Raw genomic sequence first — 69,832 nt, forward strand, 5'->3', positions numbered from 1 at the left:
TCTGAAGTTCATGGAAAAACCGTTGTCGATTGAGGATCGACAGGTAAAGAAGCTTCGAAGGAAGCACGTGCCTATTGTTAAGGTCAAATGGGATGCCCGTAGAGGTCCCGAATACACGTGGGAAGTGGAATCCACGATGCAAGAGAAATACCCTCATTTGTTTCAGTAAATCTCGAGGGCGAGATTTCTTTTAAGGGGGTGAGGATGTAACACCTCGAAAATTTTCGTCCAATAATGTCTTGACACGTGTCATAAGGTTTCGGTATGTGAAAACAAACATTAGAGGGACTAAAAGTGACAAACAGTGAAAACTATGGAACGTAAGGGTCCAAAGTGTCAACAATGGATAGATAGACTCTATGATAACCCTACATAATGTTCATAACCTTAAACGGGTGGTTCATGGATCATACGACGCGGAAATTGCACAAAAGTGAGGAATTACAAACTATAGGGGCCAAAAGTGTCAACATGTTTAATTTATACCTCTGAGTGAACTTTTGGCAGACCCGAAGCTTTGAGAAGCTAAAATATACTCACTAGAATATGTGGTTAAAATTTCGTGAAGTTTCGTCAACGTATGAGAAAGTTATGGCCAAAACCGTACTTGAGGGGTTAAAAGCGTCAACGTCGAATTTCATGGCTTTTCGGTTGAGCGCAAAGTTATCCGAGGACATTACCATGTTGGTAAATGTTCTAAGGTTCTTAAAAACCAAGTTTGGGGGTTTACGAGTCATGATAAGCAGCCGAAACATCGCGTGCAAGTTCAGGGACCAAAGCTGTCAAAATTGAAACAAGTTTGGCTGATCAGGGGTCAGGCGACCCGCCTGGACTGACCCAAGCGGGCCGCGTGGGGCTGCCAGTGACAGAATTCACGAATATGGTTGATTTGAGTCCGAAATTGAGTGCTAACCAGCTGGTATCACCTCCATAAATCACCAATAAGATGCCATGCATGCCTAGTGCCACAGTAACCTTCAATTTCAGCTTTAAATCAGTTCACAAGACCATTTCTTGGGCATTTGCAATTGTGATCAAGAACTCTCTACTCTCAAGAAACTCTCAAAACATCTCTGGAGCATTTCTGGACATCAAGGCCGATTCCTAGTGTTCACTAAGCATCTATAGGACCTTTGTAAGCTTCTAATTCAATCTCTAATTCGTTCTTGCATCGATTATTAGTAAAAGTCAAACTGATTGTTCATATACTTTGACTTTCTGATTAAACGAGTTTCACTCAGTCATTTCTCAAATTGAAACCAGATATATATTGGTATTTATATGGGAAACAAACCCTCTAAAGGGTATTGTCTGAATCCCACTATATGCATGCTAATTGTCGAGTCAAACGTGTTTCTAAAAAGTCAACAGAAATGGTTTTTGTGAAAAATAGCCTAAATGGTAATGTAAAGGACATGCAATCTGTTTGATCATCATAGATAGCTTTATAATGAATATGAGAATGTGTTTTACCACGATCAACTCGACAATCTTTAGTATAGATACGAATCGGAACCGAAAGTCTTGTAAAACGACTATTTCATAGGCTATCGATTCGGATTCGTACATGCATGTTTGAGATCTGTATTGGAGAGTATTTTTAACCATTTTTATTTTGGTAAAACTTTCTGGAATTTTTGTTGATTGAGTCTATACTTAGCCGATTCAAATGCATGTTTCCGATTATGCTTAAAAGTTGACTATTTTGCCCTTTTTGATATAAAACGTGATTTTTGGAAAAGTGAAAGGATAGAAATCTTTATTTCTAATATATAAACCTGCACCGAAAATTTCGGATCAGTTGGCGGTCCAGATTGTGAGTTATGGCCATTAGCGTAAAACTATATTATAAAGTTACATAAACGGTCCTTCTCGTGTATAACCTATTTCTGGCCACGTTTTGATACAAAACTTTTTACCAACTGTTGATATATAATATTTTGGGATTTTAGATGATTTTTATTTAATTTTTGGCTGATCGTATCTTAGATCGCCTAGTTATTTCGGTTTATGTCGGTTTTGACCATTTAGGCCATAAAATGAGTTTTATGCATCCTTTTGACTCAAAACCTTTTCCTACTGATTTTATATGTTAAATAAATTATTTTGAGCCTTCTGGAAATATAAAATCTCAGCTTTCATATATAAACCCGGAAACGGCTCTAAATCGCATTTTTAGCGTTTTAAGCGCATAGTAAACGTTATACCCGTTTTTAACATATAAGACTTATACCTACTGATGTGTTTAGCATATTTTCATATAATAACAGTAAGTATAAGTATATGAACTCAGATTTCCAGTTTTGGCAGTTTTAGCCCTTGTGAAATTACTAAAATACCCCTACGGTGCATAGTTTGGTTTAAATGATAGGTTTGATATATGGGTCATACCCTACTGTTATAATATGTTAAATTAAGTATATTTTCTGTATGAGCCAGACCCGAACCTCAGATTTCTAATTTAACTCTTTCATAATCTCTTAAATGACCAAAATGCCCTTATGAGGCATAAATTGAGTTTAAAATTATTCCGGGCAATATAGAACATAACTTACTGATGTTATATCATATTTAAAGCATATTATCTCAGGAAACTTGCATTTGACTCTTTTGGCTACCCGTAACGCCCTTTTCGCGTTCGGTTCGGTTTACGTAACTAGTTTACGTAAATTGACCGAAACGGGTCAAACGTTATCATTTTTATCTCAAAATCCAGAATGTATTTAGTATACCCATATTATACAAGTATTTAAACTTGTCGGGTCTAAATCACATTCTATCCGGTCTTTCGCTTAATCGTGCGTAAACCGTATCATTCTTAAAACTAACCGGTCAAAGCTTAGGCTTAAATAAAAGACCCGTTAGAAATCTAATAGGTTAACTATAAACCTTTGTTCCAGATTAGGAGGCCCAGTAAAAGCTACCACACTTACCGATTGTGTTACATACTTGCTCAGGTAAATACATTTTGACTTATTTTCCCTATACGGGCTTGGGGTACGATATTTAAAATACCGCTCGATCGGGCGCACAAGTCCTGCGCCTTATGGGTGTACAGTCTTGAATAGCTTGTGCGACTTCGTTTAAACAGTCTTGTCTTACTTTAGGCTTTGGGGGGTTATTGACCGTGTCCCGGATATCCTTGGCATTATCTTACGAGATGGCCACGACCAGAGCACGGGGTGTAGGCGTACACTCGGCGTGTATAACTCTTTAATGTGGTGTGTCATTTAATCTTTAGCCCGGACAGTAGATCCCGGGCCACCAAAGATACGAGTGCATGTAAATCGTTCACAAGTTTATATTGTATAATTATCCCAAGTTAATAAAAATATTTATGCCTTGTGCATTTAAATCAATTTTCAATCATTTTCAAAATGAGTCAGTCGATTTGTATTTACCAGTGTAAACTGACGTATTTTTCCCAAAAGGTTAAGTGCAGGTACTATACGAACTAGGCTGGCTGTTTCCTAAGAGCGTCCACTATAGTCTCGCAAGCTCGGACGACAAATAACTGTTGAACAATTTATTCTTAATTTTATTTGATCCGCCTGTGGATCCGTTTCAACTACTTATGATGTTATTATGTCATTTTATTTAAAAGTTGAAATGTATCTATTCTGCTTCCGCTGTGCATTATTATATTGTGTTGATTGTCTATGACGATGCCAACTACGTCACTGTACCCCACACCGGGCCCACCGGTGACACGTGGAAATCGGGGTGTAACAGCTGCAAGGCGCGGACACGTTTGGGGTTCGTTTCCTTCCGACTTAGGGCATCAGCGACAACATTAGCCTTACCTGGATGATACTTGATTGCACAGTCGTAGTCATTTAGGAGTTCTACCCAGCGACGTTGTGGCATGTTTAATTCCTTCTGATCAAGGATATGCTGAAGGCTCTTGTGGTCGGTATAAATAGTGCATTTAGTACCGTACAAGTAATGCCTCCAGATTTTGAGCGCAAATACTATGGCTCCCAACTCCAAGTCGTGAGTCGTGTAATTCTTCTCATGAACCTTCAACTATCGAGAAGCGTAAGCTATCACCTTTTCACGTTGCATTGGCACGCAACCAAGACCCTGAATAGAAGCATCACAATATACCACGAAATCCTCTATACCTTCAGGTAAAGACAAGATCGGTGCACTGCAGAGTTTCTGTTTCAACAACTGGAAAGCTTCTTCTTGTTTCGTTCCACAAGAGTATGCAACGCCTTTCTATGTTAACGAGGTAAGAGGCTGAGCGATCTTTGAGAAGTCTTTAATAAACCTGCGGTAGTACCCATCGAGACCGAGAAATTGTCACACCTCCGAAGGATTCTTCAGTGCCGCCAAATTTCTGATAGCATCAATCTATGCAGGATCCACGTGTATTCCTGATTCATTCACAATGTGGCCAAGGAAGTGTACCTCTCGAATCCAGAAGTCACACTTAGAGAATTTCGCGTAGAGTTGCTCCTTCCTCAGGAGCTCCAAGATAAGTTGTAAGTGTCGTTCGTGATCCTCCTTGTTCTTAGAGTAGATCATAATGTCGTCGATGAACACGATAAGGAAATCGTTAAGATACGGCTTGCACACACGGTTCATGAGATCCATGAAGACCGCTGGTGCGTTCGTCAACCCAAACGGCATAACCAGAAACTCATAATGTCTATATCGCGTTCGGAAAGCTGTTTTATGAACATCCTCCTCTCGGACTCTCATCTGCTTATAGCCCGATCTTAAATCGATCTTTGAGTAAAAACTTGACCCCTGCAACTGGTCAAACAAGTCGTCGATGCGTGGCAAAGGATAGTGGTTCTTGACAGTCACCTTATTGAGTTCCCGATAATCAATACAAATACGAAAAGATCCGTCTTTCTTCTTTACAAACAGCACTGGGCTCCCCAAGGCGAAGAACTGGGTCGGATAAAACCTCTATCCAACAGTTGTTGGAGTTGATTTGATAACTCTTGCAACTCTCCAGGTGCAAGACGATAAGGAGAACGAGCAATCAGAGCTGCTCCTGGTGCAAGATCAATCTGAAATTCCACTTGACGGTGAGGAGGTAAACCAGGTAGTTCCTCAGGAAATACATCAGAAAATTCACGAACAACTGGCAGGTCTTTGATCTTTCTTTCTTCAGATGGAGTATCAGTAACAAGTGCTAGAATAGCAGGATACCCCTTCCGTAGACACTTATGTGCTTGCATAGCTGAGATGATACCAACCATCGCCCCACTACGATGCCCTTGAACCAATAAAGACTCTCCACTGGGGAGAGGAATACGTACGATCTTCTCCTTACATAGAATCTCAGCTTGATGCTTAGACAACCAATCCATACCAACCACTACATCAAAACTACCAAGGGTAACAGGAAGGAGGTCAATGTCAAACACTTGACCCACAAGATCTAATTTACACCCAAAAAGGACATGCGAAGCTTCAATCGTTTTGCCATCAGCTATTTCTACTACATGCTTAGCTTCTAGAGGTGTTAGAGCTAACCCTAATCGTTGACTGAACTCTAGGGACACATAACTCCAATCGGCACCGGAATCAAATAATACAGAAGCAAAGAGGTTGTTTACAGAAAACGTACCAGTCACGACATTGCCATCGTTCCTAGCATCACCAGCTCCAATCGTGAATACCCTTCCACGAGCTCCATTGCCCCCATTGTTGCCGTTGTTGTTGTTCCCAGCATTGTTGTTGTTCTGGGGGTTGTTGTTATCGTTGGCATTATGATTCAGCTGAGGGCAATCCCGCTTAATGTGGCCCTCGTCCCTACACTGGAAACACCCCTTCTTGTGGCCCTGATTCTGATGAGGCTGCTACCTTTGCTGATGTTGATGCTGCTGATTCTGCTGTTGATTTTGCTGCTATTATTTTGGGAACGGAGCTCTACAGTCTCTTGCCATATGGCCCACCTTATTACACCTATGGCAAGCTTGAACACACGATCCATGATGATGATAACCACACTTGTTGCACTTTGGCTTCCTACAGACATAGGAGCCTTGACTCTGATTGCTGTTCTAGCCTTGGTTAACTGAGGACGACTGACTGAAACTTCAATTATTGCTGTTGTCAGGCCTTTTCTGTGATTGGCTTGCGCTGGTCGCCTTGTCAGCATCGTTCCATTTACGCTTGTAATCGCTGACAGGTGTGGTAGCTGTAGCAGCAGGGGTGGTAGCAGAAACACGGGGCGGTAGCGATCCACGCTCGACCTCTTGGTCGGTAATCTTGTGTGCCAAACGGATAATCTGAGGCAGATTGTTAAGGTTTGCAGCAGTGACCAAACTCTTTATTGCCGGTGCCAGGCCCTTGATATACAACTCAATTCTCCGAGGTTGGGGTCCAGACAGGTTAGGGCACATATTTGCTAACTCGTGAGATCGTTTCGTGTAAGCCTCGATCTCGGACCCCTCCATCTTCAGATTGTAGTACTCGTTCTCCAATTTCTGAATCTCGTCACGAGGGCAATACTCCTCCCGCATCAATTCCTTGAAGCCATCCCAGGTGGTTGCATTAGCCATTTCGATACCCAACATCTGCACTTGGGCATTCCACCAGGTCATGGCACCATCCTCCAATGTGCCAGTAGCATACTTCACCCGGTCCCCCATGGGACAGTTACACATAGCGAACACTGACTCATCTTTCTCGAACCATCGAAGTAGCCCCACAGCCTCTTCAGTCCCACTGAAGGTCTGTAGCTTACAATCCATGAATGTCTTAAACGTGCAAGCAGGCGGATGGTTTTGATTCTGATTCGCTTGCTGACCTAATAAACGAAAGAGAAAGATACAGTACACGGGTAAGAGTTGGGTACACGACACGAGAATAAGGAATATTTGGCACGATTCGTACCAACTTGATAGGCTGCCAAAGCCTCAGCCACACGGGTGTTGATCAGGTCAGTCAATTCGGCCTGGGTCATAGCAATGTGACCACGTCCGTGACCCCGTCCGCTCATGATTCTATATAGGAAAAGGGAAATGGTTAAGGGTCGAGATATGGTAGGAGTCAAAGCTTACGAAGACTTCTACAGGCTACTAAGTTTACATCAAACAACCGAGCGGAACCCCCTTCACACTTGTTAAGCCTCACTGGGACTCACATGCACCCCACACTATGATTATGTGTGTACCCATAATAATAATGCAATTTGCATGTTTATCTCAGCTCCTCCCAACTCGTGCTACAAGGTTCCTCAAATTCGAGTAGCAAATCAGAAGACACCACAAAACATGAGTCACAAAAATCTAACGGAATATCACACTGTGACTGTATCAGTCATATAAACTAGGCAAGTACACATGAATTCAGTCTGTAGTGTTAAGTGTGCAATCTCATGCAACATCATACGTAAGGGTACACTAGATATGCTATGCAATAAGTAAACGAGATACGAACCTTGCAATCTGGAGCTGAGTGTCATGGTCGATTTTCGAAGTTGTTCGGTCATAGTCTGGTTTTATGAAAACGTTTTAAAAACTAGTTCACTATAACCAGTGGCTCTGATACCAAACTATCACACCCCCAAAATACCAGGATCCAAGCCACCAATCACATTGAACTATAAATAATATTTAAGCAAAACATTCCATTCATTTCATAATATAATTCCAAGTCATAAGCTAAAACCAAAGTAAACGTTCAGCGGAAGCATAATGTAAAATGTTAATCAACTGTTTCAAGACAAGTGTTCAAAACCATGAAACATGTATCAAAGAGTCTCGACCCATGACCACTCCAGCACTCCCAGATAGCAAGTCCATAACGAAGAATCTAACGACCTGCAGGCATGCAGACAAGTGTGTCAGAGGACGCTGGTGAGTTCAAAGTTTGTTATCACGTTTTAGTTACCAGATATAAGTATAAAACATTTCAGTGATTTGATGTTGCTAAAAACTCGATTACCACTGATGGCTCCAGATTATTTGCCCTATTCACCAATGCCTCTATCAAAGCAATGGTCAAGACTGGGGTCATGAGTTCACGCCCGTCCTCCCCAGTACGGTGTGAGGGTGCCAAACCTAGATAGCGCTATCAACTAATACCCCGTTGCCTCCCTGGCAACAGATCGGTAGAAGGGACTTAAGTGATAGATATGAGTGTATTAACCAACACCCCAATAACCCGACATTCCTCCCCGGAATGATTACCAGATGTCCATCCCCGGGACGCATGCTTGGAAAAAGAGCAGTGCACTCACCTTAGCTTTGCTCGGTATTTAACAAGTTACCCGTTCCAGTTAATCAACCAACCCTTGAAATATACTGACGATACTCAGATCGTTACGAAGGAAGGACCTCGAAGTAGAGAGAATTGCCACAGAAAGGAAAGAGGAGGACTCTAGGGTTTTTGTGATGGTTACGTTACAATTTACATAAGTTATACGTCTCATGTACTGGGCCTGAACGACTTGGGCCGAGAGGCCCTAATGGCGAAACACCCACTTCGACGAAATACATCCTTCGTCGTGCATGTGGGTGACGAAATACATTTTTCGTCGAGCTCATACATCACGTTTTGTTTTCATTAATCACTAACCTTAAATATTAAATCACCCAATCATTAGAATATTCTAATCCTTCAAACAATTACGCATTACATAACATAAAACAAATAGTCAAACAGAATTACTAAACAAGTGGTAAGTAGATGAAAGGGCTTGAAATCTCGAGTTGTCACATCATCCCCAACTTGAAAGAAATTTTGTCCCGAAATTTGATAAACAATCCACAATAGCACGGCGTTAGCTCAAGATGACTGTATATTTTCCGTGGGTGCCACATATGCATTCAGAATACAGAAAACTATCATTCAAAGTCCACGCGCGTTCGAGAATAGCGATGGCGATTAGCGAGTACACAGCGAGTAACATAGCATGCGGTTAACCATATGTAGCAGCGATTTGTTAGTGTTGTGTCGTGTGTTGTGTGTGATAAATAGCGAGAGAGAAAGCGTATAGATCGAAAACCTTCAGTACCTCAACACGCTAACAGATAACATATAAAACCACTTATATCTCATAAAATCCACATAAAAACGATGAATATCAGAGTCGGCAGTTGCGAGCTCAGAATCGAAACACATAAAAATCAAGAATAGATTGTCTGCGGCTGACGTCGACTACCCAAAGTGATTCGACTATTCACAAGGACTTTTGGTACACACTTTGGCCTTCAGGACTGTGCTCTTGCCTCGATCTTGGGCGAATGGCACGCATCCTTCCAGTTACAGCGTGACCTCAAGCCGCTAGAGTCCGTCGAGACTTTGGTGAGAGTTTTGTAAAAACCAAAATAAAGATCGGAACAAGTCATCAAGGTTCGGGTTTCACCCCTTACTTAACGACTTTGTTCCTGTTTTGATAAAATAGAGAAGAAATTTGCGTCAAAGTATGGATTTCACTCCTGATTCAACGCAAATTCTCGTGTTTATAGATAAAAATGCGGGTCGAACAAGCAATTTAGTCGAGAGTTTGCGGTTTTCACACCTAATCTCGACCTTATTGCTCGTTCATTTTCGAAAATTAAAGTGTAGTGATAGTGTAGCGTAAACGAGAATAGCGAGATATAACAAGTAAGCTCGTTCAAAAATCCCTAAGGGTTTACACAAGTCGGTCTGTTGGTACTTAGACTATACACTAGGTCGTTTCTAAGACATCGACCCGGACTAGGTCGAGTCTTGCCTAATTCCCTATAGTTATGGCTCTGATACCAATCTGTCACACCCCAACCGATGGCAGAAACATCGGGGAGCGGCACTGAGCGGAACAGATTGACCAAGAGAAATTCCATAACAACTACTTTACCGAATAGTTAAATATTATGTCCCATACCGTAACCTATTAAGCAAGTAAAACTATTACAGACAGCGATATCTCAAAGTCAAATAACATGTTCCGACAACTCAGATTTCAAATAAAAATAAATTGTCTTTGTTTCTAAACTCCATCCTACTTGATTCCACAAAAGCAGGAAAAACACCACGTCCTAGCAGATAGCATCCTAAACACCTGTCACATACGTTAAAATAAAGGTCAATACACATAGTGTAAAGGTGAGCATAGCAGTTTGATAATAGCATAACAGAGTTTGAAAACGTTTACGCATAACCAGCATGTAACATGTATAAAGTGATGCTAGTAGGTTATCGACAGAGAAATATGCACAGACGTGACTACGAGTTATAGAATACACAACACATATCCCCACTGGGACACGTGAAGTAAAGCCCTTAACAACCCATGTCCACGACAGGTGCTGAGTCCAAACTATAGTACTACCGTTGCTAAGGTGTCAGGTAACAATCACTGTGTTAACATAACATACATGCATTCATCGAATAACACGTATCATGCAATAACGGTTAGCGTACAAATAGTGTTTGCGTTGTGTGTCGATTGTGATTTAGAATAAGTAACGTATGTAACACCTAAAAGTGCATAAAGCAAAAAGGGAATGGAGTATACTCACAGATCGTGCTTAACAGGTAAACACTATCTTGGATTGAAGGGAGCACTGGAAAAGGTTAGTCTGAACAGTTAACGATAGCATAAACGATAATGTAACAACTGTCACTAAAATCAATAATTAGGACGATACTTAGTCAATAAGAAAACCCTAATTGAGACACCCAATTAATTATGCACTAGCCCTAAAATTTTCAAAACCATCGGAATCAGGATCAGGGCCCCTAAAACTCAAGGGGGGCAAACCCTAATTGATAGTTATCTAAAATAACTCGTTGTTTGAATCTGATTGGACCATTTTATCAACTCAGCATAGCTAGTCCCGAACCTAGGGACCCTATATTTAGACTGCTTCCCTTACGGACCGTAAGGGAAGTGGCATACGGTCCGTAAGCGATCCCAATTTCGTGTATAAATAGCAGACATTGGCACTTGAAATTATGTGTTTGAACGACGAAGAAATTCGTCTAAGGCACGGAGTTATACTCTGTTTACTACAATTAACACACACAATTCACGAAGTGCTGCCGCAATCAGGGTAATAACTCGATCGCTATTACGATTCAACGTCCGATCGATTATAACTATCCAACGATTGTCTGAGTGCTGCTCAAATTGAGCTTCTACTTGGATTATTCGTCGTGATTTCGACTTGAATATCTGAGTGCTGTTCGAATTCGGACTATGCTCTGTTATTCGTTGTGAATCCGATTGAATTATTAAGTATTGCACTTGTTAATCATTGTGAGGGTTAAATCTCGTGAATTGACGTAACTGCTGAATTAGTTACTAACCTGTTGTGTGTGCATTATTATTAAATTAGGTTTAATCAAGGCTAATCAGTAGGCTTATACCTTGCCCGTTAAATCTGCAATGTGAGTCATTCCTCTTTTATAGACTCTTTTCTCACAGGTTGTGAGTCATTCTCTTTTTCTCAAACTGTTTTACAATACCTCAAATTATTTTCAAAAGGGTTATAATTACAGGATTAAGTCGTGGTTATCTTGACCGCTGGTTAGTGGGGTATTGTTGATGTGTGTAAAATGCAACATATAAAACACATCAATTAAGGCATAAAACTAACCCTTTTTAAGTACTAATGTTGGAAAAAGAGTGTTTTTGTCTTCCTTTTGTATTTTCAGGATGAAATGAGCTCAAAATCACAAAAGAAGCAAAAAGACCACTAATTCTACCATAAATACAAGAAAAGGAACAAAAGTAAACTGCCCGGACCCTCAACGGCACCTCCCAAGACAAAGAGAAGAGAACAGAGTCTGAACACGCCCCGTGTCCAGTGAACACGGGGGCGTGCCCAGGAAGCAGCAGAAAAGACAAACCAGTAGAAGCTTCCATTGCTCACCACGGGGCCGTGCCCAGCGAGCACGGGGGCGTGTTGAAAGTACAGCAGGTGCATTAATTGTAATTCGCAATTACAATTAATGAAGAGAGAGAATGTCAGACGGGCACGGGGCCGTGTCCAGCGGACACGGGGCCGTGTCCAGCGTTCTGTTCAGCCTATAAATAGAGGAGCTTGGTTTCATTCTCTCTCATCCCTTGGCACACCACCTCTCTCACACCTCATCCACCACCCACCACCACCATATCACCATCATCCACCACCATCATCCATTGTCCATCGTAGAGTGTGTGAGTCGTCTCGGGATCCAAGATTGATCGTAAGAGTTCTTGACAATCAAGGCCATGTTTGCCTAAGTCTCTTACATCACTTGGTGAAGACAAGTGTTTAGTATAATACTTTTTATTTTTAATCTTTTGCACTTTTTATTTGGTTTTGTATTAATGACTTTAATAACTAGTTACTTATGTTGAAGGTGATCTTTCCTTATCGTTTGTCCGTGGTGTCTTGGCGTTATTTTACTGTCTATATAAAATAAAAGATTTTCACCATTCATATCTCCACGGTCTATATGGAGGTATGTTGGCTACCTGGTCGGGGGTTAAGGGAACGGTTTGGTAAGGGTCTTGCCCTTGTTCAGCGTTTAGAGGTCCTGCTTGGGACCTGGGTCAAATTTAGTAGGATCTCCTTCAATGCCCATAGGTATTGGATGGCGGGGATCCAAACTCTTTGACCCCCTCATAAGCTAACTACTATTAATACTATAACCCGGCTATTTAGGACTGTATCCCTGCTGACTCAGACTACTTAGCCGAGGGTAACGTCACCGCCAAAAGCGGGGCCTACCATAATTTGCATTAATAACTTAATTCATTATCTTTCAATAATCCGACCCTTTAGGATTGTATCCTTGCTGACTCAAACTACTGGGTTGAGGGTAACGTCGCCTTCAAAAGAGGGGCCTACTACAATAACTAAGATAATCTCTTAAACAAGTGCAAAAGTGCGAAAATAATCAAAGGTTATACTAATACACGAGTCGGATCCAAGTGATTCATCTTGTCTATCTGTTTTTATTTTATTTTCTTTTTCAGCATTTAGTTAGTTTTTATTTTTCTTAGTTTAAAACATTTTTCTAACTTTTTGATTTGATTAGACGTTGAGGATAAACCGGTATTAAAAGCTCTTGTGTCCTTGGACGACCTCGGTATCTTACCAACACTATACTACGTCCACGATGGGTGCACTTGCCCATATGTGTGTTTAGTGTTAGTGAATATCGTGTTTTATAAATTTAAAACTTGGCTAAAAGTGTAAAAAGGGTTTAAATAAACATCTAAAAATATATTACACTACACACGCATCAAGTTTTTGGCGCCGTTGCCGGGGACACAAGGATTTTAAGAAAGTTAGGAATCAACGGCCTAATCATCTTTTTATTTTTCTTTAATTTTTAGGATTTTTTTTTAGATTTTTCAGCTTCTGCAGAGCTCAGCACGGGGCCGTGCCCGCTGAACACGCCCCGTGCCCAATCATTGGAACTGGCAATCATGTTTTATATCAGACAGTAGGCTGAACACGGGGCCGTGTCCACTCAACACGCCCCCGTGCCCAAGATTCAGTTGCTGAAAACAGAACCGTTTGATCCCGGCGGTTGGTAACTTCTGATACAAACATGAGTAATAGTGATTCTTTTTACTTTCGGCACTCTTATGGTTTGTGGTGTCAAATATGTGGAGGCGAACATGAGGAATTAAAATGTTTCTTCCTCACTTATAGGCCACACTATATAGACCCACCAATTCCTTGTAACCTTAAGAGGGGTGAAAGTAAAAATAAACACTATTTCTCCCTCGAATGCGCCCAACCGGATATTCTAGGAGATATGCTCCTTGACGAGCTATTTCAACTAGAAGAACTACTTTTAATTGGTCAAAAGAACTTAGGAAGGATTTCTTAGATCCATCCCAAGATGATGACCATGAGGAAATGTTGGAACCGCATTCTGACAACCTCGTTGCTCCCAAAAATACCTTTCTTCCTAGACAAGACGTGGACGATAGTCGTCCCTGTGCCGATTGTGCCGTGAAGGACTCCCCATCGACCTCGTTCGGTGCATACATAGACCTGAGCGATTCGGCATACACCTTCTTTAACGAGAGCCCGGGAAAGGGTTGGACTTGTCCACCTAGAATGAAAATAGGAATTACCCTCACCGACAACCTCTTGCGTTCTCGCCTTAGTATAGGACAATTAAGGTATCTTAGGCATTTTGGGGTTGTTCCAACAAGTCAGGAGCCACCCGATAAAAAAAAAAAAATTAGCTCCTTAAAGAAAAAACTTCATAAATCAGCTTTCCGACACGGGGCCGTGCTCGGCCAACACGCCCCCGTGTCCGTCAAAAGATTCCCTTCTGATCATAACGTCAGAATACGGACAAACTGTGTCAGAATTTTCCCTGCACACGGGGCCGTGTCCAGCGGACACGGGGCCGTGTTCAGCGGGCTGTCATTTTCTATAAATGCAGCCAAAAATCCTGCACATTTGGACCAACTTGGGGGCAGAGATTTGAAGGAATCTTCTCTCAAACAATCCTAGGTAAGTCTAAAAGAAGTTTCCAACAACCCATCTTGTCCTTTCCTCTTCTAGACATTTCCTTCTTCTTCATCTTTCTTCAAAAAAAAAAAAAAAAAAAAAAAAAAAAAAAAAAAAAAAAAACCACCATGAGAAATCTGAATTTTCAATCTTTATGGTAGGAAACAAGGAATTTTGGTCATGGAATCTTGGTAAAAACATGTTATGTAACATTGTTTAGAGTTATTTACTGTCAAAAAGCTTGCATAAACTCAGAAAATAACTTAGAAGACCAAAATTCCTTGCTCCAAAAATTCTGCAGAAAGATGAACACGGGGCCGTGCTCAGTGAGCACGGGGCCGTGTCCAGAAGCTGTTTAGTCTTATAAACTATTTTTGGTTTATTTTTCGTAGAATGGCGAGTGAAAACAGCGAAACATCATCCATTCATTCCTCAAACAGCCGAAGGGGAAGGAGGCCCTCCGTTGAAGCCACACTTGTGCACTACGTGATAGCACTAAGAGAGGCTCTCGACGAAATGACGTCCGTAGAGGAGGTCCTCATTGACCGTATCAACGATCTTACAATGGGATTGGAAAGCAGCTTCCAAGAGATTAACCTTTTGCACCAAAGGTTAAACATTTTGGTGGCACCTCCTATGGAACCAGTCCTTCCACAACAAGACTGGAACTTAGCACTCGGTATTAACAACCCTACCGGGTGGGGAGACATTCCCGCGGAACCTCCTATGGAAATCCCACAAGAAGTCCCGGCGGAAGTTGAAACTCCTCAAACAAATGCAAATGAGCCTTCCTTCCTCCTTCCAAGGGAGGTAGAGGAGTGGCTTGCCGACATATGAGGAGAAACGCATCCGAAAGGTGGAGCTCTACAAAGCCTTATCTAACCAAGATCAGTAGATTCTTGGAAATTTTGCTAAAATTAAAATAAAACATAGGGCTAGAACTCCATAAGCTTACTATCTATGTAACTTTTATCTTTATGTATTATCTCTCTATTAGCAATGTTATGATGGTTTTTATGATTTATGGACTCATGGTGGTAATGGATGAAAAAGGGAACGAGAAAAATGGAACCATGCAGAAGAACAGAACAAACCGACAAAAATCTCCATAACAGAAGGCTCCACACGGGCCGTGCCCAACCAACACGGCCCCGTGCTGAGCCCCCTGCAGGAAATCACCCAGTTCAGGTAACTGGACACGGGCCGTGTCCGGCGGACACGCCCCCGTGTCCAGGCTTCTGTTTCAATTCTATAATTTTTGTTACTGGCACTTGACCACGGGGCCGTGCCCGGTCAACACGGGGCCGTGTCCAGAGCACCAGTAACACAAATCTTTGTTTTCAAACACACTTTTACATATTCTAATCAACCAAAAACTTTATTTTTGGACACATTGAGGACAATGTGTAATTTAAGTGCGGGGGGGGATGCTAAAACCTTGGAATTTTGCAAAATCCTAAAACAAGCCTTACACAAAACTCTATTGGAACCGCTAAACACCCCAAAAATTTTTTTTTTTCAAAAACTTTTTCATTTTTTATTTTATTTGCTTGTCTTAGTTTAAGTTGGGAATAACAAGTTATAAAAGGGTTATATTTTTACAAACTTACAACCGATAGCGTCGTGATAAAAAAAGAACTAACATAAGAAAATTATGAAACGGTATAACAAGTCTAGCTAAAATTCGATTATATATGCTTGGTCACATTAAAAACCCATTCCCACAAAAAGTGAGTTTTGAGCCTTTATTGAGCATAAAAATACACATATTTAGATTAAATGCTCATTTTTCGTTTCTTGTGTGAATAGCCGCTCGGTCTTTACAAATCTAGAACTTGCCACGACGATACATTCCCGGTCCTTACCAACTTAAACCCAAGTAAGTAAATGATGGAGGCATTAGGACTAACTATTTTTCTTTCAAAACCATTATTTTTCATTTTTTACCTACCCAAAATCCCCCTAGAAAACCCCTTTGAGCCTAAACCTTTCATTTCATTACCCCCAAAACAAAATTTTTTTTACCCACCAAAAACCTTTTTCATTTTTTTTTTCACCTTTATTTTAGTAACAAACTCGGTTTTTCATAAACATACCCTTTACGTGACAAAAAAAAAAAAAATATGAAGTCAAAAACAAACATAAGCTACAAAAAGCTTGTTTGGAGAAATACTTCAAAAATAAATGTCACCAAAAATAAGGTATTTCACGAAAACCGACACTTGTTACGATTTTCGCCCTTTTTTACTAACCACTAACCAACCACCCACCTTTAAACCCAAGCCTTCACCCCAAAAGACCTCTTGATATTTACAAAGGTAAAAAGTTAAAAAGGAGGAGGATTGATCGCTTGGCAAGCATATGGAGAATGTAAATCCGTGCCGCTCTCGAGCGATTCACTTAAATATACACCTTCGGCCGAGTGATTGAGTGATCTCCCGTGAGGTATGTGAACTTGTATATAAATGGAATTTTAATAAGGCATGCTATGCCAAATAAGTAGTTTATCTTATGAAAAGTTCAAAATAAACCATGACGAATGAGATTGTAAATAAAATAAAAATAGAACCTATACAAACCTTGGATTCCCGACACTCTAGGACAAGTTAAAAAACTTCTCTTCTACCTATTCCATTTGGGAGTGTAAGCCACATTAAAAGAGTTTTGCTTGAGGACAAGCAAAAGTTCAAGTGTGGGGGTATTTGATGTGTGTAAAATGCAACATATAAAACACATCAATTAAGGCATAAAACTAACCCTTTTTAAGTACTAATGTTGGAAAAAGAGTGTTTTTGTCTTCCTTTTGTATTTTCAGGATGAAATGAGCTCAAAATCACAAAAGAAGCAAAAAGACCACTAATTCTACCATAAATACAAGAAAAGGAACAAAAGTAAACTGCCCGGACCCTCAACGGCACCTCCCAAGACAAAGAGAAGAGAACAGAGTCTGAACACGCCCCGTGTCCAGTGAACACGGGGGCGTGCCCAGGAAGCAGCAGAAAAGACAAACCAGTAGAAGCTTCCATTGCTCACCACGGGGCCGTGCCCAGCGAGCACGGGGGCGTGTTGAAAGTACAGCAGGCGCATTAATTGTAATTCGCAATTACAATTAATGAAGAGAGAGAATGTCAGACGGGCACGGGGCCGTGTCCAGCGGACACGGGGCCGTGTCCAGCGTTCTGTTCAGCCTATAAATAGAGGAGCTTGGTTTCATTCTCTCTCATCCCTTGGCACACCACCTCTCTCACACCTCATCCACCACCCACCACCACCATATCACCATCATCCACCACCATCATCCATTGTCCATCGTAGAGTGTGTGAGTCGTCTCGGGATCCAAGATTGATCGTAAGAGTTCTTGACAATCAAGGCCATGTTTGCCTAAGTCTCTTACATCACTTGGTGAAGACAAGTGTTTAGTATAATACTTTTTATTTTTAATCTTTTGCACTTTTTATTTGGTTTTGTATTAATGACTTTAATAACTAGTTACTTATGTTGAAGGTGATCTTTCCTTATCGTTTGTCCGTGGTGTCTTGGCGTTATTTTACTGTCTATATAAAATAAAAGATTTTCACCATTCATATCTCCACGGTCTATATGGAGGTATGTTGGCTACCTGGTCGGGGGTTAAGGGAACGGTTTGGTAAGGGTCTTGCCCTTGTTCAGCGTTTAGAGGTCCTGCTTGGGACCTGGGTCAAATTTAGTAGGATCTCCTTCAATGCCCATAGGTATTGGATGGCGGGGATCCAAACTCTTTGACCCCCTCATAAGCTAACTACTATTAATACTATAACCCGGCTATTTAGGACTGTATCCCTGCTGACTCAGACTACTTAGCCGAGGGTAACGTCACCGCCAAAAGCGGGGCCTACCATAATTTGCATTAATAACTTAATTCATTATCTTTCAATAATCCGACCCTTTAGGATTGTATCCTTGCTGACTCAAACTACTGGGTTGAGGGTAACGTCGCCTTCAAAAGAGGGGCCTACTACAATAACTAAGATAATCTCTTAAACAAGTGCAAAAGTGCGAAAATAATCAAAGGTTATACTAATACACGAGTCGGATCCAAGTGATTCATCTTGTCTATCTGTTTTTATTTTATTTTCTTTTTCAGCATTTAGTTAGTTTTTATTTTTCTTAGTTTAAAACATTTTTCTAACTTTTTGATTTGATTAGACGTTGAGGATAAACCGGTATTAAAAGCTCTTGTGTCCTTGGACGACCTCGGTATCTTACCAACACTATACTACGTCCACGATGGGTGCACTTGCCCATATGTGTGTTTAGTGTTAGTGAATATCGTGTTTTATAAATTTAAAACTTGGCTAAAAGTGTAAAAAGGGCTTAAATAAACATCTAAAAATATATTACACTACACACGCATCAATTGTGCACATTACTAATTTCTCACGGTTAGGCAATAAGCCCTAACAGGGGTTAGGCTAATAAGACCTAACAGTGACAAAACGTCACTAATTGGGTGACTGGACCCAATAGTGGTATGACCATCGTCACACGGGTGGCAAGACCAGATATTAATTAAGATACTGCCATAGTAATCGCTCTTATGCTGTAATTTATAACTATGCGTCGTTTTTATCAAACTGAATGATTCACTCAGCATTTCCCCGCTGACAAAACCTTTTTACAACATGTTTCAGGTGACATTCTGTGATTTCAGTACACGTGCTACGGAGCACCATCAAGCTTGAAATAGTGGCTCAATTAAATAAATAGACATGTTTGTAAAATAATGAAATTATGAGGATTATGGGATTTATCCTGAAACATAAATAAATAATACTCGGGCATTTTTCAAATTTAAAACGATCCTGTTAAGACTTTCGCTATAAAAATAAGTACCACGGGATTTTCTGTCCCGCGGCTCCTGAAACGGGTCAAACCGGGTCGGGGGCCGTGACAGAAAAAGGTGGTATCAGAGCCACTGATCAAGCCACTGATTTAAGCTTACTATTGATTTTAGCCTATTAAAGTAATTGAGAAATACTTAGGAATTTCTAATTGTTATTTGTTGATTATGTGTTTTATTATCTGACTAATTACATACCACATAGGGCAGATCTTTATATGCTAGCCAACATAGCAATTAATACAAATTTTAAATAAATTAGACCAAAATTTTAGTACCTTTATTATCCACAGTCTAGAAGCCTAATTCAGTAAGTAAATAAACTTACAAATAAAACCTAGGGTATTTTAAATTTTAGTTATTTTGGTAGTTAAACAGTATGAAATGATATTTCAAAGTTTTCTATCAAATTTGCTATAACTTCTGACCTAGTAACTGTGTTATGTTAAACAGCATGAGTGACTTGTCTGATGCCCTTCAAAATTTAAATCTCTATCCAGTAAGAATAGAAGTTTCCAGAGATTTCAATAGATATATAGCAGAAAGGAAAGAACCTATAGAATTCAACGTTGTACCTCTCGAAAAACCCACACCTAAGAAAATAGAAATCGGGGAAAGCTTTAGGCAAATTGAGGGGTTACCATCCCAGGAAGAATTTGATTTTTCATTGACAGATTATAATTCTATCAAGTCTGTTAATGAAAAACAACTAGTAATAAATGTAGAACCAGCTATTCCAAACCCTTCGATCCACTCGCAACCTTTAGGAATAGACGAATGGTTGACTAATGAAATACAGATTCAAAATTATCCCTATAAGCTTTTTCCTCAGTACGATCCAGAACCAAATCCACCAATAAGTAACAAGAATATAACTAGACTCCGCCACTATGACTAAGAACCAATGAATGTTGGGAATAGAATCTAAGAGATTGAGAAATAGATCTCCTGAGAGGGAACACCGTTATTAGAATATCATTTACCAAAGAATAGGAGATTTATGAGACAGGGATTGTGTAATAATAGTCAAAATCAGTCTGTAAAATAATTACGAATAAAAAATGTGAAGATAATGGTGTATAATAAGGCATATTGTTATTTCGAGAAATCAATAGTTTGGCTATATGAAACTATATAATGATTTTGTGTATACTTGTTATTTATTTGATACTAATACAATTATATATATATATATATATACAATTAATTATCAGATGGAAAACGCAAATAATGAACCAGTTAATGAGGTTAATCAATCTGAGCAACAACCTGGGGATCAATATATGACTAGACAGGATATAGAAAATATTGTTGCTCAAGGGATAGCTAACACTATTCCAACAATGATAGCTCAAGGGATAGCCAACGCTATTCCAGCAATCGTTGCTGCTGTTAAAAATCCAATGGAACCACAACAAATCATTCCTAGCAAACGTATTTCTGAAGATAACTTCAGTAATAGCGTAACGGAGGAAATGATCATAATAAGGAACTAGGACAAGCTCCGCTCTCTAAGAAAAAGAAAGCTGCAACGCCTGGTTGCACTTACAAGGAGTTCCTTGCCTGTAAACCTGTAGAGTTCGCAGGCAATGAAGGGGCAACTGCGGCACTGCGTTGGTTAGAGAAAACCGAGGCAGTGATCAGAATAAGTAAATGTGTTGAGGAAGATTAGGTTATGTACGCTTCGCACCTTTTCAAGGAAGAAGCGTTAGAATGGTGGAATACAGTGTTACAAGCTAAAGGAAGTGACGTGGCCTATGCCATGAGTTGGGAAGAATTTAAGCAACTAATAGAAAGAAAATTCTGTCCCGAATATGAAAAAGAGCAGATGGCGAATAAGTTTTTAAGTCACCGAATGGTAGATGTAGATTGTCGAGGGTATACTTCAAAATTCTTTGAGTATGCCAGAATTGTACCTACCCTGGCTTCGCCAGAACCGGTACTTATCTCTCGTTATATCTGGGGTTTGATTAGTGAGATTCGTGACATTGTCAAAGCTGCGAGACCCCGCATGATTGACGATGCGGTAGAATTAGCTAACACTCTAACTGACGGACTGGTACGCACTCGGGAAGAAAATAGGAGGAAGGAATTAGCCCAGAAAATTTCCCAAGAATTTCATATAGGTACTAGTAACAATTTCAAGAAAAGAGAAAATGGGCGATTTTCCGCTATTCCATTTTGCAATACCTGCAAAGGGAAACATTTTGGAAAATGCAGAGGATGCTGCAATTACTGCAAAATTCCAGGACATCTAGAAGAGGATTGCAGGAAAAAAGAAGGCAATAACCTGCTACAATTGTGGAGAACCCGGACATTTCAGAACAAACTGCCCGAAATTAGGCAACCCAGCAAATGAAAAGACGAAACCTGCAGAAGGGACTACCAAGAAAAACGCAAGAGCTTTTCAATTAACTACTCAGGAAGCTGAACTAATTCCTGACGTCATAGTTGGTACGTTTTAGTTCACAAACGTTTATGCAAGTATTATTTGACTCTGGTGCAAACCAAAGTTTTATAAATACTTCATTCTGCCAAGCCCTTAAATTACCAACCTTAGGCAGACTTTTTAAACGGCAGATGGGAATTCCGTTAGATTAAATAAGATTTTGCGAGAAGCAAAGATAGAATTAGGATATAAATTTTCTGCAAAACTTGTTACTAATAGATTTAGCTGGATTCGATGTTGTATTAGGAATAGATTGGTTAACAGCCAACCATGCTTGAATTCTCTATGATAAAAGTTCCATAGAAACCCATACACCCGCAAGAGAATTAGTAATAATAATCAGAGATAAACCACAGAGGTCATTGAAATTTATTTCCATAAGAAAGCTAGCCATTTCCTCAAGGAACTTAGGAGTAGTATATATGGTATCGATAGTTGTTGATACCAAAGATAAGAAAATAGAAAACATTCCGATTATATCAGAATATCCTAACATTTTCCCCAAAACCTACCAGGATTACCACCTAATAGCAGAGTAGAACTTAGAATTTATCTAAATTCAGGAACTATACCAACAGCTAAGACACCCTATCAGTTAGCACTCACTAAAATGTTAAGAATTAAAAAAAAAACAATTAGATCAATTACTAAGTAAAGGATTTATACGACCAAGTTCCTCCATGTGGGAATACTTCAGTATCGTTTATGAAGAAAAAGGAAATCCTAAGTGACTACGACTGTCATATTTAGTATCACGAAGGAAAGGGTGAAGACAGTTAGAAAAGTGATACAAATAAAAGTCGTTGGAGTTCGAGTTGGAGACAAAATACTATTGAAAGTATCTCCTTGGAAAAGAGTTATTAGATTTGGTAAGAAAGGAAAGCTAAGTCTAAGGTACGTAAGACCATTCAAGTAATCCAACAAATAGAACCAGTGGCCTATCATTTATAACTACCAGAAGAATTAGCAGAGGTACATGATGTGTTTCATGTATCCAACCTTAAGAAATGTCTATCAGATAAATCCCTGGTAGTACCTCTTCAAGGTAAAAAGGTAAATGGCAAATTTAAATGATAGGGAATCTATTACAAATAAGATAAGCAGATCAAGTTTTTCAAAGCACAAAACAACTAGTGTTATTCACAGCCAAAAGAGGACCAGAATACACAATCAGAAATAAGGTGAAAATACCCTCATCTATTTCAGTAAATCTCGAGGACGAGATTTTTCGTAAGGTGGGGAGGATGTAACAACTGTCACTAAAATCAATAATTAGGACGATACTTAGTCAATAAGAAAACCCTAATTGAGACACCCAATTAGTTTTGCACTAGCCCTAAAATTTTCAGAACCATCGGAATCAGGATCTGGGCCCCTAAAACTCAAGGGGGGCAAACCCTAATTGATAGTTATCTAAAATAACTCGTTGTTTGAATCTGATTGGACCATTTTATCAACTCAGCATAGCTAGTCCCGAACCTAGGCACCCTATATTTAGACTGCTTCCCTTACGGACCGTAAGGGAAGTGGCATACGGTCCGTAAGCGATCCCATATTCGTGTATAAATAGCAGACATTGGCACTTGAAATTCTGTGTTTGAACGACGAAGAAATTCGTCTAAGGCACGGAGTTATACTCTGTTTACTACAATTAACACACACAATTCACGAAGTGCTGCCGCAATCAGGGTAATAACTCGATCGCTATTACGATTCAACGTCCGATCGATTATAACTATCCAACGATTGTCTGAGTGCTGCTCAAATTGAGCTTCTACTTGGATTATTCGTCGTGATTTCGACTTGAATATCTGAGTGCTGTTCGAATTCGGACTATGCTCTGTTATTCGTTGTGAATCCGATTGAATTATTAAGTATTGCACTTGTTAATCATTGTGAGGGTTAAATCTCGTGAATTGACGTAACTGCTGAATTAGTTACTAACCTGTTGTGTGTGCATTATTATTAAATTAGGTTTAATCAAGGCTAATCAGTAGGCTTATACCTTGCCCGTTAAATCTGCAATGTGAGTCATTCCTCTTTTATAGACTCTTTTCTCACAGGTTGTGAGTCATTCTCTTTTTCTCAAACTGTTTTACAATACCTCAAATTATTTTCAAAAGGGTTATAATTACAGGGATTAAGTCGTGGTTATCTTGACCGCTGGTTAGTGGGGTATTGTGCACATTACTAATTTCTCACGGTTAGGCAATAAGCCCTAACAGGGGTTAGGCTAATAAGACCTAACAGTGACAAAACGTCACTAATTGGGTGACTGGACCCAATAGTGGTATGACCATCGTCACACGGGTGGCAAGACCAGATATCAATTAAGATACTGCCATAGTAATCGCTCTTATGCTGTAATTTATAACTATGCGTCGTTTTTATCAAACTGAATGATTCACTCAGTATTTCCCCGCTGACAAAATCTTTTTACAACATGTTTCAGGTGACATTCTGTGATTTCAGTACACGTGCTACGGAGCACCATCAAGCTTGAAATAGTGGCTCAATTAAATAAATAGACATGTTTGTAAAATAATGAAATTATGAGGATTATGGGATTTATCCTGAAACATAAATAAATAATACTCGGGCATTTTTCAAATTTAAAACGATCCTGTTAAGACTTCCGCTATAAAAATAATTACCACGGGATTTTCTGTCCCGCGGCTCCTGAAACGGGTCAAACCGGGTCGAGGGCCGTGACAGATAAGCGGCGCGTAAAACAGTGCAAGTGATAAGTGTCGGATGGTAATCCGATCAGATGGCAATCCGATCGGATGGCCAGTTGATCGGATGACAATCCGTTCGGATGGTCATCGATCGGATCCCCATTTGATTTGGATTGTCATCTCGTTTGGTGAAGATGTGTTTGTGTATGATGGTTTGTACTTTGAAGTTTTCGTTGTAGCATTTTGAAAACAGAGAAGTATCTCTATCCTTCAGTTCGGTCGATCAAACAGCGGCTCGATCGAACGACGATCCGTTCGGTGAGACATTTCTCAGAGAACAAGTTCACAGCAGTGTTGTCACACGATCGGATGGTCTACCGATCGGGTGGCAATCCGTTTAGAACTGGTAGTGCAGTGAACATGTTGAAAATTGTTTAAGTGTTGAAGTTCAAAACATCACATGGTCGGATGGTCGTTCGATCGGGTGGCAATCCGATCGGACGGCAATCTGTTCGACGTTCCAAACTTTGAAAAGGTGAGTTAATAGTTCAAGTGTGGGACCAAGGTGCAAGCCGATCGGAAGGTCGTCCAATCGGACGGCAATCTGTCCTAGCAACCTGATCGTCTTGAGACTTGGTAATTTTGATAGTTTGTAGTTTGATTCAAGACGATACGATATGTGCTAAACAACATAAACCTCATCAAGATCTGAGTAATCCGATCGGACAGGAATCACCCTAGCCCGATCAGTTAACTGTCCGAGATGGTGGTCCGTGTTTAACCCGAAATTGGGTGTCTCTCTGATAGAAGTCAGATCTTGAGCCAACACAACACTAAGAAAGAGTAGAAGATCAGAACAAGCTACGATCCCATCGGTTTTGAGTGCATTGAGTGTAAAAGAGTTGAAAGAAAGTTTGAAAACCATCTTTCAATCCTTTTCATCATGAGTATGTTTAGATCTATGCAAGATCTTTGTTTATTCATGTGGAAATCGTCCAGATCTAAGTTGTTCTTGGTGGATTGAAGCCAAAACATGAAGTTCATAAGAACCCCATAATGACATCATCCTAGAACACCCCAAATCTAGTGATTTCACAGTGAAAAGTGAAGATTCAAAAGATAGAAAGGTGAAGGAGTGCGTGTAGATCAAGAAAGTACAAGATTTAGGTTGAAAACTTACAAGAATCGCGAGAAATCGAGAGAAAGAAGCTTGAGAGCGGCTGGGTCGAGCGAGGGAGCTGTCACATCATAATGATGTGACAGGAGGGTATTTATAGGGTTTCCCAAAAAGGAAAGTGCATAGGATTGGGTGGGTCACCGATCGGATGGCTGTCCGATCGGGTGGCAATCCGATCGGATGGCAATCCGATCGGTTGACCATCCGATCGAGCAGTCACTCGATCGAGTGGCTCCGACGACTGAGTTTCGGTGTTTCGTTTCGTGTGTTGGGTTTTGCGATGCGATAGAGTTTCCCATTAATCCCAACTACTATATCTAACATACAATCATCCTAGTTAACTTGCGTTTAGCGTCTGCGATTCGATTGCGATAGCGTTGCGATTGCGTTTCGATTAATCACCACAACACATAAACATAAATAAACACGCACACGTAACACATAGATAGCACACACGTAAAACAATATCCAGAACGCATAATTCGAGTTTCGAAAGCGATTGCGATATAATAAGTGATAAAGCGATAAAACATGTGATAAACATCGATTAAACCTCGATTATTAACAAGTACTCCACATAAGACAACTAAAACGATAAAATAAATAAATTATCTACACGTCAAAGAAGTCAAACAGCAGTTGAGCAAGGAGTGACAGATCGCAATTAGCAATCTTTTCTTCCTTTGACTTCAATGTTGACTTTGAATTTTCAAAACATGGGGTGTTACAACGTAAGTCGCCACCGTCCGCCTGCTCCACTACATACGAGCACGTAAGTCACCACCGTCTGCATGCTCCTCTACATACGAGCACGTAAGTCGCCACCATGCGCCTGCTCCACTCCATATGAGCACGTAACTCGTACCATGCGCCTGCTCCTCTACATACGAGCACATAAGTCGCCACCATGCCTATACTCTTGTACATACAAGTACGTAAGTCGCCACCCTGCACAAGCTCCTTCATACAGCAGGTCCTTGGTAAGGGTGCATACAACTTGCAAAAAACAGAGGGCACTGACATTCCACACACTTGGGAGGCGGCACAGCTGCGCAAATATTATACGTAAATGCACACTCAGTCATAATCAAGGCGTTTGGACAAAGTCGTTTTATTGATATTAAGTGTCCTTTACATTATTTATTGTACTACAAATGCGCTCACCACTTTGGGTATAAACAAAAACACATTGGCTAAAAGAAAACTTCATGTACACTCACAATCTTTAAGGCATGCCACAACTCCATGTGCCACGCCGGATTGTTGTTGTGACTCACTTGAAGACTAGCAGAGGCTCGGGTATCCACTTGATCACCCTAACGTGACTTAACGCCAATTCTCATTCACGATAACATGTACAAAGCGGATTAACACACGCAAATATTGTATATAACAATTTACAAATATTCAAACACAATATATACATATGCCTTAAGGCAAAAAAATACGCACACCATACACTAACCAATAGGGGCCACGAAAGAGTGGAACTTGTTTACTCCCATAGGGGTTGAAATCCACGGCACGTAAGCCGAGTTAGCTAAAACTCGTTTTAAAAACCTATCAACTATTACAAAGACCAAATTCCATGTGCAATGCACCAAAACAACCATCTCCAAAACTCTTCCTAATGATAGGCGCTGGTGCAACCCTCGTCAAGGCACAACTGCGCATACCCATCCTCTCAAGTCACACCCAAATGTAAATATTTTATAGTAGCCTACAGAACTGCCAAAACACTCTAGTCAAGAGTTCCACCCACTTTCCATCCGCGCATGGGAGCAACACTGGACCAGGGGACTTGAAGGGGTATGGTCCCAAGTATCGCGCAAGCCATACGCGCGCAGGGCCATACCTACACTCAACTTCTAAAACATTCAGATTGTTCCAAGGTTCCTGCGCAGGATCTATCCACATACGCATAACCTAAACAACTCATGAAAGTACGTCCAGTACAAATAGCAGTCGCATGCAGCCAATCAGCGTGCGACATGCTCTACCCAACCAATTACCACAATGAAAAATTATGTGTCATTCACTGTTCCATGATCTCCACTCACAGCTAAAGACAGACACAACAAGCGTGGCCAAAAAACCTCTCGCGCCCTGACGAGAGTAAGACACGTGAGAAACAACAGTCCGCCAAAAGGTAAAAAACTAATAGTCTTCACCCCCAAGCAATCCCAATAAGTCTAGTGCTCCACCTAACACTTGCACACGGGAGCAACACTAGACTAGGGGGACTTAAAGGGGTATGGTATTTGACCTGACTTAAACGGTTGAGCATCCATTTACTTATTGCATTTTGTATGTTATTTATTATTATTGCGTACTAACCTAATTGTGAGGCCCAACGCGACGTGGTTTACACTACACTAGGATAGGGGCTTGTAGAGATAACCACTAACCGGGCCTGGCCCATTGAGGTTAGGGGAGGCCCATGTCTCCTATATAAGGAGGTTTTCACCTCACTATCAGTGCACAAGAGATGGAGCTAACACATTTTTTGTAGCTGGAAAAACGGGATTCTTCCCCTACCAGCCGTCTCTACTCCCCCACTTTGGATTCGGTAGGAAGAACAAGTGTGATTCTCGGTATCCTAGAGAAAGTGGATCAAATCACTCCAGCGGTGATTCCGTGTTTCTTCAGTATGGTTTAATCATGTACATTGCAACATAAGTGATGTTTGATCTTATATTGTAACAGAAATGATAATGTAACAAAAAAGATATTTGAATGATGAAGTATAGATCATATATGTTGATGTTTGATCATGGCTTTACTTTTGTTTGAAGATTAGTGTAGGTTGATCATGTACATTGTAATGGTTGATGTTTAATGGGTGAATGATTGTAATGGTTGATCATATACATTGTGATAGGTTGAACTTAGTTTTGAACCTATGCAACTAATATGTTTGGTGATAGGTTAAAAGTGATAGGTTGTGATATGTTTGGTGATAGGTTGAACTTAGTTTTTGAATTTATGCAACAAAATGTTTAGCAATTGGTCGAGTGATTAGTATGACTTTAGCAATTAATCAAGTGATCTTTTTTTGACCATAATGTGAGTCTGACCATAATGTGAGTCTGACCATAATGTTTAGCAGTTAGTTAGTTTGACCATAATGTTTTCTTCATATAGGTTTGATTACTTAGTTAGTTGATCAAGTGATCTGTTTTGACCAGAATGTGAGTTTGACCAGAATGTTTATCAATATGATAGTTAGGATTTGTTAGTGTAGGTTGATCATGTACATTGTAATGGGTGAATGATTGTAATGGTTGATCATATACATTGTGATAGGTTGAACTTAGTTTTGAACCTATGCAACTGATCTGTTTGGTGATAGGTTAAAAGTGATAGGTTGTGATATTTTTGGTGATAGGTTGAACTTAGTTTTTGAACTTATGCAACAAAATGTTTAGCAATTTATCAAGTGATCATTATGACTTTAGCAATTGATCAAGTGATATGTTTTGACAAGAATGAGAGTTTGACCATAATGTTTAGCAGTTAGTTAGTTTGACCACATTTTTTTCTTCATATAAGTTTGATTACTTAGTTAGTTGATCTCTGTTTGACCGGAATGTGAGTTTGACCAGAATATTTATCGCTATGATAGTTAGGATTAGTTATGTGAACTGCAATTAATTAATAGTCAGGATTTGTTAATTAAACTGCAATTGATTAGCACTTGATTAGCTGCAATTGATTGAATTACAGTTGGTTAGCTAGTTTCAATGCAGATGTATTAGCAGTTAATGCCCCATTTGTTTAGAAGTCATTGATAGTTAGCATTAGAAGTCATTATGGTAGTTGTTAACCATGTACATAGTGTCACACCCTAAGCGACATGTACATAGTGTCACACCCTAAGCGATAGCGGAAACATCGGAGTAAGACGAAAAAGATATTGGATTGTTTGTTTATGTCAAGCATGTTTATATGCGTATGTATGCGTTTTTAATAAGGAATAAGTATTGCACCCGAAAGTGTCGAAAAGTAAAAAGGGTCATGTACACTCACAGTTTTCTAAGCTTTCCGATTAAACGCGAGTTGACGAGTTGATGAGATTGGAGCACCAAAGTTACCCTACATTGGGGAAACGAAGGTGTATGAGTATTTGGAGTTTGTAGAGAGTTTGGATTCAGAATTAAGTATAAAATGTATATGTACACGAAAATATGTCTTGTCTAAATACTCGTTTGGACACTAAGTTTTTTTTTTTTTTTTTTGTGTTTTCATGGGTCCTAACTTGCCCATTAGAATCACAAACGAGGAGTAAGGAATGAAGATAATATAACCTATATCCATGACATCTAACCATAATCCGGTTAGTATCAAGAATTCAGTTAAATATATATTATATGTTATATAGAATAAGTTATTATTTAGTCCATCATCTATAATCATGTAGTATCATGTAAGTTAAGCATAGAGGTAGGATGATTTCCATCCATTAAACCTCATTGTATGATTCACCAAAGTACAAAGTAATCAACTTAGTTGATGACCCGATTGGTCATGAATAAGAATAAAAATATAACTAACTAGTTCGTCAAGTAGCCAAGTAAGATTAACCCGGGTGTTCCATACCCAACATGGCAAATGTTGGAGGTGAGGCGGGGTTACGTTACTTTGATTCTTGGAAGCTACTTGGTACTACTCTAAGTCCTAAAACAACCAAGAGAGCAAGCTAGTTGCGTGCATCCCAAGCATGGAAAGTGTTTGGGGACGTGTTGTAGCCTTGTCTCTTTAGGGTATGTTTGGCAAAAGTAGCTGGTGGCTGGTGGCTGGAAGCTGGTAGCTGGGGGCTGGAAGCTGTTAGCTGGTAGTTGTAGTTGGTAGCTAGTAGTTGTAGCTTTTTAGATATATTTGGTGTTTGGCAGGGTAGCTGGAGCTTTTAATAAAATGTATAAAATGACCAAAATGGACATAACTAAAAATTTAAAAGCTTGTGCATTAAAAAGTCATTATCTTTAGAGGTTAAAATAGTCCTTTTTTCCCTAAAAGCTTGTAGCTTCTTCTAAACACTACTAGTAGGAGCGTTCAACCAAAAGCTTCAAGCTCCTAACCTAACAGCTTCAAGCTCGTTCAATCAAACAAAGCTTTTTATTGAGTATGAGCTTTTTCTTAAAAGCTTAAAGCTAGAAGCTCCTAAAAGCTCCATGCCAAACATACCCTTAGTGAAAGTTGCTTTGTAACTTAGGGTATGAACATAATAAATCATCAAGTGAGATAGTGGAACAAGTTTGGAAAGCCCAAGCTTCCATGGTTCACACATTTAGACCAAATACAAGACTTACCATATGAACAACGGTGAGCTTAGAGGGTCATACACTTGAATGTTGCTTGGAACCTTATCAAAACAGAAAGTTTAGAGGGTGTTTGCACCTCTAAACTAATGACAATCCACCATACACAAGTTCCTTAGTCATAGGCTTGACTAGAAGCAAGATAGGTGTAATATTGTATAGGTTTAAACTAGTTTATAAAGATTTAAGTAAAAGTTCTTCCAAAACAGAAAGTTTGGACCTCAAAATGGCGATGTTCTACCTTAGTTTACCATGGTAAACTTGTGGAAACACCCCTAGAGGTGTTCCAAGCTTTCAAGAAGAAGAAGAAAGTTGAAGAACGGTGAGGTGGAAGCTCACTTTTGAACTTAGAAGAATTCTGCCTTTACTTGTAATTCCAACTGATTAGGGAGTGTTGTGAGAGTGTAAGAAGGTTTGAAAAAGTGCAAATGAGGTGATGGAGGCTTGGTTTTATAATGGGGATTAGGGTTTGTGATTAAATGAAGTTGTGAAGTGATTGGGTAAAGGAGATGTGAGGAGAAGATGGCCAGCCCATGAGCAGCAAACAACTTTCTACGGATCGAGACCCTTGGGGTTGCGCAAAGGTGGTATGGGGGTGCCTTCGCGTGACGCAGCGCCCTGGTTAGACCAACCAGTTTTGATTTATAACAAGTTAGCCCCTAAACTTTGGTTTGTTTATCATTTTATGCTATAACTTCATAATTCAACATGTTTTCGAGTATAGAATGCACAAGTATGCATAAGTTGCGTATCGTGAATGCATGGATGACATTTTGAATGTATAACAAGTATTAGTTTGCAAATTGCATGTATATCACGTATGTATAAAGTATGGAATTTCATTATGAAATAAGTGTCGGATTACAAGGTTGGGAACGAATACAAGTTTCCAAAAATAGAAATACGATTACATCTTTCTAAATAAGGAATGTACAAAAATGCGGAGCGTTACACATAGGTAGAATTAGAAGTCATTCTGACCAAAATGTTTACCAGTTTAATTAGTTTGATTACTTTGAACTGTAGTTAATTAGTTTGATTAGTTTTAACTGCAGCTAATTAGAAGTATCATTAGTTTAAACTGCAATTGATTAATAGTATAACTAGCTGCAGTTGATTAGCAATATCATTAGTTTGAATCGTAGTTGATTATGCATGGTCTGTTTGATTATTTCGGTTATTAGCAGTATGATTAGTTAGTTGATTAGGGTGGTTAGTTAAAAATGTAAAAGAAATGAATTTAGATGGAAAATTTAAAGTTTACCGGTAAGGACTCATGTTGCATATAAAAATAGGGGGTATTTTGGTCTTTTCACTCTAATATAAACGACCATATAATAGTAAGGACTCAATTGTTGCAAAGGATCAACATTGGGGACTTGGTTGTTCAAATTAGAAAAGTAATGGCTCAACGTGCAATCCAATGTCAACCTTAGAGATTCAAATTGTAGTTTACTATATATAAAATTATGATTATGATTTTGGATTTTTTTTATCTAAAACCGCTATATCGTTAAAATCGAAATGTTAAACCGTAAAACGTGAAAACCAACCAGCTCATTTAACCCAACTAGCCCTACTGGTTCAATTTTTCTTTTTCCAAAACAATAGTTAGCGGTTGACTCGAAATTTTTGGTTTAGTGGGTCGTAAACATTCTTAGTAGTGTTGACCAAATATAGTGCGTGTGTGTATGAGAGAGAGAGAGAGAGAGAGAGAGAGAAACATAGAGAAAGTTATGCGCTTACCTAACCAATATTGATATTACGGTAAAGTGAGTAATATATGAATAGAGTAAATTGCAGTTTTCGTCCCTAATGTTTACGTCCCCGTGGTTTGTCCGCTTTTGCCATTTCAGACCAAATTTCAAAATTGTACCATTTCCTCCCTGACATTCTTGAAAATTGTCATTTCAGTCCTTCTGGTTTGTCCACTTTTACCATTTCAGTTATTACATAACCAATATTAGTTTTATCCACTTTTAACACTATTTGTCCCTGATGTTTACTTTTAATCCAGTTTACTAACTCTTTTATTTTATTAATTATTGTAAAGTGACCAAAACACCATTAGACCACCCGTAGTGGTTAAACAAAATAATGTCCCCACTATGGGGCGTTATTGCAAAAGTGGCATAGTGGAAATAGTGCCCAAATAATGCCCCTTCTAATCATTAAACAAATAAAAAAAAAGGCAACCTAGATTCTTATTGGCTAGTCAAAACCTTGGACCCCACCATGTGGCCACATGCAGTGGACTTTCAGCGTTATAATTAAAACGCTAACATCAATTTTTTTCAAAAAAGACGCCCTATAACGCCGGGTGTAGTGGGAGGGGGGGGCGTTTTGGGGCGTTTTTTTTCAATTTTTTTTTTTAAATACCACCCCACTACGGGTGGTCTTAGTAATTAGAAAAATATTTAAATATGGTGGCCCCACTTGAAACACCCACTCTACCCTCATATTTTTCCTTACTCTACCACCACCATATTTATTTTATTTTTATTTTTTTGTTACTCAAGTATTTTAGTCATTTGACAAGAGTTAATAAAAAAACTTATGCAAAGTTTAGTGAAACGGACAAAAAGTGTTAAACGCTAGGGATGAGGAGTATTAATGTTGGACAAAACCTGATATTTAGAGCAAACCACATGAACAAAAACTGTAATTTACTCATATAAACAGTTATGTGGTTATCAAAGATTCAAAGTTATCCATATAAAACTGCATTTTGAATGAAACTAGTTGTCGAAGATTCAAAGTTATCTATATAAAACTGCATTTTGAATGAAACTAGTTAACTAATAATACAATCAAAGGACGTGTAGTCTAGCGGTATAAGGTGTGTTAAAAAAGATGTTTCTCTCTATTAGGTTAAGGATTCTAGACTTCTACTCTTATCATGGAAAAAATAATAGAATTAGAGGTAGGATTTAGAGGATGTATGTTAACTATTAATAACTTAATAATACGTAAAAGTTAAAAATATTTGCATTACCATTGGGCTAAACAAAATGGTTGCAGCTGGGCTGGCCTTCTAATGGATTTATTTGAACCAGCCCATCTCTAAATTATGTGCTTCTCTAATCTTTATTGTTGAACTCAAAAACTTCACATGTGGATACATGATATACATCCATAAAATATGAAAAAAAAAATGTACAACTCCCAATGCTGCCACGTGAATGTGTGTGTGTGTATTTTTAGATTAATTAATCAATTATAAAACAAACAGGAATAAAAGAAATAACCTTATTTTCTGTGTCATTTCAGCTTAGAAAGTGGAAAATGAAGAAGAAGAAGAATAGATATGAGGAAAAGGTTGTGTTTCCAAGATTCTTATAAAGATTCTAATATTTTTATTTTGACTGGATTGGAGTTCCCTTTGGTTTCTCCAATGTCTCAAGATTCGATTTTAGCTTTTACTCAATAAACAAGAAATATATATAATATGGTTTAGGCTCCTAAAAATAAAAAGTGTATAAAGACTTATTAAAAAAAAAAAAAAACTCACTACACCAAAAGAAAAAAAAAAAAAAAAAAAAAACCCTAAAAACCTACCACCACCCAAAAACCTAAACCCCCACCCCTCATTACCCACGGAAAAAAATAAAAATTTTGGATGGGTAATGGGGGGTGGGGTTTAGATTTTTTGGTGGTGGTGGGGTGGGGTGGGTGTTTAGATTTTTTTAGTTTTTTTTTTTTTTAGGGGGGGGGGTAGGTTTATTTTTAGGTTTTTGGAGGTGGGGGTTAGGTTTTTTGGTGATGGGGTGGGGTGGGAGTGTGTGTTTAGGTTTTGGCTGGTGGTGTGATGGGTTTAGTTTTAGTTTATTCGACACTTGTCACTCTATAATGTCTTCTTACAATTCTTACTTTTGTAAGACTTTGTAGAATAACCTAACCCTATATATATAAGGAAGAATAAAACGAAAACCCACTTGAGTTCAGAAAACTCAAAAAACCTTTGTAAAAACCCCAGATAACATTTTTATTTTTTTCTAAAAAAAAAGGAAATGTATCATACATATATTTGAACATTTTTATAAAAGAAAAACAAAAAAGCGTCTAGTAGTTTATTTTTTAAAAAATGTTAAAATTCATGTTACATAATATATATGTCCAAAAAAATGTAACATACAAATTTTGAACATTTCAAAAAAAAAAAAAAAAAAAAAAAACTAGTCGGCACTTTTTACATTTTTTTAGAAAAAAAATAAAAATGTTACATAGGAACTAGTAAGCGCTTTTTACATTTTTTTTTATAAAAATGTTCAAGTGCATTTATGTTACATTCCCTGTTTTTTTTAGAAAAAAATAAAAATGTTACATATAATTTTCTTGAGTTTTCTCGACTCAAATGGGTACATTTGAATTTTATAAATAATTAATTCATGCTATATAAAACAGAGGCTTTAAATACGTGAAACGCATCATCTCTGTCAATCAGAGTAGCAACTGTGTCGCACATGTTGAAATGATAAACATGAACATCAGTTATATGTGTATTAGAGTAAAAATCATTAACCCTAACCAAGAGACACCTAAATTTGTATAAACTAAGCAAGTTAAAAGAGTCAAAAGGTTAGAAGTGAGTTGTTAGGGTTCTAAATTAGGTGTGAAGGAACTGATACATTGTAATAAATGGGTTAAACAAGTTGTAAGCGGGTCGTCAGATTAACCTTATAGAGATAATATATTGTTATTATAAATTTAAACAAGTTGAAAGGCTAACATGTTTAGTTAGATATATTAACCCAAACATGTTTAGTTAGATATCTTTCAAAAAAAAGATATATTAACCCAAACAACATCTATTTAATTAAAGGATTATACCTAAACACCCAAAGACTTCGCGTTTAATCAAACGGGTTAATATGATTAAGTCAAATACAATTTCTTTATCAAATAGGTCAAATATGAAATAGAGATCGTATCATCTTTCAAATCGTTATAGAAATTATTAGACCGCCTATTTGTAGGGTTTTTTTTTTTTTTTTTTTTTATTGAGGACCATCAAAATTTGAATATATATTCAACAATGAAGTAGGTTTAAACGAAACACTCTTAGTAAAAAGAAAGGTGATTTTTTTAAAAGTAATTACGAACCTACTTACAAGTTTAAACAAATAATGAGTGAGTTGGTCTTTTAAGTTGGCCAAGAGTTCTTTATATGTCTTTGTTGATTAATACTTCAATAATTATATATTATCTTAATAAACACTATACTTCATGAAACAATTATAAATACACAATTTTTTTTAGAGTAAACTTCCGTTTTGCTCTATGTGGTTTGGTCACTTTAACTGTTTTGCTCCAAACCTTTAAAAATAGCTATTTTACTCCCTGATGTTTCGGTTTTTTTGCCAGTTTGCTCCCCGCCTCTAACTCCATCCAAATTGTTTGTTTTTCCATTTTGCTCCCCGCAGGGAGCAAATTGGCAATAAAACCAAAACATCAGTGAGTAAAATGGCTATTTTTAAAGGTTTGGGGCAAAACTGTTAAAGTGACCAAACCACGGGGAGCAAAGCGGAAGTTTACTTTTTTTTAATTAATGAAAGCGACATTTTCTGTAAAAAAGTAGGTTTCTAGAAAAAATTATAAATTTAAAAAGGCGAAAGAAAATAAATATTAACTAGTTTTTTTTTATTGTGCGTTGCGGCGAAATCGAACAAATGATAATGTAAAACAAACGTAATTTGAAAATAAAGCATGTTGTTTAGAAAGTCAAACCATTAGAACGATTTAGTTTATCATTACACCGTTACCAAATAAATACTTTATTTTGAGTACAACTTCGTTTTTAACAAAACTTATAATGGAATGTCAGGGAAATAAATCAAGCACAACTACGTACTTAAGTTTTTAGAAAAAAATTATAAACGTAAATTATTAAAGAAGTATCAAATTAATCGATAAATTAATATATGTTCAAAAAAAGAAAAAAACAATTATTTAAAAAAGGTAAAGGAAATATATGTTTTAAAAAAAAGAAAAATATGTTATTAAAAGTAAATATAATAATAAAATATTATAACATAATAAATAATTAAATAATAAAATAATAAAAACTATATATTATTATAAAAATAAAGTTACTATTTATCAACCCTCGTCAAAAATATGTATATAATATTGGATTAATATAAAATAAAAATTGTCATTTTCGTTTTCTCTATATAATTATATTCCTATTTAGCCATCAAATAATGTGAGGATGAGATATGTTAATACTAATAGAAAAAGATTAAAAATAGAGGAAATTTTCAAAATTGTCCCTGAGGTTTAGATACAATTGTCAGATCTATCCAAAAAGTTTTATTTTCTCAATTGGACCACAGTGGTCAGTTGAGAGAATAAAACTTTTTGGATGAATCTGGCAATTATATGCAAACCTCAAGGACGATTTTGGTCGTTTACTCTTAAAAATATAAAAGCATATAAACAGGGGTGGAAGGGTCTGGATACTCGGAAAGGCCCGAGTTGATGCAAGTCGGTGCGGTTGGGCTCGTACATCGCCACAACCTTATCTTTGGGTTGAATTAGGTTAATCTATATTGCGGCTAGCAGACCGTGTGCGACTAGTGTTACTGTTCGCTGTCAACTCACCCAACACGTGTCTTTAATCATGATTAATCATCGTTCATGTGTCATCACCTCAATCGGCCTCGAGGGACTCAGAGCAGACCATTACTGATTATTGTAGCAGTTTGCTACGACCTTGTTTTCCAGATTTTATTATAGACCCTGGTCTTTAAACTTTGGTTTAGTTACACTTACGCCCTTTAACTTTTTATATTGTTATTTAGGGCATGAAATTTTGATGAATGTTACAGTTTCATTAAAGGTATCGTGCTTCATGTGGAGACTATTGCAAGTTCGAATTCCTTTAGCAAACAAATTGGTGCTTAAGGGGGTATCGTTGCAGTCTATTAGTTGCAAACTTTGTCTCGCCGATAAAGAATCATGTGACCTTGTGTTACGGATGTGATCTACTGATATGGAACTCGGGAATACAGTGGAGCAGTGGTGCTATATTGGGAATCAGCTAGAACGTTTCTGGGTTGCATGATGGATCGTATTCTTGCAGTGTTGGATCCAAGAATTTTTCCAGTGGGTTCCTTTTGGTAGATTCTCAGTGTTTTTTTCAAACTATATAAGGTTCTCACTAATTGTTTTCTATTTTTTTTCCAAATTGAGTAGGTTCCTCGGAACCCACAAACAGGGTTGGATCAATCCCTTGTATTCTAGCAGGGTCGATGCCAAAAGAATCAGAAGAAAACTTGGCGCTATTCTATGCACCACCTATTGATTGTTATGGAAGAATAAAAATAATATGGTTTTTAACAAGTATAAGAAATCAACGGGCAAGGTATTTGAAGACATCTTGCTGCTCATGTTCAACAGGTTCAAGCAAAGATCGAAATGGAACACTATTAAGTGGGATTTGTGATGTGAATACCTGCTTGGGATCTTTTGAAGATGTAAATTTGGCTATGTGGGCAATCTGTTACTTAGTTCTTTTAGGTGTTGTTTTTATAGATCTATTACTTAGTGTTTTTGTTGTGTTTGTTTTTTTAGTCCTTATAGGGTGTACATGTATTTGTGGTTAACTACTTGCTAAGGTTTATTTTCTATTTTTTGTGTTAATTACAATTTTCCCCCATGTGGTTAAGTCACTTTTCACTTTGCCTCCCTCCAACAAAAACTTTTTGTGGTTCATACATAGCCTATCGTTCGACTAAAAGGGTATAAGCGTAATCTCATAAATCAACTCTCTCAGACCCTCTATACCCTCCCCCAATTAACTCCGGTGTCATTTAGCGACCCCATGCATTCGTTCCTTTGAGTTTCAATCAGCAAACCATGTCGAACGCTTTGACGATTCTCAGTGTTAATCGAGTAATAACAGGTGGTGATTGGAGAATTAGAGTAAGTGATGAGGACATCGATCAATACTCAATTTATAGTAAGTTGTTTGAAGTGTCATGTGATTTTTTTGTGTTGATCATGTTCTAATCAAGCTCTAATTGTTCAATACTGTTAATTCTTGCTACTTAGGACAAACCCAACCTTTTCTCAGTGAAGATGTTACATGGAGGTATGTTCATTGACCCACCATCTAGGAGATATATGCATGCTCAAGAATCATTCATAGATAGTGCCGATATAGATGACTTAGGAATGGAGGTTTTGGAAGAAATGGTTAAGGCTGTAAGTTATGATGGTGATATGGTTTTTTACTTCCATTACAAAGTACCCAATTTGAGATTGGATATAGGTTTAAGGCCTTTAACTATGGATACAGATTTTTATAACTTATTTGAGCATGTACTAGATGGAATTAAGTTAATTGAATATATGTTAAACCTTGGAGTTCTCTTGTGTTTTTAAACTCCATAAATTCTGATACTGCTAGAGCCGGTCCATTACTTCAGACTGAAAGTAGTACACTTCTACCTTTTTGACGAAATAAAAGAAGTTATAGGGCTTGGAAGTAGTGATAATGGATCAAAAAAGGATAGTGACAAGGATGAGGGTGATGAGGAGGATAAGGAATGTGATAAACAGAAGACAACGTTAGGAGGGATCTTGAAGTGGACATGAGCCATTTTAAGGATTTCGTTGATCATGATGTAGTAGAAGATGATCTTGATGAAGAGCCTTAGCTTGGGTATTATCTTGATTTAGATGAAGATATTCTAGTTGATCATGACAACTTTGACTTGTTTAGTGAAGATGAGGTCACAGTCTTAGATCACGCTACAAGGAAAATTTGAAAGGTGAGGAAAAGTCTAGAAAAGCAATAGGTTATGACCCATTTATGCCATGGTATATTAGCCAGTTGATTGGCGATAAGGCCACTTTAAATCAGATGGTTAAGGAGTATGCACTAAGTCTACAAGAGAGGTTTAAATCGGTAGGAATGAGCCATTAAGGTATAGGGTAGTTTGCAACGGTACAAATCCAAGATTGGTAGGTGTTGAAGGTCGGGATTGTGAAAGTTCTAAAAGTAGTAGGGGCAAAATGAAAAAAAAAACAAAAGGAAGACCAAACCCACTTGCCCCTAGGCAATTCATATATCAAGAACATCAACCCTAGATTCCTGGTGTGTTAAAACAATTCATTGTAAACACAACTGCCTCCAAACTAGAGACGTTGGTCTCTACACTATGAGTGGAATAGCCAGAGATATTCCTCTAATTGTTGAAAGCAACCCTAAAATACCTCTTCCTGCTTTACAAGATTATGTCCAGAAAAAGCATAAGGTAAATGTTTCGATAACGAAAATCTTTAGAGCAATTGCTACCAAAAAATTGCATAGAGATTACAGAGATTAGTATGGTTTGCTAAGAAGTTATTGTGAAAAATTGATTTAGGCAAATCCAGGTAGCACCATCAAAATAGATGTGGAGCCATGCAGTAACCCTAACTTTGATACCAGGCCATTTAGAAGGATTTACATCAATTATGGTGCCATGAAGAGAGGTTATAAGATCTGTGGTAGACAAATTCTTGGACTGGATGGTTGTTTCATGAAAGGTCCATATCAAGGACAAATTTTGAGTGATGTGGGTGTCGATGGCAGCAATGGTATATATCCACTTGCTTTTGCTCTTGTTGAAGCTGAAACTTATCAGAGATGGGCATGGTTCTTAATTTCCTCCAGGGTGATCTAGACTTAACATTAACCCAAATTGCACCTGAATCCTGGTCAAGAACTCATTTCTCAGGTAGGGCACAATGCGATATTTTACTGAACAACATTTGTGATGTATTTAAGAGACAAATAATTGGAGATAGACGCAAACCTGTGATCACATGTTTGGACTTTATCAAAGTATACATGACAAAACAGATTGGTAATGTCAAGAAGGTTCAAGCTAAATGCAATGGTCCAATGACACCATATGTTGAAGGAGTCTTTAAAGAAATTAAAGAACATGCATCACAGATGAATGTTCTGATGGTGAATTCTTCAAAGTACCGGGTATTATATTTTAATATGTGATGTTTTCATTATATGATGTTATTAATGTTAAAAACATTTCACTGATAGGTGCCAGGTTCTAGGTCTAGATGTGTGGTCAACGAGGATTTAAAAATATGCTCTTGTAGGAGGTGGGATTTGACTGGGATACCATGTAAACATGGATTTGCTGCAATTTGGGACATGGCTAGAAATGGTATTAGGGTTGGGTGTCTGGAAAATTGGGTGTCCAGAGTATACTTATTAGATACGTGGAAGGAAGCTTACCAATATGTTATTGAACCAATCTATGGGCTAGACATGTGGACACCTTCAAACTGCCCAACTACACCGATTGAACCTAAACATCATACTCGGGTGAGACTGCAAAAGAAAAAGAGAAGGAATATTGTGGATGAGGTTCAGGTAAGATGACCAGGAATGGGGCACAACCAAATGCAGCAAATGTGGGAATCCAGGACACAACAGTAGAAGCTGCAGAGGTAAGGGAGGGCCTAGAAGTTGACCAAATGCAGCACAAGAACCAGTTTCCCACAGGCTATTCCTTTTTCTCAAGATTGATGTTTGATGTTTGGTTGTTAAGAAAATACGTTTGGTGTTTTTTTGAATGATTCTATGTTTGATGTTTAAGACATTTTAAAAGAGTTTTAATTTTAGCTTGTAATATTGTTGAGATAATTTGAATTTATGTTTGTAATGCTATTAAGACATGTTGTATTATGTAGTTTGACTTCTACAAGTCAACTGAATATATTGAGAGCATGTTGTATTTTGCAGATTGTTGTGCACTTTGACTTTTACATGTGAATTGGTTCGGTATGACTTTTACAAGTCCATTGAATCTATTGTCTTTTACAAACTAGGAGCATGTTTGTAATGCTACTTGATCACTTTGACTTTTACCAGTTAATTAATCACTTTGACTAGGGCAAGTTAACTGAATCTATTGAGAGCATGTTGTATATGGTTCATGCAAAATGCAGTTTGACTGGTAAAAGTCAAAATGGTTTGTTTGATATATATGGTTAATTGGATTATATAAGACCACTAAGACAAGTAAACTAAATATGGTTCATTACATAGATGATCCACATAAGACAAATAAGACAAAACTGTATTTATCCTATAAGTATTGGGCCTGCAACTCTTCTTCGGGCATGTTTAAGTCCTTATAAAAGTTATCATTAACCACTTCTTCTTTTTGTTCCACAAGTTCAACTTTTTTTCAGCCTTTCCAGATTTGGTATGGTTACAACAATGCTATTAAGATCAACAACATAATAAATATATTAATCTATAATCTGGATTATGAAGATATTAATCAACATACTAATCAAAATGATCAACATAATAACATAAACATAGATGACCCATTAGAAGATTTCAAAAAGGACATATATCCCTTACAAAAATGTTTCAAACGGTTAATATATTACATTTCAAAAGATGAAAATAAACACAACAAAGAACAACCAACTAAGTCCTATAGCAGTCTTCTATTTTGTTACTTGCTTTTGACCATTTCCTCTTTCATCCTGATAGTTTCAACCATAGCTGAAACTATCATTTCACATCTTGGACATATAGGAGTATCAGTCCACCTAAGCCAACCACAGTCTCCCTTCTGTAATTCACACATAACACATCATACACTTAACAAACTACGAAGAAATACACTGATCAATAACAAACACATCACATTCACAGCCAAATGAAACTGATCACATTTATTACAAGGTCAAGTAATTCAACATATCACACTCATTACACACCAATTACACACATATTACAAAAAAATGTTCAGATTCATTACACACATAATATTAGATTGTTTGAGCACTTACACAACATAGGAAACGATGTCTAGGGGTTGCCTTCATCCTAGAGATCTTGTAGCAGGTACCTGAACCACATAAGTATCTTAGTTCAGACAAAACAACCCTCTGTGAGCTCACACGACGGCATGAAGATGAATTTGATGAGAAACGAGACATTGTGTCGAGCGATTAGGGCTTGAATTGAGAATATGTATAGTGGAATCGAAATTGGGTGTCCAGGTAGAAATTAGGGCTTCAAATGAGATTGAGGGGAGCTCTTAACATAAACAAGAAGGGTATAAAGGTCATTTCATGTGTTATATTGAGGGTAGGTTGACAGATTGGACGGAAAACAAACCACAGGGTGTCGGAGGGAGACAAAGTGAAAAGTGACCAAAGCCACATGGGGCAAATTGTAATTAACTACTAATTTTTATATAGGGTGTGGCTAAATGCACCACCATTTTTACTGTTTATACCTCCCTTTTCAAAAATATCATTTTTATAATTTTTTAAATTCCACCCTTTACCTTTTATATGTTATTGTTTTGTTCAATTGTTTACGGTTTCTTTTTTTGGTTCATTCCCTGTTTGTTTTTTTTTTTCAATTCTTGATTGTTTTGTTTAAGTTTCTTTCACGTTTCACCCGGATGATTTTGTTTTGTATTATTTGTTGACTGTTTTGTTTAAGTTTTTTTTTTTCATACAAATGATTTTGATACTTCTTAACAATTTGATTTGACATAGAAGATTTTTTTATATTACATGTTGCTGTATATTATTTATATAAAATAGAGGAATTTTGCAGGATGAGAGACGTTTTCCAAATCAAAAGAATATAGTTGTCTTTTAGTTAGAATACATACCAAGAACATTCAACCAATTAGAACTATGATGAAAATCAAAGTTGAAAAAATTTGTTTCTTCAAGCTCTCTCTTAATCTTCTTCTTTCAATCAGTGCAGATTTTGTTTTTCTTCAATAGAATCGTTATGTATTCACAGGTATATCTATATATTCAAATTATGACAAGTAGATAAACCCCTAGAAAAAATAAGGATATTTCCTAATACAAATTTAAAAAAATAGAAAATACAACGGTTGATTGTATTTATTTACAAACTTCAGGGGGAGGGAGGGGGGTGCAACCAGTAAAATAAAAAAAAAACGGGAATGCATTTAGCAAGACCTTTTTATATATTGTCCTTCAAAAATGTATAACATATTAACACATATGTGTAGCGATGTATTTTCAACTAATTTGCTCTTTAAATTTTCACGTCTACACGGCTACACTTCGTAACATATTATTACACATTCATGTGTTTGTCGGCGAAATGCGATAGTAGTGCAAAAAATAAAAATTCTTCTTCGTTTTATGTATTTGATTCCGATTTTCCTCAGCAAATATCTTACCCCTAGGTTCAACTTTTTTTTTGATTTTAGGTTAGGTTTTTATAGTGAGTTAACATCTTTTATACAAGTTTGTAATTGATATTTTGTAGTTTTTTAATTGATAAGAAAAGAACATGCTTGACCTTCGAAGAGAGAATACAATGGACCAAAAGGTCAAATGCAAATGGAATCTTCTTCTAATCCAACACTAAACCCAAAGATTAAATTTTGTCTGCAAGTATGTCTGTCAGTTTCCTCACTACTCAATACCATGTTCACTCCCCAATGCCAATGCCTAAAGTTTACCCCCCTACATATTATAATAAAGTATTTTAATCAAATTATATTTTATCTTGTATTAATTAGCAAAATACATTTTAAATTGTTGTATACCACAAGTGATGTCAAAGTATGAATAATACCAGAAAGTGGGGCATTCAAAATTCATGCAATCTATCCTATATATTTTAAAATTTATAGTAATTAGTTATAAACTTTAGGTATCATGTCATAGTCGTCTCCATTTAAAAGTACCATACTCACATCCAACAATATCAAAACCTACTTCGTCAATTTATAAAAATACAATATTTTTTTTCAAACGAGATATTAACTAAAATTATTTCGAATATGACATTTCGATACAATATTTCAATTACATTTTAACTTATAGCTGATTCCTTTTTATAAACTTTATGTCAAGTTAATAGTTATTTCAATTCATCTATTATGAATAAGAAATTGATATAGTTATCTATAGTTAATAAATATGGTTTTAAATATTTTTAGTCCTAACTGGTTCTAGCGGTTATTTTTTTTTAACTAAATGCACCTATATTATGGGTGCTTAAACGAACAAAACGATAATATTAAGTAGAGTACAATCATTCAGGCGGTAATTCTGTGTTTTTTTAAGTAGTCATATATAACGGGTAAAAGAAAACGAGTAGATTAAACAGCCAAATGAACATCTTATGTAATATGGTTAATGTTAAATCCTAATCCAACACACCCAAACACTTGTCAATCTATTTTAAATGTGTCTTAACCGTGTAAACTATATAAATAATTAAATATACATCTCCTATGATGACTAAAATAGATAGATATTTAAAACTTTAAAATTCAATATTTAAATATAATAATAAATTAATGAAAGCTAATGGAAAAGTATAATACAATGCCTTTATCATGAATGATGCCATGTGTTTTGACTTGTTAGTTCGTAGTTAAAAAAGGAAAAGTGGGTCTACGGCCACAATGAGGAATCCTAAGGGGGTTTGTGGAAATAAAGTCAAAGCCTGAACCAAAGAGATGCTACTACGATGCTACTTTTGACTTATTTACATTATGCCCCTTGCTAATACACTATCTTCCAACATGATGAATATAAGAACCAGAATCGAACTGTTTAATAATCGGTTCGGTTTGAAACCAGGTTAAACTGATTCTTGCTAGAATGGTTTATCAATTAAAAACCCTATTAACTAACATAATTCTTTCAATCACATACATGCTCACACATCTATATACATAAACATATACAATTAGAATGTTATGTATACACACACATAAGATGTCGAGATTTCTTGATTGAAAGTCAATGCATAACTAGGTTAAAGAATATTATAAAATCATCTAAAGTTGAAAAGCCTATCAAATAAATATGATTTTAAATATTTTTAATCCTAACCGGTTCTAGCGGTTCTTTATACAGAACCGACGGTTCCAAACCAAATCGAACTGGAAACTGTTTACAACCAAATTTAAGAACTGAAATCGGACCTTAAATATAACAATTCGGTTCGGATCTAGGGTGGTGGATGATGACAACTCCTAATGTTGTCCTCATATAATGGCCACAAATGATTTGAGGATATATAGTGGAGTTCGTTACACCCTAATGTGTGAAACCTGAAAAGTGATCACCAAGGCTTACTAGGACAGAGAACAAGCATAATTAGAAAGCAGATTTTCAAGTTCGTGCTGTAAGGGTAAAGTTCATGTTGAAATATACCATAATTGTCGAAACAGTAGCAAGTGGCACATCTAAATTTGTAAAAAAAAAAAAAAAAAACACATTATACATTACGGGTTAAGTTCACGTACAAAGTGCCTTATCGTACAAAACGTACGAAAGGCATGAAAAAGCCAAAAAAACGCGGAGACATTTTCCTAATTATTTGCTCGCAGGGTAATTATCAAAATTATTCTAAAAATGATCTTGTAGAGTAATTTTGATTTTGTAGGGTAATTGTCAAAATTACTCTACAAGTGTATCTTGTATTCTTGTAGAGTAATTTTGATCTTGTATGGTAATTATCAAAATTACTCTACAAGTGTATCAAAATTACTCTGCATCAAAATTACTCTACAAGTATATCAAAATTAATCTGCAAGTTTATCAAACAACATACAATTCAAAATTACTCTACAAAATCATTTGTAGAGTAATTATAATACTCTAGAAAATTATCTCACAAGATCAAAATTACCATACAAGATCATTTGTAGAGTAACTATGATACTCTACAAAATTACTCTATAAGATCAAAATTACCCTTCAAGAACATTTTACAAAATTACTCTACAAGATAAAAATTACCCTACAAGATCATTTGTAGAGTAATTTTGATAATTACTCTACGAGTAAATAATTACAAAAATGTCACCGCATTTTTTTTTTACATTTTCACCATATTCGTACGTTTTGTATGATAATGATATTTGTATTTGATCTTTTGTCTATATATATTACATGTGTAAGAAGATGAATATGTTATTTTAAAATTTTAATCACTTCTAGCAAATTTGTAACAAGGTTTGCGATCAAACATTAAATCAACTTACAAATTATTGATAAGAAATATATGAATAAGATACAGAGAAAGAGTCACCACAAGAACACATTATATTGGTCTCGGTTGATGTTAATTTCTGTGCAACATTCGGTCTCTTAAACCAACAAACACTATTAGGTTTTTTAATGAGGAGCTAACAAATTTGTTTTTTTTTGTTATCCAGTGAAAACTTCATAGGAGGCCCCACATCCTTAAATTACCACCACATGAGTATGCTTGACTGTGAAATTCTGCCCTTGTAAATTTGTTTTTTGTGTTGCTCAGGTGAAAACTTCTCAGAAGATCCCACATCCTTGGATTACCACCACATGAGTACGCTTAACTGTGAAAATTTCCCTTCATCCACAACCATTGCACTCAAAACGTGTTGGTCGTATCTGAGACTTGACATTCTTTACGGCTCAAAATCTATTATGAAGACATAAAACAACAAAATGACATGGAATTTGCCCAAGGTATTACAAACAACCCTTCATCCTTTAGGACTCAGCATCTCCTATGCTAACCACTATTGTTCGTTTTGCCCATGAGGAATTAACAAATGTTTTTAGTTCATTGAGTGAAACATCCCAGGAGATCACACATCTATGGATTACCTCCACTCAAGCACGCTTGAGGTGTTCTCCTTTCATGTACAACAATTCAGCCTGAAGCGCGTGTATCTCTTTTGTGGACAGAACATAACCATGTGAACATAACATTTTTGCGTTGGATCTTTAGTAGTAGATTTTTGTACTACATTTTTTGTCCTGGATTTTTTGTACTAGACGTTTTGTGCTTTTTTTATTAGATTTTTTTGTACTATATTTTTTGTGTAATTTTTTTGTACTATAATTTTTGTGTTGTATGTTTGAGAAAACAAAACGGTTAGAGTTTATGTTTTAGGACCGAAAAATACTCTTTCATCCTACTTATAAAGAGTGCCACATGTTATTTTCATAATTTTTCTTAGGGTACTTAAGTCAAAACCCACCTTTTAGTGCATCTTCCCCCCATAATACACACACATTTAATAATTATTATATATTAAAGGTTCTATAATAACTTATAGCCTAGTGGCATCTTCAGGGTGAGATAAGGCTTTTGTACCATTAGCTCTTAGGTTCAATTCCCATAAAGAGCTTTTTCCCAGATTTATTGGATTTTTAAAACTAGTTTATACTATATATAATTATCAAAAAAAAAATAAATTATAATACACATAAACCCTTTTTTAAACACTTTAAGTAGTCTGATGCTAAAAATAAACGTAACAACTGATGAAAATATGGAAATGAAAGGATGTTTGTGAAAGAATGTACTATGAAGAGAAAATAATTGCTTTTGAAGGATACGTATAACTGTATATCTATAATGTGCGAGTTGATGTGATGTACTTGCAGGGGCGCAACATGGTGAGGGCGGGAGGGGGTGGCCGACCCCCTGAGAGTATGTAGTTTTGTATAGAAATTTTTGGGTATACGTTTTTTATCCCCCGGTTTTATAGAAATTTTTAGGTATATACGTTTTCGACCTCCCGGTCAGAAATCTCAAGATTCGCCACTGTGTACTTGTAACTATTTGTTGTGTTTAGCATCTTGATGCTCTATATATGCTATTGTCTTCTTAAAAGCGGAAAATTGCATGGAAAGAATATATAACTTTAGGAAAAATGATGTGTAATGTTATACTTACGCTTGTTTGATACCAAAATCACGCAAACTCACGTGATCTTGAGGTAAAAAGATAGGGTAATGGTATGTTTGTAGGAAAGTTAACTGTACAAATGAGATGATGAATATTAAAAAAGTGTTTACTAATTAATGATGAAGAATTCTGAAAATGAGAATCACAAAATAGGTATTAGGCCATGGGGTGTCCTTTAATCATTCTTAACTTCATATAAACGCCACATCACCCGTTTACTCCCCTTTTACTCCATCTCATCCTAAAAAATGGTTTAACCTTGTTAACTCTACCTCACCCACCATTTTTTAATTATTTTAATATTAAATATTCAAATTAACTACAAAATAAATAATAATAATAATACCATTTCATTAACTTCTTAGCTAAAATAAACAATTATAATAAATGACATGTTGGCTTGCCATGTCATCTTTAACACCAATTAAGTTAGAGTACACCCCAAGGTCTTATGACCAGAGAAGTGGTGGATTTTTCATTTTCGGTTAGAAATATATCGTTGTTATTTATAACTGAATTTTATAAATAATCATTAATTGATTAAATATAGCTAATCACAAAATGCAAAAATAAAAATAAATGAAATAACATGAAAAGCTGGTAAAGAAAATCTTGTGGAATATTTCTTTGAACTTAAAGCAGAAGAGATATTGTGTTGATACAATAAGATATATATTTGGAAGTTGCATGCTAAAGTTGAGAATAATCTTTCTTATCTCACATATTTGTTGGTAAAATGTAACTTTTCCAACTAATGTCACTTTTTCTCTTGCTAAAATACAGACACAATAATTATGATTATTTATTATTATTTTATTGCATGGATTTTTTAATTAGAAATTTTGTAATTCTTTTTAATAAAACTAGAGCAGTTGCAATTCAACATTCTGTCGCATACGGGGGTATATGACACTCATGAATGGGTCATATTGTGTGGATCTGTCAGTTACTTGTTGTGATGAAGGCGGTCAAGGCTTACTCGTGAATGAGTACCCATATATGTCGTATTGTGTGAATCTATCAGTTACTAATTGTGGCGAAGACAGTCAAGGCTACAAACGGGTTCACATACAAGTTTGTGGGCCCATTCAACTACTTATTTTTTCCTTTTTAAAAAAACATAACAAACTCAGTTATAAATAAGTTGGTTATGAAAAATAAAGTAAAATACGACGGTGATGAGAATACCATAATAATGAGTAAAGGAAGAATAATTTGTTTGAAAAAATTTCTCTAGTGAATGATGAATATGTTAGCTGATATAACAAATAGTAAAGATGAAAGATAAGTCGTACGTTGATAGGAATTGATATATGATAATTGTGATAGATTGAATTGAAATACAAATCGAAGATAAACAATCATCGGAGTGATCCCAGGCTAAGCCCTTCTCCACAAGGGAGCCTCTCCACAATGGAGCCCTAACTGAATCACAAACTCTCCTCCTCACTACCAACTATTCCATACTTATTTATAAGAGAGAAAGTTACAAATACCCCCTCTCTAATACTAGAAATAGCAAAGTAAACATATGATTCCTAACAATACTCCCCCCTTCGAGAAAGTCTTGTCCTCAAGACTTTGATCAGAAGCCTGTCCCGGTTTCCCAGTATAGGCGTCCTCAGATGCGTCATCCGGTGGCCGAGGCTGCCCATGCACGACCCATAAATGCCACGTAGCCGAAAACGTCAATCGCGTTCCAATGAGAGGACGGTGAGGCAATGACTTCTTTCCCCTGTCAAATGGAGCTTTTCCCTTCTCACACAAGTCCAAATCAGAAAAAATCAGGCCCACAACCAATTTCTGCTCCACACCTTGGCCCGGATATGGATAATCTAGATCCACAATTGTGTGCAGCTCATCGTGGCCCACCACTGGTTCTGAGCCCAAATTCCACTTAAGAACATCTGATAAGGCCCAATTGATACCTATCATCTCTAATTTGGTTTGGTCGGCTGATTGGTTGTCAAAAAAAATTAACGAAGACGTGAAACCGATCCCAAGATTGGAATTAGTCACAGTCGAATTAACCGATTCCTCCTCAATTTCGTGAAATGTCGATCGAACATCAACAATCTGAGTACCTGAAGACTGAAATTGCGCCCATGATTTTTCTTCAGATCTGGAACGTATAGCTTTCAAGTGTTCGTCAGATCTGGAGACGATTGCCTCCAGTTGATCTATTAGAGATGGAAGACCACTATACACATCCCTATCAGAAGCTGATTTGGGCCCAGGATCCATATCAGAAGCCGTTTTAGGATGAGAATACGTAAATACCTAGCCGGAAAACCCCGATTCCGACGAACCATCGCCGGTCTTCGTCTCTTGCGACTTCATAAACCCCAACATCATCATACGGAATTCCGCGTTCTCCACTCGATCCGCTTCCAAGGTAGCAGCGATGGAATCCAGTCGAGAAGACTGATTTGCCATATCACTTTGAAGCTTCTGAATCAATTGATCCTGAATGTCCAGACGAGTAGAGGTGTTCACCATATTGGAGGAACAGAAACTGATGAGAAATTGGAATTAAATCAGATATGGACCAGAGCTGAGTAACAGAAATCAGATATGAGTAACAGAAACTGGAATCGATGGAGAACAGAGGGCCGACAATTTAACAGGGCAATAACAAAGTGGAATGAAGAACTGGAATCGAGCGATTGAAATTGAGGCGATAATTTCAAAAGTTGAATCTGAAATCGAAAACTGAAATTGAAACAGAACCGTGAAATTGATGAGTAGAGGGAGGCAGGTCGGACCAATGATAGGAATTGATATATGATAATTGTGATAGATTGAATTGAAATACAAATCGAAGATAAACAATCACCAGAGTGATCCCGGGCTAAGCCCTTCTCCACAAGGGAGCCTCTCCACAATGGAGCCCTAACTGAATCACAAACTCTCCTCCTCACTACCAACTATTACATACTTATTTATAAGAGAGAAAGTTACAAATACCCCCTCCCTAATACTAGAAATAGCAAAGTAAACATATGATTCCTAACATACATCATCACAGATAATCTTATAAAAATATAAGATACATTATAAACAATCATACCCAATAGCTTCCTTATATCAATATCATTGAATGCACATACATATTGTTTATCATCACATTTTTTCTCAAATCAATATTATTTGTTTACTCTTATATTGAAAAACTAAAAGCTATAATTACCTTGAAATGACATAATAATATGTTACCAAATGGTACATTTCTTTTCCAAACCTTTTGTTTTTTGCTTTGCACTTTCACCTTTAACCCCTTTTAATAAAACAACCTCAATTTTTCTTAAAGCCTAATTTATTTTCAATTTATTCTTGAGTGCTTTATAAACTAATACAATATCAAACACACTTTAATCACATTTCAACCTTTTAATTCCCTAAAAAAACATTAAACTTGATAAAAACATATGTACAAAAAGTCCATTGAAACATGCACATAGATGAGTAATATTTAAGCATTGAATCCCATTTCATCAAATTAACTTCTTTTGAGGCAAAAGAGACTTTGCAAAAAGCTACCACACATAAAAGGCAGTATCACTTTCTCAAACAAGTGACTAGTCAAACCCACCACTATAAGCTCCTTTCACTCACGAAACACACACCGAAATAATACAAGATTTTTCTGGGTTTTGATCATCAGTGAGTCCTGAACAAACCCTTTTAATTTCGTGTTTAATCGTTCGGATTTCAGTACGAAATTCGGTAGGGTCCGTGAGGGTGAAATGTCGTACTCTGTTAAGCAACATGTACAATGTTTCTGATTGGTGGAGACCCGGATAGAATCTTGTTGTAGTTGTTGTATTTTGTGTCGTGATCTCTGCAATTGGGTGTTTGTTGGATGATTTTGATATTTAATTCTGGCGGTTTTGTTGCTGATTTTGTCAGATTATGTGTTTTTTTTGTCGTATGGTGAGTTAAGGTTTCCTGCAATCTGGGCTCGTGAAATTTATAATAATAACAATATTATTGTTAGTCTTTGATCCTCACTCTGCTCGTGAAAATGGGATTTGGTGGTTCAAGCCACAAAAGAAAAAAAAGGTACCCCCCCCCCCCCCACACACACACACACTAAATTTAGTAATGTTAAATGTGGGAATGATTTTTGATAATTTGTTGTTTGAATTGATAGTGATCTTGGTAATAGAAGAATCCATGATGATAAGAATGCTATTCTCAATGCATCTCAACAAAAAATGGTAAGGAGTTTTTTTATTTTTTTTTATTTTTTATGCAATTGTTACAAGATTTGAGAGTTTATTTGTGGAAATAATAACGTGTGTTGATTGGCTATGAGCAGGAGAGGAGTTGTGAAGGGACTGAGAAAAGGAGATTTGAAAGCATTGAAGCTAAAAACTCCCTAAAAGAAGAGGTGGGTTTCCCTTTTCATTTGGCAAAATGGATTTTAATAATCCAAACTAAACTATGACCTGTTGGCCGATAATAATCAATTCGTGACACTCGTGAAGTTAGGAGTGTCATTTCTAAAATTGTCGGTGTGGCTTATTATCGGCCAATGAGTCGTACTTTGGATTATTAAAATTTAGCATGTGTTTTCCTTTAAGCATTTAGCTTATAAATTTTTATTTGTAAAATGAATCTTACACATTCTGTGAACTGTGAGTCTGTGAGGCCATATTATAAGCTGATTAGGCTTAATTATGTATATATGTTTGTAGATTGAGCAACTCCAGAAGCAACTTGAGGACCAACTTACGATTCGAAGTGAACTAGAGAAGGCGACTACTAGTCAACCTTTCTTTCAAGATCCCGTCGATGAAGCATCACTTACAAAGGTTAGCTATACTTTCGTTCATATTTTACGGGCCCCTTAACTCTATATCAGTTTTTCATTATATGTTAGGAATTATAATCTATCATTGTTAACCATAATCTTTGTTGTAATTTGTTTCCATTTTATTTGAATTCAGTCTTCTAAGGATCTAATCAAGGAGATATCAATACTAGAGTTCGAAGTTAAGCATTTGGAGAAATATCTTCTCTCGTTATACCGCAAAACTTTTCAAAAGAAGGAACAACAATCTTTATCTGCAACCGATACCAAATCAAGACTAAACGCAGCGTTAAAAGAACAACAGTTGTTGCCCGGCAACTCGGCCAATTTTATGCCAGCTCGGGCCTCGACCGATAATCCACCAAAAGACTGTTTTCCCATTTCGGAATCACAGCCAATGGAAGATTCTAACGTTAATCGAAGCCACTCGTCACTTTCGTACAGAACTCCACCTCTTTACATGGCTGTTAACCAAGCGGTCGAATCATATCATTCCTTACCGTTAGGAATGCTAGAGGTAAATGCCATTTTCGTCCCTGAGGTTTGGCTACTTTTGCGACTTTCGTCCAAAGGTTTGTTTTTCCGCATATGGATCGAAAAGGTTTAAAATTTGCCATTTTCATCCGACTCGTTAACTCCATCCGTTTTTTAACATTAATTCAGTGGCATTTTTGTCTTTTTAGACATTTTTTGTGATGATTAAAGGGTTTGGGTGGGGAGAAAGTCAACAGAGGTGGATCTTTGTTTCTTATAGTGTTTTTTATTTTAATTAAAATGTCTAAAAAGACGGAAATGCCCCTTATCTAACGGAGAAAAATGGATAGAGTTAACAAGTCGGATGAAAATGGCAAGATTTCAAACCTTTTGGATCCAGATGCGGAAAAACAAATCCTTGGACAAAATGACATTTTACTCTAAATCTTATCATTAAACAACTAACCGATCCATTAAGTTTATGATCAAGAATAATATAACATAAGTATCTTGATGTACCAGTTTGCTAAGGATGATCATTCAAGTGTTAGTTTGGCTGAGCATCTTGGAGGATGTATTTCCGATAACGTTAGAATGTCGGCAAATTGTCTTTCTGAGGAAATGATCAAGTGCATCTCGAGCATATACGGTCAAATTGCGGATCCGCCTTTGTTCAATCATGAATTCCCTTCATCTCCCATATCGTTCCCGTCACCACCTAGTGATTCTTCGCCAATAGACCAGTTTAGCATGTGGAGCCCACATTGTGAAGGATCAATGGAGTTTAGTGGACCCTACTTTACTACACTTGAAGTTCAAGGTTTTTGCAAAAGTACTCAGAGACTAAGTAGTGTTGAACACAAGCAACAGAATTTCAGGCAAGTGTGTTGAATACTTTTAACTTTTTGACTTATCGAGTGTTTGACTTTGACTTTACATTGCAAGCAAACCACTGTTGTTCGTTCTGCATTTACGTTTTCATGATATGTTTATGTTTCTCATGATTGCAAATTGTTGTGTTCTTATGGCATTTTGCAAAAACAATGGCTAGTTAATACTAGAGTAAAATGACATTTTCGTCCCTGAGGTTTGGCCGGTTTTGCGATTTTCATCCAAAGGTTTGTTTTTCCGCATTTGGGTCCAAAAGGTTTAAAATCTTGCCATTTTCATCCCGGCTCGTTAACTCCATCCATTTTTCTCCGTCACGTCAGGGGTTTTTTCGTCTTTTTTTTGTTAAATCAAGGGCAATTCTGTCTTTCTAAATACCTGTACATTATGAAAATTTGATATCGTTCACTCTTTCTTTAATGCATATGATTCGGATTCTCGTGCTTTAGAAAATATAAAAGCTCTAAAACATGATCGTTTTACAGGTCTCTTATTTTAAAGTTAGAACACGTTGATCCTAGAAAGTTGAAACACGAAGAGAAGCTGGCGTTTTGGATCAACGTACACAATGCACTAGTGATGCATGTAAACTTTCTTTCATCTTTACACTTTCTTTAACATCAAATTTGTAAACTACAAGTTTGACTTTTTTAGTCAAAAGAGCAGGCTTTTATCTCCCTCATATTGTTAAGTGATCGAGGTGGCTTAATCTGAATTATATAACATTCTCGTGATCGGTCACAGGCCTACTTGGTCCATGGAACTCCTCGTGGTGCGCTAAAGAGGATATCATTAGTCCAAAAGGTTAATTTAGACATTTGATGTTTTTGTGTTTCCATGAATACGGCGTGTTTTTTATATTATTGTAATGTGAAGTGTATTTCTTTTGCATGATACAGGCTGCTTATAATATTGGCGGTCATAATCTTAGTGTTGGAGATATACAGAGTACAATACTGGGATGCAGGCTGCCTCACCCGGGACAAGTATGTTCTCTTTTAATTGTAGTGATTTCAACAAGGGGTGGTATATTTACGACACGACACGAAGATAATTAGGTTTTGGGTTGTCTTACCTAACCCGTTTAATAAACGGGTAGTGTTTAGATTGACCTGTTTAACCCGTTTAATTAAACAGGTTTAATTGCCTTACCGTTTAACTAAATAGCTTGGCCCACCAACCTATTTATGACCTTTTAACCCATTTATTACCATCCATCAATGGTTTAACACGTTCATGGGCGGAGCTTTATTGGGGCCGGGGGTACCCTGGCCCCCACCAATTTTTCGCTCGTAGTGTTAATTTTACCGAAAAAAGAATTTGTAGTGTAAAATATTGGATTTTTAAGAGTCCTGCCCCCACCGGTTTGGATTTTGAGAGTCCGGCCCCCACTGAGTTTTCGTTCAAGCTCCGCCACTGAACACGTTTACATCTTGATTAAATTTACAGCCCACTCGATTGTGTAGATAAATGAGTTAATAGGACAGTGTTCGGGTTACACGATTTTAAGTGTGCCCGGGTTAGATTTGATATTTTTGACACAAATAATTACATGGGTCGTGCTGGTTTCAACGATTCAAACCGCTAACTCGACACGATTAACAACCCTAGTTTGAAGTGCTTGATATGTTTTTCAAGTACCAATGGAAATACAAAAAAAAAACATATTTTTCAAGTATTAATGATTTTGGTTAAAAGACAAAATGTCTCGTATGCTGTTTTTTTTGTACCTACATTTTCAATAACTTTCCAAAATTGTTCATTCTTGTAAACTATGGCCTCATTTGGCAGCACTCCGCTTTTATTTTTCACGGTTACATCTAAAGAATGTGGAGATTAATAGTTAATACGCAAACGAGTAGCATAAGTTGTACAAAAAAATATTGTTCTTGCGGTTTTAGTTTATAAAAATATATGGAGACTAATGATCTTTCTTCTGCTTTTCTAGTGGTTTCAATCTTTGTTATTTCAAAGTCCGAAGTACAAGTCGAGAGATGCACGAAAAGCATATGCAATGAAGCACCCGCAACCTCTTGCGTACTTTGCTCTTTGTTCAGGAAGCCATTCTGACCCCATGGTACACTACTTTAAACCTTCAAAAGTTCAAAATGTTACATGTTCACTATAACATTTTGCATACTTCATTATATAGGTGCGCGTGTACACACCAAAGAGTGTTTTCCAAGAGCTTGAAATCGCCAAAGAAGAGTATATTCATACCAACTTCAAGATACAAAAAGGGCAAAAGATTTATCTCCCAAAACTTGTTGATCTATATGCGAAAGAGTCAGGCTTATGTCATGTTGGTTTAGTGGACATGATTGAACACTCGGTGCCCGATTGTTACCAAGATAGCTTCAAGTCGATTAAAAAAGGTAAATCATTGAAGAAATTTGAGTGGGTCCCTCACGACTTCACTTTTCGCTATCTACTTTCCCCTGATTTAGCGAAGTAAAGCTTGAAATATCGAATGCGGGTCATACCCTGATGATGACACAAGATTTTGAGGGTTTCAGTGGTGGCCATTGTAATTGAGTTTGTTATGATGAGTGTTTTTTTTCTTTTTTGGTGATTATGTTTGGAGATTGATGTGAGTGCCATTTTTTGTTCTCTTGCACTTCTGTAAATTTTTTAACAGCAAGAGATGAGTTTGATGAAATTTCATGTATATTAGTATTATAGTTTGCAGTTTTTCAACATACTTGTTGAATCAAAATGTGTTGCAAGGTGTTTGAAGTATTGTTTTTTTTCCCTAAAACTGATGTGAGTCATGTGATGGTACTCTCGTCAAAGCATGTTTAACTGTGAAACTTTTCTCTTGTCCACAACCAAAGAGCCCAAACCACGTTGGTGGTATTTGAGAACGGTTTTCCTTTGAATTCATCATCTCTCTAGTTCATTTGAGTTGGGGGTCTCACTAGAAGCAGTCTCTCTATTCCTACGGGGTAGAAGTAAGGCTGTCCAGGGGCGGACCCACCCTTTGGCCAAGATGGGCGGCCGCACCCATTGAAAAGAAAAATCTAAAGTATATTTTGGGCAAAAAACCCGACCACACCCCTTGAAAATATGGTTGAACACCTCATCCGCATCCCCAACAAATAATTCCTAGGTCCGCCACTGAGGCTGTCTACATCTTACCCTCCTTAGACCATACCTTAGTTTTGTTGTTGGTGAGATTTACTGAATATGATGATGATGATGATCTCTCCCGTTCATGATTAGAGGTGTAAACGAGCTAAGCTGCTCGACAACTATTTGGGACTGAGTCTAAAATAGCTTGAAACTAGCCAAGCTCGAGCCTCTTATAAAGGCCATTTAGTTATCGCGCTGAGCTGTTCGTGAGCTACTTGGAACTGAATTGGTAAAAGCTTGAAGCTAGTTGAGCTCGAGTTGTTCATAAAGCCCATTTAGGGTGTGTTTGGGATTGCTTTTTCAACCTGATTTTTTTATTATTGTGTTTTGAAATCGCAAAAAATCTATTTTGAGTGTCGGTAAAAAAATTAATAAAAACTGATTTTTTACGTTTTGTAGAGATCAAAACGTGATAATCCAAAAGTAGGTCACCCCTTACTGCAGGAAAACGTGATAATCCAAAAACTGATTTTTTTGTCATTATATATATTTGCCAAACACTCAAATAGTTGATTATCCGATTATTGTGATATCAAACAACATAATCAAATCCAAACACTATCTTTCTGCAGCACGTTTTGTTACAGCTAATTATCTGGTTCTGATATTCAAAACACATAATCTATTTTCAAAACTCAACCCCAAACACCCTCTTAGTTAATGAATGCTAGCTCGATCCGAGCTTTGACTTGTTTAAGCTCTTTGGAGAACAAACGAGCTGGAGCTGAGCCTTAGCTTGTTTAAACTCTTTAGACAATGGCTCAAGCAAGCCAATCTTAAGTCTTAAGGTTGTGTTGTGAGCCGAACTCAATTTTGAAGAAGTGGGCACGAGGAGCTGAGTTGAGCAAGTTTAAGCTTCAAAAATTCTAGTGAGCTGAGCTAGAGAATTGTCAGGCTCCGCTACACCTCTATTCATGATCAACACGATTCACCTATGGAGTTGGAAGAAGTAGTGCACGAGAAAAATTCACACAGAAATGATCGACTCTTTGGACTCCTCGAAAAATACTATGAGGTGTTCGGAAATGTTGAAGTAGTTGAATCAGAGGATTATGATGACTATAGCCCTTGGTAAGTTTACCAAAGACGAAAAGGATTTGTTTGATATTATGGATGACTGGTTACATAGGGACTGTTTCATTTTTGTAGGTTGGTCAAACCCATTGCTCTTTCCTTATGCCTATTTCACCGTAGACGGTTGGTTCATGAATACAACCTTTGAAACTTCATGGTATACCATGATTGACCGGTTCATATTTGGAGTAAATGAGACTTTATACATGTTTATATTTTTATTATAAGTGGATAATATCTCAACTTGTAAAATCCATATTTTGATTTAACCAGGTTTCAAAGTTTTTTTAGTAACCATCGTCCATCACCACTACCGTTCATCACTACTACCGTCCATCACCACCACCACCGTCCACCACCCACCACCACCGTCTACCACCATCACCGTCCAGCACCACCACCACTGTCCGTACACCACCACCAGTTTATTTTAGAAGTCTGCATATGTTAAAAAACAAACAACATTCTTCTTGCAGACTGCAGAGGTTTGATCTACCTCTTCTTCTACAGATGTCTGCAGATGTGGTCCGCAGACTGCAGACATTTTACCTCTTAAAAAACAAACAGCACCTAAGACTTTCATTGAGAAGATGTTGTTCAGAGTTCTGGCGTTCATGTTCTTCACCCGTGGTTTTTCTATTTTAAGCCCTAATGACCCGTACTTCTAATTTAATAGACCCAACTTGATTCATGGATAAGAGCTTTTATTTGTTAAGTGACCCACTTTGACCCCCTTGCCTAAAATATTTAACCCAAAACAACTCATTGTAGTTTTTAAATGGTTAAAAATGACCCATATAATAGTTTTTGGGTTAGGATTGCCCCTTCTAGGCAGGATGTTAATGTGAAACAAGTGGGATGGAAGAATGAACAAAGCACACTGGTGGGGTGACGACCCCGTGAGAGGAGAATGGAAAAAGAAGGGCCAAGGTTGTGCGACACCACAAGCTGGTGTGGAACCAATGGGAAGACGGGAACACCATGCCACATCAACAGGATGGAGCGGCGTATATGGACGGTATAACACGTGGCCTAATATTGTCTTCAATATTCCTTGAATCCGACACATCGTTTATTAGTTAGTTATATTTCAAGTGTTATCGATTTTACAAAATAAAAGAATCATTATTAAAATACTGTAGATAATATATATATATATATATATATATATATATATATATATATATATATATATAGGTAGAGGATCCTGTACAAAGTGCTCAAAGTGTGAGAAGTGTATTATAACACTATATATAATACTATATAACACCATATAAACACCGTATAACAATATGTAACACCATATAATACCATATAACACTATGTAACACTATATATCATTATATAACAAATATAACACTATAGGTTGTCTGATAGCATGTCTATGATAGATGTATAGTGTTATATTTGTTATATAATGATATATAGTGTTACATAGTGTTATATGGTATTATATGGTGTTACATATTGTTATACGGTGTTTATATGGTGTTATATAGTATTATATATAGTGTTACAATACACTTCTCACACTTCTCGCACTTTGAGCACTTTTTACAGGATCCTTACCATATATATATATATATATATATATATATATATATATATATATATATATATATATATATATATATATATATATATAGGTAAGTACTGTACAATATTGCTTATCGGACATTATGTACGCTTCAATCTTAGCCGTCAGATCATCTTCCCGCATTTTAAACTCGCATGTTTTTTTTATAACAATTTCGCATGTGATAGTTTTTGATGAATTCGCATGTTGTTTTTTTGTACCAATTTCGCATGTGATAATTTTGATGAAATAACATGTTTTTTTTTATAACAATTTCGCATGTAATAATTTTTGATGAATTCGCATGTTTTTTTCTGTACCAATTTCGCATGTGATAATTTTGATGAAATAGCATGTTGTTTTTTTGTAGCAATTTCGCATGTGTTAATTTTGATGAAATCACATGTTAAAAAACCAACATGCGAAATTGTTACAAAAAAACAACATGCGAATTCAATGCGGGAAGATGAACGGACGGCTGAGATTGTAGCGTACGTAATGTACGATAAGGGCATTTGTACGTTAACTTGCCTCTCTATATATATGATGCAACTTATTCGATTTATACATGTAGCAACTCATACATATGATGCAACTTATTCGATTTATCATGTGTCACACCCCCAAAATCCACCCGCGGAGTATCACCCCTTGGGAGCGTGACTGACCAGGACCAAGCCACAAATCATATAGAACAACGTAAATAATAAGAGTAAATGTAATTTAACCAAACCAATCGATATGAAAGGTATTCAAAACATAAGTATAATTTCAACGTTTAGCGGAAGCATATAAGTAAAAGCCCATCTTAAGTAAAGTATGTAATATCATAATGTTTAATCAAAGCATTCACGATCCTTGTCCACAACGACCGCGCCTCCCAGTGCAAGCTCCAAGTGTACCTAACGACCTGCAAGGCATGTAACAGAGAGTCAACAACTAGTTGAGCGAGTTCACAGTGGGTTGTTTAGTACTAATGTTCGTTTCATAAATCGTTTGTTTGTTTAGTAACCCATGTATCGTTATTAATTACATTGCGGCCCTCCAGGCATGTGTGCGAAGATTAGTGGGGGTTTCCCATGTATTGTAGACTAGTTTTATTTGTATCGCGGCCCTCCAGGCATGTGTGTGAAGATTAGTATAAGTATCGCGGCCATTCCAGGCATGTGTGCGAAGAACAGTATCAGTATCGCGGCCATTACAGGCATGTGTGCGAAGGGTAGTGGGGGCTTCCCCAGGTATCACTAGTCTAGCAGTATCTATAAGTGACCTTTCCCAACCGAGGTCAGTATTTCATAGTTCCCAATAACAACGTAAGTACAGATAATCATCCAATCCCATTCCCTACCCCGGGAATCCCATGCCTTGGTAAGAGTGTGAACTCACCTTGGTTTGCTCGGTATGCTAAGTATATGCTCACAGTTAATCAATCAAGTCCTAAAGTGCACGTATACTTAAATCAGTTTGTGTTTGCAAAGTTCACGAACAAGCACAGTCATTGTGGACAATGCATCATAAATCACCAAGTAGCACGTTGCACGTATTCATAATCATACAAGTCATGCACGACATGTAACGACAGTTAACTACCTCAGTTAAGTTTTAACAGAATATTCTAAGTTATTGTGCTGGTTTGTACATCGACGAAACTCACTTGTTTCGTCGAGCATTCCATTCGACGAAACATATCTCCGTTTCGTCATGACAGTCCTCGACGAAACACACTTTCATTCCGTCGAACCGTTTCGTCATGCAGTACGTTTTGTCGACAATTATCAGCTACGTCGACCAGATAACATTGTTCAGCAGTTACACATTATTGCAGAAACCCTAATCATCTACAGCCGTTATGCTATCATCAATCATCATACAATACAGCAATTATCCAGTCGTTATCATTCACACAGAAATCGTTAATCTAAACAAAGCTTTTCATCACAACCAATCGTCTAGCATGAACCCTAGAACATGAGATCACAATAACACCAAAAACATACAAAGATCAACCATCAAACCTAACCAATACGATCATCAACGTTAAGGCCGATCATGGACAGAAAAAATTTAACATATGCCCTTATCACATTCAACCCGTTCTATCATGAATGTCAAACATAAATTTCACGTATTACTTAGTATTCAGAGAATCCAGATCATGATTACATATAACAACGATTCAAAACAATCACTCATGCACAAATTAGACACTAACCGAGATGGATGGAAAGATGAGTTGGTTGCTAAAGGGACTCGAGGAAACGCACACAGTTGCCGTCACGCTTGGGATAGGATTTTAGGGTTTCAGATTGCTAAACGTGTGAAACTGAACTCGTTTCATGTTTTAAACGCGTATTAACGATTTTGGTCCCGTAATGGGCTTCGGCGAGTAATAGGGCCGGCGAAACACATCCGTTTCGTCGGGACAAGGATGGCGAAACACACTTGTTTCGTGGTGATGATCATGGCGAAACATATCTTGTTTCGTCGAGTTGTTTGATGGTGAAACACATCTTGTTTCGTCGGGCATTTCATGGTTTAATCAGTCTAAGTGTTTTATAATAATTCTCATGTTATATTATCAATCACATACATGCAACAATCACAATACGTTCCATTATAACACAACGTGTACAGTTACAAGTCAAATAAGTCAAACAACTAAACAGTCAACGTGCAATAATTGCGAAAGTGGAATCTCGGAAACTCGAGTTGTCACATTATCCCCATCTTGAAAGAAATTTCGTCCCGAAATTTAGCATGCGGTTACTGAGGAAGCTAGTTAAGTTGTATCGTTTACTGGTTTTCCTGGGGTGTCACATCTTCCCCCCGTTGATTTGGAATTTCGTCCCGAAATTCTGTAGTAGCTTCAGCCTCAGTAGTCGTTGCATTGTTCTGAAATAACTGGGGATATTTGAGTTCCATTTGGTCTTCTCGTTCCCAGGTTTACTCTGGGCCACGACGGGAGTTCCAACGAACTCGTACAAGAGGTATTCTGGTGTTCTTGAGGACCTTAACATCCCGGTCCGTGATTTCAACAGGTTCCTCGACGAAATGCAACTGTTCGTCGATAGTGAGTTCCTTCAAAGGAACTATGAGGATCTCATCTGACAGACACTTCTTCAGATTCGACACGTGGAAAACGTTATGAACTGCACCGAGTTCTGCTGGTAGGTTCAGTTTGTAGGCCACTTTGCCTATTCTTTCAAAGATCTCGAACGGTCCAACGTACCGTGGATTGAGCTTACCCCGTTTACCAAAACGAACTACACCCTTCCAGGGTGAGACTTTGGGTAGCACTCGATCCCCAACTTGGAACTCGAGCGGTTTCCTGCGCTTATCAGCGTAACTTTTCTGACGGTCACGAGCCGCCGCCATGCGTTGTCGTATCTGTGCAATTCGTTCAGTAGCATCTACTACCATTTCTGGACCTGTGATTTGACTATCCCCCACCTCTGCCCAACAGAGAGGTGACCGACACTTACGTCCGTATAATGCCTCGAATGGAGCGGCTTGTATGCTGGTGTGGTAACTGTTGTTGCACGAAAACTCCACTAACGGGAGATGTTTTTCCCAGCTGTTGCCGAAATCGATAACACATGCCCGAAGCATGTCTTCAAGAGTTTGAATAGTGGGCTCAGACTGCCCATCCGTCTGAGGATGGTAAGCTGTGCTCATGTCTAGCCGTGAGCCAAAAGATTTGTGCATTGCTTGCCACAGTTCTGAAGTGAATCGTGCATCATGATCCGAGATAATAGAGATTGGCACTCCGTGCCTCGAAACAACTTCTTTCAAGTATACGTCTGCTAATGTAGAGAACTTGTCAGTTTCCTTGATAGCCAAGAAGTGAGCAGACTTTGTAAGTCGATCCAAGATCACCCAAATAGTATCGTTCCCACGCTGGGATCTAGGCAGGCCAGTAACAAAGTCCATGGAAATTTCCTCCCATTTCCATTGTGGTATCTTTGGTTGCTGAAGTAGGCCTGATGGTTTCTGGTACTCCATCTTGACCCTCGCGCAAGTCAAACACTTGCCGACGTAAGTTGCTATGTGGGCCTTCATGCTAGGCCACTAGTACGTAGTTCTGAGATCGTGGTACATTTTATCCGAACCTGGATGTACCGAGTAGCGGGACTTATGAGCTTCATCCATCACCAGCTCGCGTAAGTTGCCATAATGTGGAACCCAAATGCGTCCTGTTACATAGTAGGCGCCGTCTCCCCTTTGTTCTAATCGTTGCCTTGAGCCGCGTAGGGCTTCAGCCCTGACGTTTTTTGGTTTCAATGCTTCTACCTGAGCATCCCGTATCTGTGCAGGAAGACTAGACTGAATAGTGAGCTGCAAGGCTCGTACACGCCTAGGTATAGTATCTTTTCGACTGAGGGCATCAGCCACAACATTGGCTTTGCCTGGATGGTACTTGATGGCGCATTCGTAATCGTTAAGTAGCTCAACCCATTGACGTTGATGCATGTTCAATTCCTTCTGCTTGAAAATATGCTCGAGACTCCTGTGATCGGTGTAGATGGTGCACTTGGTACCGTACAGGTAGTGTCGCCATATCTTAAGCGCGAAAACAACAGCTCCAAGTTCTAAATCATGTGTAGTGTAGTTCCGCTCGTGAACTTTAAGTTGCCGCGAAGCGTAGGCAATGACTTTATCCCTTTGCATCAATACACAACCAAGACCCTGAATCGACGCGTCGCAGTAGACCACAAAATCATCCGTGCCCTCTGGCAATGAGAGAATAGGTGCGCTGCAGAGCCTATCCTTTAGGTGTTGAAAAGCCGTTTCTTGTGTATTACCCCAACGATAGGTAACACCTTTCTGTGTCAGTAATGTAAGTGGCTGTGCGATCTTGGAGAAGTCTTTAATGAACCGTCTGTAATAACCCGCCAAACCCAAGAATTGGCGTATTTCCGTTGGTGTACGCGGTGCAGGCCAGTTCCTGATCGAATCTACCTTAGATGGATCAACGTGAATCCCATATTTGTTTACCACATGGCCTAGAAAGTGAACTTCACGAAGCCAGAAGTCGCATTTTGAAAACTTAGCGTATAGCTGTTCCTTTCGAAGAAGTTCCAAGATAAGTCGTAGATGCTGCTCGTGTTCCTCCTGACTCTTGGAATAGATCAGGATGTCGTCGATGAATACAATCACAAAATTGTCTAAATAGGGCTTGCACACCCTGTTCATAAGATCCATGAAACTGCAGGCGCGTTCGTTAGCCCGAATGGCATGGCTAGAAACTCGTAGTGGTCGTAGCGAGTTCTGAATGCTGTCTTATAGACGTCCTCATCCCGGACTCTCAGCTGATGGTAACCTGACCTCAGGTCAATCTTGGAGTAGTAGCTCGACCCTTGAAGCTGGTCGAACAAGTCGTCAATACGCGGCAGAGGATAACGGTTCTTCACTGTCACCTTGTTTAGTTCGCGGTAATCTATGCACATCCTGAAGGTACCGTCCTTCTTCTTCACGAATAACACTGGAGCTCCCCAAGGCGAAGAGCTAGGACGAAAGAAGCCCTTATCCAAGAGCTCTTGCAATTGCTTAGACAGTTCTTCCAGTTCGGTTGGAGCTAATCGATACGGTGCGCGAGCTATAGGTGCTGCTCCAGAAGCTAGTTCAATCTGAAACTCGACCTGACGGTGAGGCGGTAGCCCAGGCAAATCTTCAGGAAACACTTGAGGAAAATCACGTACCACTGGGATATCTTCTAATCTCTTCTCTTTCGTTGATGCATCTGTAACAAGTGCTAGAATGACAGTGTGACCCTTTCGTAAACATTTCTGAGCCTTCAAAAAGGAGATGATGCCAACCACGACACCACTCTTGTCGCCTTGAACTTCGAGAGGTTCTTTACCCAGACGAGGAATGCGAACGATCTTCTCCTTGCATAAGATTTCTGCTTGTTGCTGGGATAACCAGTCCATACCAATAACGATGTCGAAACTACCCAGAACTATAGGAATGAGGTCGATGGAGAAAGTCTGACCGGCTAAGACGATGTTACAACCTTTGACTACGTGTGTGGCCTCTAAACTTTTACCATTGGCTATCTCTACGACATGTTTGGTGTTTAAGGGTGTTGGTGCACGTTTTAACATTTGACTAACTTTTAGAGACACATAACTGGTATCCGCACCCGAATCAAACAATACAGAAACATAAAAGTCGTCGAGAAGAAACTTATCCATAACCACGTTGGGATCATTCCGGGCATCACCCTGCCCCAGCACAAAAGCACGTCCCCTAGCTTCGTTGCCATTGTTGTTTCCCCCGTTGTTGTTGTTGCCATTGCGCTGATTGTTGTTATTGTTGTTGTTGTTCTGGTTCTGGTTTAACTGGGGGCAGTCGCGTTTGAAGTGGCCTTCAGCACCACATTGATAGCATCCTCTGTTGCCTCGCTGCTGTTGTTGCTGCTGGTTTCGTGGAGCAGGTGGTTGTTGTTGCTGATTCTGATTTGCAGGTCGTGAGCTTCTACAATCCTTAGCCTCATGACCCATCTTGAGGCACCGCTGACAACGACCTTTGTTGCACTGGCCGTTGTGATGTTTGTTGCAAGTATTGCACCTTGGGAGATTACCTCGATATCCACCCTGTCTTTGATTGCCCGAAGATTGCTGACCAGGGCTCTGGTAGTTATCAGTCTTGCGCTGCTGAACCTGAGACTGAGCTGTAGCTGAACCTTTGCTGGAATCCCCATCCCATTTTCGTTTGTTGTCACTGGGAGTAGCGGAAGTAGTAGCACCGGTAGCACTGATACGTTTAGGCAGCCTGTCTTGTTCCACTGCCTAATCCGTGAGGCGATGAGCAAGACGCTGAATATCCTGGATGTTAGCAAGGTTGGCCGATGTCACGTGGCTTTGAATTTCTGGTGCCAACCCTTTGAGATACAACTCAATGCGTCTGATAGGATGGTCCACCATAGTTGGACACAGAACGGCCAGCTCGTTTGACCTTTTAGTATATGCCTCAATTTCCGACCCAGTCATCTTCAAATGAAAGAACTCCACCTCTAACTTGTGTATGTCGTCATGTGTTCAGTATTCCCGCTTAATCATCTCCTTGAAATCAATCCAAGGGGTGGCGTTAGCAGCTGCCAACCCTAAAATCTGAACTTGCGCGTTCCACCAAGTTAGCGCAATTCCTTCTAGAGTACCAGTGGCGTACTTCACCCTGCGAGCCTCAGGGCATTCACACATCTCGAACACCGACTCGAGCTTTTCAAACCAATGGAGGAGTCCCATTGTTCCCTCCGTGCCACTGAATGTGCTTGGACGACAGTCCATGAAATTCTTGAAAGTGCAAACAGGTGGCTGAGCGTGTTGACCTATTGTGTATAAGAACAGGACAAGATTAAACACAAGAGTTGGTTTTATGAATGTAGGATCTAAAGATCCTAGCGTAAGTCACTACTGCAGGGTATGCTACCTGCTTGTGCGGCTGCAAGTGCCGCAGCAACCTGTTCGTTGAGGAGAGCCGTCAACTGGGCTTGTGTCAAGTTAATACGTCCAGCCATGATCTTCATAGCAAATGTAACATAAACGAGAGAGGTTCGCGAATAGTGCGATGACAGAAGAGAGTAAGCACACAAGTATTCTCAAATAATAACGAATAGCAGGCAATGTAATCTAGGCATACCACGAGCAAAGTTCTATGTAATTCTAGCATGTAGGCAATAAACATAAATCATATTACCTAGGATGTTGAGTCTTGCACGTGGAGCGAAGCGTCGTTGTGGATCGTAGAGCACTGTTCTGGTTATAATCTGGTTTTAATAAAAACGTTTTCCCCATATTAAAACCAAGTTCTCTATAACCAATGGCTCTGATACCACTCTGTCACACCCCCAAAATCCACCTGCGGAGTATCACCGCTTGGGAGCGTGACTGACCAGGACCAAGCCACAAATCATATAGAACAACGTAAATAATAAGAGTAACTGTAATTTAACCAAACCAATCCATATGAAAAGTATTCAAAACATAAGTATAATTTCAACGTTTAGCGGAAGCATATAAGTAAAAGCCCATCTTAAGTAAAGTATGTAATATCATAATGTTTAATCAAAGCATTCACGATCCTTGTCCACAATGATCGCGCCTCCCAGTGCAAGCTCCAAGTGTACCTAACGACCTGCAAGGCATGTAATAGAGAGTCAACAACTAGTTGAGCGAGTTCACAGTGGGTTGTTTAGTAATAATGTTCGTTTCATGAATCGTTTGTTTGTTTAGTAACCCATGTATCGTTATTAATTACATCGCGGCCCTCCAGGCATGTGTGCGAAGATTAGTGGGGGTTTCCCATGTATTGTAGACTAGTTTTATTTGTATCGCGGCCCTCCAGGCATATGTGCGAAGATTAGTATAAGTATCGCGGCCATTCCAGGCATGTGTGCGAAGAACAGTATCAGTATCGCGGCCATTACAGGCATGTGTGCGAAGAGTAGTGGGGGCTTCCCCAGGTATCACTAGTCTAGCAGTATCTATAAGTGACCTTTCCCAACCGAGGTCAGTATCTCATAATTCCCAATAACAACGTAAGTACAGATAATCATCCAATCCCATTCCCTACCCCGGGAATCCCATGCCTTGGTAAGAGTGTGAACTCACCTTGGTTTGCTCGGTATACTAAGTATATGCTCACAGTTAATCAATCAAGTCCTAAAGTGCACGTATACTTAAATCAGTTTGTGTTTGCAAAGTTCACGAACAAGCACAATCATTGTGGACAATGCATCATAAATCACCAAGTAGCACGTTGCACGTATTCATAATCATACAAGTCATGCACGACATGTAACGACAGTTAACTACCTCAGTTAAGTTTTAACAGAATATTCTAAGTTATTGTGCTGGTTTGTACATCGACGAAACTCACTTGTTTCGTCGAGCATTCCATTCGACGAAACATATCTCCGTTTCGTCATGACAGTCCTCGACGAAACACACTTTCATTCCGTCGAACCGTTTCGTCATGCAGTACGTTTTGTCGACAATTATCAGCTACGTCGACCAGATAACATTGTTCAGCAGTTACACATTATTGCAGAAACCCTAATCATCTACAACCGTTATGCTATCATCAATCATCATACAATACAGCAATTATCCAGTCGTTATCATTCACACAGAAATCGTTAATCTAAACAAAGCTTTTCATCACAACCAATCATCTAGCATGAACCTTAGAACATGAGATCACAAT

General features: G+C 37.9%; 1 protein-coding gene across 1 annotated transcript; it reads left to right on the forward strand.

Moving 5' to 3' along the window:
* Window positions 1–52,181: 52,181 nt before the first annotated feature.
* Window positions 52,182–57,559, forward strand: LOC110929519. The gene is made up of 11 exons (XM_022172678.2): window positions 52,182–52,727; window positions 52,819–52,885; window positions 52,987–53,058; window positions 53,366–53,482; window positions 53,618–53,998; window positions 54,478–54,833; window positions 55,329–55,428; window positions 55,588–55,647; window positions 55,743–55,829; window positions 56,792–56,920; window positions 56,996–57,559. The coding sequence occupies exons 1-11, from the start codon at window positions 52,690–52,692 to the stop codon at window positions 57,296–57,298; spliced, it is 1,710 nt and encodes a 569-aa protein (XP_022028370.1). The 5' UTR covers window positions 52,182–52,689; the 3' UTR covers window positions 57,299–57,559.
* The last annotated feature ends 12,273 nt before the right edge of the window (window positions 57,560–69,832 follow it).

This window comes from Helianthus annuus, chromosome 3 (assembly GCF_002127325.2).
Source record: "Helianthus annuus cultivar XRQ/B chromosome 3, HanXRQr2.0-SUNRISE, whole genome shotgun sequence".
Taxonomy (NCBI): domain Eukaryota; kingdom Viridiplantae; phylum Streptophyta; class Magnoliopsida; order Asterales; family Asteraceae; genus Helianthus; species Helianthus annuus.

Excerpts from the sequence above, each read along its gene's own strand:
- LOC110929519 (XM_022172678.2), top strand. The coding sequence starts at position 52,690 with ATGGGATTTGGTGGTTCAAGCCACAAAAGAAAAAAAAG. Across the intron at positions 52,886-52,986 it reads ATGCATCTCAACAAAAAATG|GAGAGGAGTTGTGAAGGGAC; the intron begins GTAAGGAGTTTT and ends GGCTATGAGCAG. Across the intron at positions 56,921-56,995 it reads GAAGCCATTCTGACCCCATG|GTGCGCGTGTACACACCAAA; the intron begins GTACACTACTTT and ends TTCATTATATAG.